This window comes from Marmota marmota, unplaced genomic scaffold (assembly GCF_001458135.2).
Source record: "Marmota marmota marmota unplaced genomic scaffold, marMar, whole genome shotgun sequence".
Taxonomy (NCBI): Eukaryota; Metazoa; Chordata; class Mammalia; order Rodentia; family Sciuridae; genus Marmota; species Marmota marmota.
Genome location: NW_025999960.1, coordinates 21,077,625 through 21,138,847, shown reverse-complemented (window position 1 = coordinate 21,138,847; position 61,223 = coordinate 21,077,625). Strand labels below are relative to the sequence as shown.

General features: G+C 33.5%; 2 protein-coding genes and 3 pseudogenes across 2 annotated transcripts; 2 read left to right on the top strand and 3 right to left on the bottom strand.

Annotated features, from left to right (window-relative positions):
- The first annotated feature begins 738 nt into the window (after nt 1-738).
- On the top strand, nt 739-1,677 carry LOC107148784 (olfactory receptor 6C75-like). The gene has a single exon (XM_015493501.1). The coding sequence runs from the start codon at nt 739-741 to the stop codon at nt 1,675-1,677; it is 939 nt and encodes a 312-aa protein (XP_015348987.1).
- Nucleotides 1,678-9,176: 7,499 nt separating this feature from the next.
- On the bottom strand, nt 9,177-10,124 carry LOC107148783 (olfactory receptor 6C2-like). Its single transcript, XM_015493500.1, has one exon. The coding sequence runs from the start codon at nt 10,122-10,124 to the stop codon at nt 9,177-9,179; it is 948 nt and encodes a 315-aa protein (XP_015348986.1).
- A 17,133-nt stretch (nt 10,125-27,257) lies between these two features.
- On the bottom strand, nt 27,258-28,048 carry LOC107148782 (annotated as a pseudogene).
- A 6,013-nt stretch (nt 28,049-34,061) lies between these two features.
- On the top strand, nt 34,062-34,986 carry LOC107148781 (annotated as a pseudogene).
- Nucleotides 34,987-49,073: 14,087 nt separating this feature from the next.
- LOC107148780 lies at nt 49,074-50,007 on the bottom strand (annotated as a pseudogene).
- Nucleotides 50,008-61,223: the final 11,216 nt, after the last annotated feature.

The following is a 61,223-nucleotide window of genomic DNA, read 5'->3' as shown; positions in this document are numbered from 1 at the left end:
ATGCAAATTATTTATTATATAGGTAAATCTAATGAAGAAGTGAAACTTACTGCACAATTGGGAAAATATTGCAAATTCCATGTAAATTTTCAACTCTGTATTTATTTACTACTTTTGCAACTCATATTGTATTTAGGCTTAAAATGCGGAAAAATTATTTTTCTGTTGAAAAATTTCTAGTGGCCACTACCAAAAATCTCAAAACTAACCATACATATATCATCAGGAAATAACCATTTAGAAAAGATTGATTGCAAAATGTCAGTTTTAATTAGCTACACGTTTTGGAAAACAGTTATATTCTGAAATTATACATCTTTCTAAAAGAAACTGAGCAGAAGATGATTTTACTAATAACAGGATTAACCATGTTAACCTAAAAATGTTTGGGTGAGATTGTAAAAGGTAAGTCTGCATTTGTTAAGCAAACTAGATAAATGTGCAGATACTTCTAGCAGGAAATCATAAAACTAACCATTTGTAAAGTAAAAGTATCTAAAAAGAGAATTAGGATAAGGAGTATCCAGAAAGAAGATAAGGAGTTAGCATGGAGTTCTGACTATTATGTAAAATTTGAAATCTCTAGAAAGAAAACAAAGCTCCTGCATGTCTATTGAGTTGCTGGGTGCTTTGTTGTCACTTAGAAAACTGCACTTGATGTATCTTTTAAAATATTTTTCTATTATTTATCACCTCCACTCCCTTGCAGGTCAGATGGCATCTTGACAGAACTGAATCATGAGGAACCACACAGTAGTGACAAACTTCATTATTGTAGGACTGACAGAGGACCCAAATTGGGAAATTGCAATTTTCCTTTTTCTACTTCTAACATACCTTTTGAGTACTACAGGAAATCTTCTTATAATCCTTCTGACCTTGCTGGATCCCCACCTCAAAACGCCCATGTATTTCTTCCTAAGAAATTTTTCCTTCTTAGAAATCACATTGACAACTGCCTGCATCCCTAGATACCTGGTCAGCATAGTCACTAAGGAAAAGACTATTTCCCGTGATGCTTGCTTGGCACAGGCACTTTTTGCCATTTTCATAGGTATAACACAGTTTTTCCTGTTGGCTGCTATGTCCTATGACCGCTATGTGGCCATCTGCAAACCCCTTCATTATGCAACCATTATGAGCAGCAGAGTGAGCCACCTGCTGGTTGCTGCCTGTTGGATAGCTGCTGGGGTAGCGATTACCCCTGGAGCTATAGTGAGTCTGACCATAGAATTCTGTGATGGCAATGTTATTGAACACTTTGTTTGTGACTACTTTCCTATCCTGAAACTCTCCTGCACAGACACACATGACTTAGAGTTGTCAAATTTTATTTTAGCCATTATCACCCTCTTGAATACACTGGCTCTGGTATTGTTCTCTTATATCAAAATCATAACAACTGTTCTGAAGATCCCTTCTGCCCAGGAGAGAAAGAAAGCTTTTTCCACCTGTTCCTCCCACTTGATTGTGGTCTCCATCTCTTATGGCAGTTGTATTTTTATGTATATCAAGCCTTCTGCAGAGGAAAGTATATCTTTAAACAAGGGGGTGTCAGTGCTCACTGTTTCCGTTGCACCTGTACTAAATCCTTTCATTTATTCCCTAAGAAATAAGCAAGTGATACAAGCCCTGAGGGATCTAGCGAAAAGATGTACGTTTACAACTTTGAAATAACAGCTTTGGCTTTTGTGAACACATACTACTGAAAATTAAGTAAAAGTGTACCCTGTACCAGCTACTTTTATAACACATTCCTTTAATTTATTAGTTTTTATACGGCAGTCATGTATGTCACCCATAAGGAACCTTTATTGTCCTCCTGGATATTTATCATTGTAATAGCATTATGTATCCCCATGATGTTCTCTCATGCATTGCTTGAGTTCTTTATTCTTAGGATGTAATTGTGTGATTTTGCTCATCAAAATATTCTGCTATGAATCCTTATTAGAAAATTCACACATCAATAATGAGCCCATTTGTGAACTCTGTAAATATTAACTTATTTTATTTTATCAATCACTAAAGAAGACTGCCTTCTTAGCCACACAATGTTAATATTTTATTAAAATATGTGATGTTGCTAGAAACCAAACTGCCTTCTTCCTTCATTTCCTTCATGCCTTCTGTTCTTTCTTCATTTTTTTCTTATTTTTTGATCATATCAAATGACAGTTATTTCCACATATATTCTTTATCCTCATTTTTTGTATATTTTCTATTACTGTTTTTAAGCATTTCTTCTTTGTTTCTCAGCTAAATATCTAAGTGTATATACTTGTAAGAGTGAATATTTTACATAGATTCCACTACTACTGTGACATGTTACTGTCTGGTATACCCTGTCTTTATGCATTTGATCTACAAAACTAAGGAAAACAATAAGACATCGAATCATCAACATGGTTTATGCATCATATTCCCCTTCCTGTGTATGTTTGTATCATATCTATAAGAATTCAATGAATCACCCCTAGTATGCCTCAATGACATGCAATTTTATTCTTTTTTTTTCATAAGTGTTTCTGTATGTTTTGAAGATATGTGATCATGTACTAAAACCTCACTCTCTTTCAAATATTAGAAGCTGTGGGGAAAGAAAATTGGTTGTAAATTTTCTTGGTTAGCAACAAACCTGTCTATTCTCTAATTTGAGGACAAAGGTTGAAGTTTGAAATGTCTATTAGTTTCAGATAGACTGAATTTCTTGAGTTGATGTCTTTATAGATTTAAAGTGAGTGTTACATTCAAAATTTTTCTTGGTGCATAATAATTATATGTACAGTGGATTCAATTGAGGCATATTCATACATGCACATAATTTGACAAATTTCATTCCCCAGTACCTATATCTACCCTCCCCACGTTTCTCCTCCTGATCTCTTTCTGTATCCTACTCATTTTCCTTCTACTTCATGAGATCCCTATTGTTCCTTTTTACTGTCTAACTTCTGCATATGAGGGAAATTTAGAAGACCCTTCTTTCTTACCTTTTCTTATTATCTAGCTCAGAAAACTTTTCATTAGTTGGTTCTTTTCAAAATCCTGTGTTAGGTCCTGTGGCTCTTCTCTTAGTGCTTCATGATTATCAGTGTTTTGCATTATGTGTTGACAGTTATCTACATGTATTGCTGCTGTGGGTGTGGACTAGGCAGAGAAATTTTAACAGGTTCTTTCCTTAAATATAAGAAGCTTTGCCTTATTTTACCTTATTATATCAACTAACAATGTCTCATTCTTTCCAAAGTTACTAAAATTCCATCTGATACTAGCCACACTAATGTGCTTTCCTTCAAATTTTGTACATGTTCCATCATTTGTAACATTGTACTATAGATTTTTCAGAAGGAGAGAAAATAATCCAGAATGTGTACTTTTTGCTCTTTATAATATCTGCAGACGATTCTATTTAAACTGGGAATATAATGAAGTAAGCTGTATGTTTAAAAGCAAGAAATATAATTTTCAAACATGTTTTTCACCACCAGGGCTACCCTAAACTCTTTATCACCTTCACGTGAGTTAGACTGCAGAGGCTCAGTTGAATTAGGAGAATTATACATGTGGAAATAATCTACTGCCTTCTTTATCAGGATATGTCTAGTTTATGAGTTATTGTTAACTAATGATGAATTTATAGACAAACAAACACTGGACAAATATTTCCATAGTTGAAAGCTTAAATAAAGCTTAGATATGCATACAGAATCTTTGGCAAGGAGGGATCAGAAATATCCCTGAAGTCAAAATATAATTTTCCTACTTCCTTTGTGTTTTACCACTTTAGCTGTTTATAAAAAGCTGTGAAATCTTTCAATTTCCAGAGTTTCTTACTCCAACTGAACAAGAATTAATTTCTTGTTGGTGCACAATGGAAATACAAATCCCTGACAACTTGCACCTGATTACATGTAAATAAACATAGAGTGCCAACTGAGATTCTGTTTGGTGGGCAGACTCATAGACAATGTCATATAAATCCTAGTTTAATCTTAATGAAAACAAAAGCAAGTCAGTCCAGAGTTCATACTCTTCCCAAGTGAAGGAAATGGAGACTTACAAAACCCTCAGGGGAAAACAGGAGCTCAGGAATCTGACCTATAGCAATCTCCCTTATCTGCCAAATTCCCACTGCTGCAGAAAGTAAGCCTGCCAGCCCCTCCCATGGCCTGGCCCTGCTAAACCCTATAAAACTCAGATGCTTCTTCAGCCTGTAGCCATTTTCCCCTCTTGAAAATGTGCCCCTCCACTGCTTAACAAAGCATGGCTAATCTGTTGAGGTCTGTCTCCCTCTCTTTTCCTTTTGTATTCTCTTCCATTTGCTTTCACTAAGTAGCCTCTATTAACACAATATGCATCCAGTGAAATGATTTAAATTTGTGTCAACATAAAACTGAATTATGTATTCATTTATTCAATAAGTACACGTGTATTTATTCCTTGGATAGATTTTTATTGATAATTTTAGAACCTATAAATATAGTGAGAAACATGTACTCATATGAAGAAAATGTGGAACATAGTAGACTATGTCTTGCTTATTTTTTTATAAGCCACACACCTGCTTATACGATTTAAATGTCTTTTCCCTTGTTTTTAATATTTTATTAAAAAAAATTCTATTATAGTATAAAATGCACCTTTTTAAAATGTAAAGGATAATGAAGTTTGTCTTATATGTATAACTGTGGAATCAGAATATTCTTATAATTAGTAACTGAATAATTATAAGTAAATATGTCATTATAAAACTATGGGATCAGATGTATGGTGCAATTTAATAAACAATCTATAGTTTAAGTTTTCTCTAAATTATTGTAACGAAGAGAAGATTACTCAAAGACTGCTAATATTCATTATTTCTGCTACTTTTCTAGGAATGAAACAATGGTCCACTTCATGTTTTGAATATAATCCTCCCTGCTCTGCCACTATGGTTCATTTTAAAAGGGATATGTTGAAAGGGTAAAGTTTCTAAGCTGCTTCCAAACTGCAAAGCCTGAGTTAAAATGTAAAAGACCAGGCATTGTAAAGTTCCTAAGCTGCAAGGCCTGAGTTAAAAAGTGAAGGACTAGGTATTGTTAAGTTCCTCTGCTACACCCAGAAATTCCTGAGGCAGTTAAGACAATGCCCTACTGGCCATTTAGGTGATTAATAGCCTAGGGCCCTGTGTGATCTTGCAAGTAGGCATCGCAGGGCCTAAACCAATCAGTTTGAATGTGTACCCCGCTTAGGAGTAACCAATCACCCCCGCCCGACCTGTTCCCGCCAATGAATGAACTAATCATGTTTAGGAATTGTTGTTTGATTTTCCCGCGGTGTATGATGATTTGTTAAAGGAGACTGTGATGTATGTAAAGTCCCCGCCCTCCCCAAGAAGTGTACTTAAGCAGTGCTCAGCCCCTGCTCTGGGCTCTGGGCTGCTCTCCCTTCATGAGTGAGCACGGAGCCCCAGCAGGCTGGAATGGATCCCCAATAAATAAATCCCCTTCTGCAATTGCATGAGTCAGTCTCTTGATGGTCTCTTCCTCCGAGGCTTCGCTGGACCCTTACAATGTGTATATTTTTTCCTCCTCTCTCTATCTCTTCTCCCTCTTCCATTCCCTAACAAATTTAGGGAGACAGAGTGATCTTTTCATCCCCATTTTAGGCTTATTATCTGTCCTTGAGCACACACCCACCACAGGAAGGAGATGTCCCTGGAAGATTTAGGAAGTGACTTTCAACACACCATCAGGGTGCACCTGGGACTCCCTGGAATGTAGCCTTTGAATCCTCTTTTAAAAACTCTCTGTTCTTCTTGATGGGAGGAATCAGCCTCTGAACAGAAGTTGCCTGTGCTTCTCCTTTGCTAGCAAACAATAAAGCTTCTTCTTTATTCTCAAAACTGTGTCCTCCATATTAAATTGTCATTGGGGACAGGACTTTTGGTAACAAAATTTATGATGGAGGAGTAGACTCAAGAGCGCTCCTGCTCCAGGTTTTTGGGGCAGGCCTGGCATTCCAAGCAACTCCACCTCCCAGCTGAGGATGCAAGGCAAGCTTGTTGAGGGCTGACTGCTAGAGTTAGGAGACTGGAGAGTTTGCCTCAGTAGACCACAGGAGGTATCCCTGTGAGTAAACGGAGGGACTGAAGGGCTGTCCCAGAAACTGTTGACATCCCTTTTGCATTGGAGAAACCCTGCCTTCCTTCCCTGAACTTTATGGATTGCTCCATCTTGGTCTACTTTGAGAAAAAGAAAACTCAAAAGCCCATATTTCTTACCTTTGGTTTTTTAATGTTGTGGCAGATTTTCTGAGTCCTCTGTTCATGGCCTATTATCTTTACTTTATTGTTAGCTCTATTTTCCAGATTATATATCTTGTGTCTTTGAGGCCTGAAAATATGTCTTCTCTATGTTTTAATCAGTCAGTGATACTTTCAATTGAATTTTACATTTTATCTATTCATTTATTTCTGAGACATCTATTTGATTCTTTTTCAAAATCGCTATTTATTTAAATGAACTTTTAATTCCTTTATCTTTTCTCCTGGCTCATCCTTTGATTTTTCTCTTAGCTCATTGATCACTTTAACTCTCATCTTATTGATCGCTTCATATAGGCTTTTGTCCACTTAGGTGTCTGTGGATTCAGTTGTCAGGGATTATAGATTTTGGAGCATGCTAGTGTCCTGTTTTCTCACATTTTCTGCATTTATATGTTGTCATTTGTCTTTTTACTCATATGGGTCATTCTCCCACTGTTGTCTGAAGGACTCTTGTGAGCTGCTTTCACTTTATTATAAATCCCAATCCAGGAATTTATCCTGGCCCATGTCAAAGAGCCCAGTCAATGTGTTTTCAGTGCTTTTTTCCTTACACCCCTTTGAAGGAACATGATGATCACCTGTGACTGAAAATAATTAAGACAAGACCATATGTTAATAAGTTTTTAAGCTTCCTAAATAATTTGAAAAAGTCCAATTGATTTGAAGTTGACATGGGACATTTGAAGTGGAAATACCACACTACAATAGGCTTAAAGTTTGGTATGAAAGAGGTGGAATTGTTATTGTACTACATATGGCATGAGCCAAAGAGAAAGAAGGCAGGGTACAATGAGAAAAAATGGAGAAAGTGAGGAAAATAATGGGGGCCAAAAGTGAAAATCAAGTGAGATTATTAAAAGTAGAATGAATAAAAAGCGAATGTATTGATCCAATTCCTACTGTACCCTAAAGAAGATAACACTGGCAAACAACCCCTCACAAAAAAAGTAATAAAATATATCATGCAAACAAACAGCACTAACAACAACAACAACAACAACAAAAACTAGGAAAGAAGAAGAAAGCAGGAAAAAATAAGTAAAAATATAGAAGGAAAGAGAATAAATCTAAAACAATACAAAGACAAAAAAACTAAACAACGAAGCAAGTTAACAAAAGAAAAATCATACAAAAAGCAGAACACAGACACACACACACACACACACACACACAAATCACATTCTTGCACATACACATGCACACGTGCACTTACCAAAAACAGAACAGAATAAAACAAAATAACAAAAAGAAAGAAAAAAGAAACCTACAGAAATAATATTTTTTATATATATATATATATATATATATATATATATATATATATATATNATATATATCAATCAAGGGGTCACATAAGGTCAGTGAAAGTGGCAAAAAATAGAGAGATAATGATGAGAAGAGAGACTATGAGTAATAGAGTAAAAAAGAGAAACAGAATATGTAAGTCCAATATATACAACATTTTCCATTTAAAAATATCAGAGAAGAAAACTCTTTCTAGGAACCCAGCCAATCAGAGGTCTGAGGCAATAGGATCACAGGGCTGAGCATCCCTTGGTTCATCTCTAGTGCTACAAAACTCAAAATGCAACAAACAAAATCAATAATCATCTAATAAAAAAACAGAAAAAAATTTTAAGAGAGAGAGTAGAAGAAGAAAGGGGAGTGGAGAAAGAAATAGCCAGGAAGGGAAATAAAAAAACAATGAAAAAACAGAGAGGGAAGATCATCAAAAGATAAAGCAGTGGTGTGTTCCCAATTAACACATTATAACATTACAGATTTTTTTAAAAAATTATAGAAGAATGGTTTAAGGAATGTAATTCTTGGTAGTGTGGGGGAATCTCAAATCAATACATAAAGTGATAAAACTGATATAACAAAGAATAACATTAGAGAATCAAAAGTTATTCCTTGGTGATTTTGCTGAGATGGAGGGAGTTCTGAGACTCCCGGTTTGGATTTTGCACAATTTTGGGAGTAGGCCTTTTGTACACAACATATAGTTGGCGTTTTCTTTCCCTTTTCTTTCAATGACAAGCACATTGTTAATAGCTTCAAACTCTAGCCTCTTTAATTTTTGAGTACTTTATGCATTGTTCCCTTGATCTTAATTTCAATCTTTATTACTATTTTGATTTCCTTAATTGTTCTTATTTTGCTCATTGTATATCATTGATAACTTTAAAAAATTTATTTACTTTTGTATTGACTTAACTAGTAATACTATTTGTGGGAACTTAAAATTTGGTGTTCCGATTAACATTCATGCATCTCTTCTGAATTTGTAATGCTTAATAAATGATTTAATGTTTATATTGCTTTAAATTAAGTATATATCCTTTAAGTGGTGTTGGTCTGCTATATAAGAAAATAGCAACTAAATCTTACCAATGATTATGAAGATATCTTCAATTATGATGAATCATAAACTCCTGTTGATATAATCTTTCCCAATATTGTAATAAGCTTGCAATGCTTTATTTTTTAAATATATTTTAGCATGTCTCTGCAGTTTTGGGATTTTACTTTTTTATTTTCATTGTTGCCTTTATGCTATTCATTTTATAACTTGTATTACAGTAAGAAAGTAGCTAGCACTATTGTCATATAATTTAACGTATAGATAACTAACTTACAAGTGGAGAAAAACTTAATTTCTTGGAAATTATATTTTTTAGTTTTTCACTTAAAGAAAATTCAATGCATGTATTTGATTTGAAGTAATAAAGAGTTTAATACAGGTGAGATCAGGATGAAATGTTAAATGTCATTGAGAAGGCTAATTTGACTAAAATGCAGAAAGGAAACAATGAAGTTAGCAGTAAAACAGTCACGGAATGTTTCATTTTCCTTTGATTCATCAAAACTTCTGCTTCTTTGAGAGAAACACAATCTTATTTATGCAGTCATTGAAAGCATGTTTCACTTGCTTGTTTCTCAAGGTGTAAATGAAAGGGTTCAGCAAGGGCGCTACAGAAGAGGTGAGAATTGAGACTCCTTTATTTATGGCCACCTCTTCCTTTGCTGAAGGCTTGATGTAGATGAAGATGCAGCTGCCATAGGTGATGGAAACCACAATCATGTGGGAGGAGCAGGTGGAAAAGGCCTTTTTCCTTTGCTGAACAGAGGGGAATCTCAGAATGGTCCTGATGATGTACGTGTAGGACAGAACTACACAGACTAATGTAATAATGAGGGCAAATACAGCCACAATGATAACCATCTGTTCTAGTACCCATGTGTCTGAGCACGAGATCTTTAGGAGGGGACTTGCATCACAGCTGAAATGATCAATGGCATTAGAATCACAGAATTCAAGCTGGAGACCTACACTTAAGGGTGGGACAATAATCATCAAGCCAGCTACCCAGCAGGAGAGGACTAATATGGTGCACACTCTGTTGTTCATGATAGACATATAATGAAGGGGTTTACAGATGGCCACATAGCGATCATAGGACATGGCTGCCAGGAGAAAAAATTCTGTTGCTCCAAAGAGAAAAACAAAAAATATCTGACTTGCGCAAGCATTGTAGGTAACAGTATTGTCTCCAGTTGATAAACTGTACAGGAATCGAGGGATACAGACAGTAGTAAATGAAACTTCTAGGAAGGAAAAGTTTCTGAGGAAGAAGTACATAGGAGTCTTAAGATGGGGATCCACCAATGTGAGGGTGATAATAGTCAGGTTCCCTGTTACACTCAACATGTAGGTGAGCAACAGGAAGATAAAAAGCAGAACTTGCAGTTTGGGGTCATCTGTCAGTCCCAGCAGGATGAAAGTGGTTATTGCTGTGTGGTTCCTCATCATTGAACCTTGATATTTACCTAATCCTTGTGTAAAAATCAAAATTTTATGAAGAAAAAACATATTCAAATTCTACAACAAAGAGGTGTGCATATAGAAGCCCAGCAAATCAGACTACGTTTATCTTTTCCTTTTACATCATAATCAATATTTTTATTATTCAAGTAGCCTTACTGAATTTTAAGTCTACAAGTAGTGGAGATTTCCTTAAGAGTTCATGTTATTGTAAAGCAATCCAACTGTTTTTGATCATTTGTTCCCCCTCAGAATTTACAAATGTAATTGACTTATCACATAGGAATCATTATGTGGATTGGATTTGCAGGTAGGTTAAAGAAAGATCTCATTTTATGGGTGGCTAATATTTCTTCGTCCAAAGCAAACCTTGGATACAGGGTATATCCAGGTAACTAAAAGCATGGATTCTCTTCACTACCTGGTGATTGTTGTAAGGAAAAAAAAATGATAATGACAAAAAAGAATTCTTTATAGTCAAAACTATAGTACTTACTGATGGATTGATGTACAACTATTTTACCTATAGTGTGAGAAAATGTTATGTACAAGATATTTACAAAAAGAGAACTTTCTTATGCATTCATTTATGCTTAATTATTTAATTGTGGCTCCCTTTTTCTCAAAGCCCAAGAAAGTAATTTACATTTAATTACACTAAATAGCACTTTCTAGGCTGCATCTTTTTCATGATGTTTTCAATTCATTTGAAAAAACATTAGTGTCTCCTTTGCTCAGCTTCCCTCCATTGAGGTTTTAACTGGCCGTGTGGGACTTTCACTTGCAACTCCCTTGCTTTCCTAGTACTCACTAGACTTCATTTCTGTTGAACCAAGTAGCAAATTTTAATTTTTATCTTGCCTGAAATTGCCACAGCATTAAAAAGCAAAGATTGGTCATTCTTTAAATGAGTCCCAGGCCATCTTTCTGATTTTCTTTCTAGGATTATATTGTTATTTTTAGTGTCTCTTTCTAGCCTTCTCTTTTCTCTATTCATATATGAAATATTGGTGTTCCCCAGTATTCTATTTTCAGAACTCTCACTTCTTGTGTTATGTTTATTATTCTTTTTTCTCTGTACTCTCCATGAATGATTTCACCAATTCATGTATTTTATCATTCATATGAGGTACTCCAAAGATGAGGCCTATTTTCTATTTTTTTAATTATTTTGTTTGTTTGTTTGTTTAACCTGCATGGCTTTTTATGGAAAGTACCTTCTTTGATTTTCTCACTTCAAGTCTTGACATTTCTTACCTTTCTTCCTTAGGGTTTGAGTTCCACTAACACTGACTGCTTGAAATTCTTCATATTTTCTACATGTTTTCTCTTCTGCACATGCTAATCTTTGGATTAATACCTATTAGTCCTTCAGGATTCCCTGTAGGTATCAGTTCTTTGGGGAAAACTTCATTCATGAACCCAAAACATGTGAAATTGTGCTCCTGTGGTATTTCCAAGTACCTGCTGTTTATCCAGTCATGGCATATATCATATTACATTATGCTATGCACTGTAATTACATTTCTCTAAAGTTTCTATAAATTTCTCTAAAGTAGAAACAATATTTTATGTGGTATTAAATTCCCTCATATTTGGCTTATACACTAAATTTAGGGACAAAACAAAGCAGCACTGTCTATGTACTGGGGAAATTTGTATTCCTTAATGCCTATTCTGGTCAGTTGGTTCCAAGTTTTTATTTTCATATGTTCTTCAAATTACTCTTTCCTTTCAAATGCTTTTATAAAACAAAAGGGCTGAATATGCCATATATGCAGTACTCCATGCACATTGGGGACAAGTACATGGAGTATTGCATATATGGCATATGTTAAGGGCAGTGCCTAAGGGGTAAGCGGCCTGCCACTCACTCACCTAGCAAGAGAGGAGTGGCCTGCCACTCAGAAGCCCTTAATGTATGCCATGTATGCAGTATTTCATGCACTTGTCCCCACAATTCCCTGTTCCAAACTTTAAAGATTCTCCTTTTCCAGGGTTTTCCCCATTCTGTGTACTACCCCTGCCTTTACCTTTAATAACTAATTCGTACATTTTACAGAATTTGCTTCCTATATATCATTTTTTGAGACTGTGATTGTTTCACTTTCTGATTTTTTCCCTTTTTTTAAGCTTATACCACCTACTGAATATTTCATTTTCTGATTTTTTTTTCTTTCTTTAAGCTTATAACACCTACAGCATTTCTAAAAATTTCATCTCCTAAGAGACATTTTGTTTTTTCTTAAAAAAATCAATAGTGGCTCAGCGGCAGAGCACTAGCCTAGCACGTACAAGGCCCTGGGTTCAATCCTTAGCACCACATAAAAATAAACAAATAAAATAAAGGTATTGTGCCCAACTACAACTAATTTTTTTTAAAAAATCAATAGTGATCCATATAGATAATATGAACAGATACAGTCAAGAAGGTCAAGATACTTGAATATTCTCAAGATCATTAGATTGTTAGGGTAGATAGAAAATGTACTCTAAAAATGAGGAATTTCTTCTTTTTCTGTTATATCCTATGTGGCTACAAAAACAATGTCTAATACATCGCACATGTTCACTAATTTTTGAAGAAATGATTTAATGTACCTTTTTATAATTATAACTTGTATTTCAATGTTTAAAAAAGTAGAGAATGTTTCAGATAATACTCATAGCTAAAAGGCTTTTACTGCAATGTCTGGGAGATAAGAATTCCTGGGAAATCCTGATTGTAACAAACATAGTTTTTTTTTTCTTCTTCTTCTTCTTTGTTTAATTTACTTTCCTATACATATCCCAAAACCATTTCTGTCACATTGACTCCAAGTACATTTGCTAATATAACGAAATGTAATTAGTGATAAAGCCTTTTCATCTTTGTAATATTAACTCTACTCATCTTTTCATATTCATATTGGAATTTTTATTTAGCCATCCAGTTTTCTGTACTTTTCATAAGTAAATTCAATGTTTCTAGAGAAAAATGCTTGCCATAGAGATAAATAAATAAATTTACCTTTTGTAAAGGAAAAATAATGTCATCATAATTCTATGGCCAAGAACAGTCACAGTCTGAAAAACTGTTATTCCATTTTTTTTTCCCCTGGCCAGGTTTCCTTCTTTTTTCTCCATTCTTCTAGTCTATCTATTCACCTAAAATATTATTAGATTATAAATATCTTAGGATCCAACAGTTTTGAGGTAAGGAACACAATAGCAGTGAATTTTTCTTTTGCAGTGAACAGAAACCAGGTACAGGATGAAGAAAAGGCTGAGTGAGTAAGAAAAGATCAAGGTTTTTTTGTTGTTGTTGTTGTTTGTTTGTTTTTTAATTTCTCTCTTCTAGTGATTTTGCTATCCACCAGGAGGTGTGCTCATGGCTTACAATCTTTGTTACACTGGAAATCTTGGGTGTTTGGTGTTGTACAGTAAAAAAAAAAAAAAATCTGTCTATTCAGCTTTATAACAGCTCATATTAAGTTGTAAACTACAATCAGATATCACCTTATATTTTTAAAAATTTCATCTCCTAAGAGAGATATCTATTAACAGCAGCATATGTATGTTTTGATAAGGATGTGGAGAAATTGGAATCTGTGCACCCTTTTGATGGAAATGTAACCTGGTATAGTTACTATTGAAAACATTATGACGTTTTCTCAGAAAACTAGCAAGAGATTGGCTGTATAGTCTAGCAATTCCAATTTTTGTCATATTTTCAAAAGAATAGAAACAAGTATCCCAAAGAAAAATCTGCATTTCTGTGTTCACTGCAGAAAAAAAATAGCAAAGCTTTGGAAACAACCCAGACATCCACCAACAGATAAATGGATAAAAAGAAAATGTAGTGCACATGCGTGCACACACACACACACACACAATGGAATAGTATTTAACTATAAAAAGAAGAAAATCCTGCAATATGCAACAACATGAATAACCTGGAAGACATTATCAAAATGAAATGAGTTACAGAAGGGCAAATGTTGTGTGATTCCACTTTTGTGAGTATTTAGCATAGTCAGATTCAAGCAAACAGAGATTCAGAAGGGTGGTTGCCAGGATCAGAGGAAGGGGAAATGGAGAGTTGTTCTGTGGCTATGAAATTTCAGTATGGAAGATAAGTAAGTCTAAAGATCTGCTGTGCAACATGGTGCAATTATTAGCACTGCTATTTTGGGCACTGAAAAAAATTAAGAGAGTATATGTCCTGTTAAGTGTTTTTACCAAAACAAAGAAAAACAACAATAGTTATAAACAAACAAATCCAAAACCTAAAAGGGAAACAGGAAATTATGGGAGCTGAAGGATATATGTTCATTTTAAGCTCTCTATTGTGATGATGTCTTCATGGTATGCATATGTCACACCTCATCAAATTGAGTATTTCAAATATATGCAGTTTATGTTACAAACTATACCTCAATAAAGCTGTTGAAAAGAAACACATGCTGAAGACAATTACACTATCTAAATGAATTCTCAGTTCCATAATTATGAACAGGCTGTCACATACTCTGCCAAATAGCATCTGGCCCCATACACACTGATCTCTATCCCTAGTGAGTGGGCTATTGGTGAATCACATATAAAGTCGTTTGATAAACTGTATCATTTGGGAAAGACCTATGATGTTTACTTGAAGTGTCTTAAAGTAAAAACTTGCCTCCTTAATTATTTGACATATAGTTTTTCCTTTTGTACTTTTATAGCCTTTCTTGTGATCCTTTACCCAAACTCCAAATTTCACCTATTTTTCTCCTAAGAAATAAAATATCACTTTCACTTATCTTTTCAGTCTTTATATTTTACAGAGTAGGGGTAAATATATCTTCTTCTTTTTTTATAAGGAAAGAATCCTCTTAATTCTCCTAATATTTTTGAGTTTGTCCTCTCAGAAATCTTTCCACCAGTGCAGGCTAGAGGAAGTTGTGTTAAGGTAATGATTGCTTCATAGCTTCCATTCTCCATACCCATCTTCCCAAACTCCCAATGTCCTTCTGCCAGAGTGCTCCACTCTGACATCCTCTTGGCCCTAGTCTTCCCAAGGAATGAAGTGCTCTGGACCCATTCATTCCCCCCTGATCTTATTAATTCTGTTTCAGGGATTGATTGAGCCTGGCTATTGGAAAATCAGAAGCAAGCTATGTAAAATAAATCGATTCCATTCATCATCCACCATTTCCCAATTGCCAGGCTAGGTTCCATATCATGAAAGTCATTTAATTTGTACAAAACTCTCACTGTTCTTTTCTATAATCTGTAACATTCATCTTTTAAATTAGAATTATCAAATATTTTTTTTTCAAACACACATTCAATAATTAAAGGGAGTTAATAAATTTTCACCAAGAAATAGGGGAGTGATGTCAGATTCTAGTGGAGAAATTAGAAGGCAGAATAATTGTAATATAATGATTAAGAGTTTCATATACATAGTAATGTTTGAGAATCACCTAGGCAATTAAAGTTTAGTGTTCAACACTGCCATTGTCATCTACCCACTCCATCAGTACTGTTCCATAAGCCATAAACCATCACTTAATTAATATATTTGCATTATAATGTAGACCCAAATGAAGGATAAGTAAAATATTAATAAACTTCCTTTTACCAGCATTATACTCCTTATTTTGTTGATGTAATCCCTGATCATTACATGTAGTCTTCATGTAGAGGAACAGATTGTGCTTCTGTTTATAGAGTAATGATTGCCCCAATCAGCCAGCCTTAATTATTTATAATGCTAGCAATGAACATATGCATTATCTGAAAACACTATCTCTTGGGCTTTTTCTATTTCCCTATCATTGAATAAAATGTTGTTTCTGCAGAAGATAATAGTTTGTTTTTAAAATGATTTTTTAAGTCAGTTTGCTTTTAAAAAATTCCTGCAAATAACATGAGTCCTGTGGGTTTAGAAAAATGAATTCTTCCTTCCTATGGCCATGTGCCTTAGAAAATCCCATGTGGTATACATAGCAAGACTCAGCTTGCTTTCAGGGTATCATCACAGGAAAACAGGTAGAAAACTAAGGGAAATGGCACAGACCTGGTATGCCTTGGATGAAGATGCTAACAGAGCACAATGAACAATATTGTCCAATGACTGTGTGTCACGTGAATTTACTTCTGAGTGAGACGCAAGGTTTTTGAAGACATCCATAAAACGGAATCTATTCCCCTTGATAATATCCCATCCCCATCTCAAGATTGGTCCCTAAAAGCCTCTCAGGCTAACTAAGAGCTTATTTTAGGAAAAGAAAACAGGACTCTGTTTTCATGTTCGCTGGGGTTTTCCATATGAGCTCAATCTTTTTAAAAGTAAATCATGTTTTGGCTTTGATAGATAAAAATCAACGTCTTAATGGTTTCTCTTTTATACAGGTAAATCATACACTAATACTTTACTATAACTAGCTCTTTGATTTTAGTTATCTAAGAACTATTTTTCTCTCAACTACTTCAGGACCGCAAAAAGTGCAATGAGTGGAATAAGGTATGAAGTCAATAAAAGTTGACATCTTTTCTGTCACCTCATCCTTCAGACCTCCCCCTCTGTACACATACCAGGCAAAAATGGTCTTGGTGAAAATCCTTGCCTTGATAATGTTGTGCAGTGAAAGAGGAAGAAATAAAAGTTCTCCCAATAGACAGTAATTTGTCTCACTTAGATATTAAGGGAACAATTTCATTAAACTAATAGGAGATACTGGAATATTTCTACTTAAAATTTTCACAGTAAAAGAAAATTTACAATTTAGAAAATGTTGAAATTTTAAGTAATCTAATATTCTTTGTGGTACATTTTCCAAGCATTTGGAAGGCATATTTCAATGTGTCTTTTAAATTACACAGCATAGATAACTAGAAATTACTAGATGGATACTTAAATATGCCCTGACCAAGTCATTAGTCTTGTCAAAAATCTGTTGAATAATTTAAAAACATGTTTCTTACAATTTTCCATATTAAAAAGTTGAAGCAAATCTTAAAAAAATTACAGGAAAATACAGCAACAAATATTTCTTTCCCTGATCTCTCAAAAGAGAAAGCAGTTCTCTCGTCTACCTTACATTACTTACTCTTGATAATTTTTCATCATTTTGGCTGGCAGCTCCTTAGTGGGTTTAACTGTGTTGTGTTAAGGAAGATGTGACTTGTCCAGGGCTAGCACCATCATCTAAATTTGCTCTGCACACATATTTTGGAGAGTCTTGAATTTTCCTAGTTTCCAAGTTTCACGTAGTTATGTTATATCTTTAGAAACTCTTTCTTACTTTGAATATTGGAAACATTTTCTTTGCTCTCCATCATTCTGATAAGAAAATCTGAGAGAGAGAAGAAAAAAAGAATTTTCTTTGGGTTGCAAAGAGTGATGCTCTGATCTTTCTGAGCAGACAGTTAATATTTTCACTCCCTAAATAATGATATTTATGTTTTCTGCTCTATCTCTGCAAGGCACACTGGGATTACCTGAATTAATAGTCAAGTATCCTTAGTGCCCAGGTTCAGACATCACTTACTGAGCCCTCTGTGTAATTAGCCTTGGCAAAGCAACTAGAATAGGCAGCAGCAGAGACACTTTCCTTTGAGACAGTAAGATAGCAAACAAGAATCAGCTAGGGGGCAAGTGCTCATCTTAATGAAAAAGAAGAAAAGCCCAAGTCACATTCAACTCCCCATTCACTCCATTAGAATGTCTAAGGATATAATTCTGTCTGTTAATAAAATATTTTATTGAATCCTCCATGATAAAATGTTTGGTAGTATATCTACTACATGTGAAAATGTTAATGGACATGATTATTATGAATACAAAGTTATTATAATATTCATCATTTTGTTAATCTGAATTTACATTTGAAAGCAGGAAAACAAATATAAGGTGGACATTATTTGTTCTATATGAAAACAATGTATCTTCTTATTGTTTGTGTTTGGAGACTTCCAGCTTCTGTCTTTTAGTTATTTATAAAATACAAAATAAGTTATTATGAATTACAGTTGACCCTGTTCTATAGAATATTATTGCACTGTATTTGGGTACCACTTTTTTTACCCCCATAACCCTCCCCATTACCAGTTCTAGTAATCACTGTTATACAATGTGATCAACTTTTTTTAAACATCCATTAATGAGAAAGAATAGATAATATTTGACTACATGTGATTTATTTTACTTTCCACATTGTTCTCTAGTTATATCCATTTTTTGGCACTTGATATTAATTTATAGCTGAAGAATCTTTCTCGATTTCTAATTCAGACAATTAGCTATTAGTGCACAAAAACACTAAGTAAGGATTTTTGTGTGTTGATTTTTGTATCATGCTACTTTGCTGAATTAATTTTAGTTCCAATAGCTTTTTAGTGGAGTGTGGGGGATTTTCTCTACCTAAAACCATATTATTTTACAAACAATAACAATATGATTTCCTCTTTACCAATTAAGATTCCCTTTATTTCTTTCTTTTGCCTGATTGTTCTTGCTAGAATGAAAGTGGTGGAAATAGCATTCTTGTTCCAGATGTTAGAGCGAAAGCTTCCAGCTTTTCTCCATTCAGTGTGATTGAAACTGTTGACTTATCATTTATACACTTTATTGAGATACTTAATGTGTTCTGTTTTTTTTTGTTTGTTTGTTTTTTAAATATATTTATTTATTTATTTTTAGTTTTCGGTGGACACAACATCTTTGTATGTGGTGCCGAGGATCGAACCCAGGCCGCACGCATGCCAGGCAAGCACGCTACAGCTTGAGCCACATCCCAAGCCCATGTGTTCTGTTTTTATCATGAAGGGATTGTGAGTTTGTATCAAATGCCTCTTCTACATCTATTCAGGTGATTACATATTTCTGTCCTTCATTTTGTTGATGCTGTATATCTTGTTTATTGATTTGCATATTTTGAACCATCCTTGCATCCCTGGCATGATTCCCACTTAATCATGGAGCATAATCTTTTTAATATATCATTTGATTCAGTTCAGTTTGCTAGTTGTTTTTGAGAATTTTTGCATCTACATTCATTGAGGATATTGGCCTGTAGCTTTGTTTTTTGTTAAGTCCTTTTCTAGTTCTGGTATCAGGGAAATTAATGCTAGCCTGAGGGAAGAAATTTGGAAAAAAGTTCCTCCTCTTCAATTTTATGGAACCACTTAAAAAATGAAATTAATATATGTTACATATTTGGTAGAACTTCATAGTGAAGCCATCTTTTGAAGGGAGATTTTGTTTACTGATTCAACCTCATTATTCACTGTTGGCCTGTTCAGTTTTTCTGTTACTTCATGATTAAATCCGGGCAAGGTGTAGTTTTCCAGATATTTGTTTTCCTTTCTTCTAGCTTATCAATTGTGGTATAAGTTTTTCATAATAATATCTAAGGTTTCTCTGTATTTCTTCAGTACCAGTTTTAATAATTTTATTTTCATCTCTGATTTAGTTTGAATATTCTGTCTTTTCAATAGTCTTGCTAGAGAATTCTCACTTTTCTTTATTTTTTTTAAAGGAACAGCTCTTCATTTAACTTTTCTTTTGTGTTGTTTTTTAAATTTTGTATTCCACTCATTTTGTCTTAGATCATTATTTTTTTCCTTTTACTAATTTTGAATTTTTTTTGTTCTTTTTCTACTGCTTTGAGATGCAAAGATAGGTTCTTTATTTTAGGTCTTTACTTTTTTGGTGCACGTGTGACTGTTGTGAACATTCTTCATAGTACTGCTTCTGTTGTACAGCATTGGTTTTGGTAAGTTGTGTTTCCAATTTCAATTGTTTCAAGAATTTTTTAAACTTCATTTATTATTGGTTATTCAAAACAGAGTTTGTTTAATTTCCCTGGACTTATATAATTTCCAAAGTTTTCTTATTGACTTATAGTTTTATTATGTCATGCTATGTTTGGAAAACATAAATGAATATGATCTCAATTTTTTAAATATTTATTGAGATTTGTCTTGTAGCCTGTCATATGATCTATTTTGAAATTTTTTCCATGGTTTTAGAAGAACATGCATTCTTCATTTGTTGGATGGAAAGTCTGTAGATGTCAACAGACGATTAATTCTGCTGTTTCTTTGTTGATTTTCTACCTGAACAATTCTGTGCATTACTGAAAGTGGGGTGTACAAGTCCCATACTATTATTGGTTTGAAGTTGATTCCTCCCCTTACATCTATTAATATTTACTTTATATATTTGTGTGCTCAAATATTGGAAGCATATATAACTATTATTTCCTTTTGCAGAATTGACCCTTTATTACTATTTAATTACTTCCTTGTATCATTTTTTAAAATTTATTTTTTATTTCCTCTTTTGGTCTTAGTGGTGCTGGGGATTAACCTCAGGGTCTCACACATTCTAGGAAAGCACTTTAGCACTGAGCTACACCTCTGGCCCTATAGATTTTTATTTAAGGTATGGTTTCATGATGTAACTGTGGATACTCCGGCTTTATTTTACATTCTATTTTCATGGAACATCTTATTACATACCCTTACTTCTAGTCTCTGTGAGTCTTAGAGGTGAACTGTGCTTCTTATTAGAAATGTATAGTTGGTTCTTTTTTTGTTGTTGTCATTTAACTACTTTACATATTTTACTAGAGAATTTAACATGCTTACATTTAAATAAATTATCAATAGGGAAAGACTTTTTTCCTCCTCATTATTTTTTTTAAATTTATATATGACAGCGGAATGCATTACAATTCCTATTACACATCTAGATCACAATTTTTTTATATACAGTATATTCACACCAATTCGTGTCTTTATACCTGTACTTTGGATAATAATGATCATCACATTCCACCATCTTTAGTAACCCCATGCCCCCTCCCTTCCCCTCCAACCTCTGTGCCCTATCTAGATTTTGTCTATACCTCCCATGCTTCCACTCCTTATCCCATTATGAATAAGCCTCTTATATCAAAGAATAAATTCAGCATTTTTGGGGGGGTGGGGGATTGGCTAATTTCACTTAGCATTATCTTCTCTATCCATTTACCTGCAAATAACATGATTTTATTCTCTTTTATTGCTGAGTAATATTCCATTGTGAATATATGCCACATTTTTCTTATCCATTCATCTATTGAAGGGCGTCTAGGTTGGTTCCACAGTTTAGCTATTGTAAATTGTGCTGCTATGAATATTGATATGGCTGAGTCCTGTGGTATGCTGTTTTTAAGTCCTTTGGGTATAGTCCGAGGAGAGGGATAGCTGGGTCAAATGGCAGTTTTATTCCCAATTTTCTAATTAATCTCCATATTGCTTTCCATATTTACTGCACCAATTTTCAGTCCCACCAGTAGTGTATGAGTGTACCTTTTTCCCAAAATCCTCGCCAACACTTATTGTTGTTTGTATGCATAATAGTTGCCATTCTGACTGGAGTGAGATGATACCTTAGAGTGGTTTTGATTTGCATTTCTCTAATTGCTAGAAATGATAAACATTTTTTCATATATTTGTTGATTGATTGAATATCCTCTTCTGATAATTGTCTCTTCAGGTCCTTGTCCCATTTATTGATTGGGTTACTTGGTTTTTTGCTGTTTAGCTTTTTGAGTTCTTTATTTACCCTAGAGATTAGTACTCTGATGTGTGCGGGGAAATATTTGCTTCCAAGATGTAGGCACTCTATTCACCTCACAGATTGTTTCTTTTGCTAAGAAGAAATTTTTTAGTTTGAGTCCATCCATTTATTCATTCTTGGTTTTAATTCTTGTGCTGTAGGAGTCCTATTAAGTAAGTTGGGGTCTAATCCCACATGAGGCAGATTGGTGCCTACTTTTTCTTCTACTAGACACAGGGTCTCTGGTTGTATTCCTAAGTCCTTGATCCATTTTGAGTTGAGTTTTGTGAATGGTGAGAGGGGTTTAATTTCATTTTGTTGCATATGGATTTCCAGTTTTCCTGGCACCATTTGTTGAAGAGGCTATCTTTTCTCCAATTCATGTTCTTGGCACCTTTTTCTAATATAAGATAATTGTAGTTTTGTGGGTTGGTCTCTCTGTAATCAACTCTATACTGTTGGTCTACTAGTCCATTTTGGTGCCAATGCCATGCTGTTTTTGTTACTGTTGCTCTGTAGTATAGATTAAGGTCTGGTATAGTGATGCCACCTGCTTCACTCTTCCTGATAAGAATTGCTTTAGTTCTTCTGGGTCTCTTATTTTTCCAGATGAAGTTTATAATTGCTTTTTCTATTTCTATGAGGAAAGCCATTGGAATTTTGATCAGAATTGCATTAAATCTGTATAGCACTTTTGGAAGTATTGTCATTTTTATAATATTAATTCTGCCTATCCAAAAGCAAGTTAGATCTTTCCATCTTCAAAGGTCTTATATAATTTCTTTCTTTAGGGTTCTGTAATTAGTATCCTATAGATCTTTTTCACCTCTTTTGTTAGGTTCATTCCCACGTATTTTCTTTTTATAGGCTATTGAAAATCGTTTTTCCCTACTTTCCCTTTCTGAGGATTTGTCACTGATATACAGAAATGCCTTTGATTTATGGGTATTGATTTTATATCCTACTACTTTGCTAAATTCATTTACTAGTTCTAGGAGTTTTCCGGTGTAACTTCTAGGTTCTTCCAGGTATAGAATGATATCATCAGCAAATAATGCCAATTTGATTTCTTCTTTTCCTCTGTGTATCCCTCTAATTTCTTTCATCTGTCTATTTGCTCTGACCAGTGTTTTTTAAGAACTATGCTAAATAGAAGTGGTGAAAGAGAGAATCCCTGTCTTGTTCCAGTGTTTAGAGGGAATGCCTTCAATTTTTCTCCATTTAGAATGATGTTGGCCTGGGGCTTAGCATAGATAGCCTTTATGATGTTGAGATATGTTTCTGTCATCCCTACTTTTTCTAGTGTTTTGAACATAAAAGGGTACTGTATTTTGTCAAATACTTTTTCTGCATCTATTGAGATATCACATATATGATTTTTATATTTGAGTCTATTGATGTGGTGAATTACATTTATTGATTTCTGTTTGTTGAACCAATCTTGCATCCCTGGGATGAATCCCACCTGACCATGAGGCACGATCTTTTTGATATGTTTTTGTATTTGATTTGCCAGAATGTTATTGAGAATTTTTGCATCTATGTTCATTAGAGATATTGGTCTGAAGTTTTCTTTCTTTCTTTTTTTCTTTTTTGATGTGTCTATGCTGGTTTTGGCATAAGAGTGATATTGGCCTCATAGAATGAGTTTGTAAGTACTGCTTCTTTTTCTATTTCCTGAAATAAATTGGAGAGCATTGCTTTTAGTTCTTCTTCAAAGGTCTTGTAGAACTCAGCTGTGTAACTGTCCGGTCCTGGGCTTTTCTTGGTTGGTAGACTTTTGATGGTGTCTGCTATTTCACTACTTTAAATCTATTTGTTTAAATTGTGTATGTTATCCTGATTCAATTTGGGAAAATTATATGACTCTAGAAATTTGTCAATGCCTTTGATATTTTCTATTTTATTGAAATACAAGTTTTCAAAATAATTTCTAATTATCTTCTGTATTTCTGTAGAGTCTGTTGTGATATTTCCTTTTTCATCATGTATGTTAGTGATCTGAGTTTTCTCTCTCCTTCTCTTTGCAAGCATGGCTAACGGGTCTGTCAATTTTATTTATTATTTCAAAGAAACAACTTTTTGTTTTGTCATTTTTTTCAATTGTTTATTTTGTTTTAATTTCATTGATTTCCACTCTGCTTTTAATTATTTCTTGTCTTCTGCTTCTTTGAGTGTTGATTTGTTCTTCTTTTCCTAGGGCTTTGAGATGTAGTGTTAAGTCATTTATTTGTTAACTTTTTCTTCTTTTAAGGAATGAACTCCATGCAGTGAAATTTCCTCTTAGAACTGCTTTCATAGTGTCCCAGAGATTTTGATATGTTTTATCTGTGTTCTCATTCACCTCTAAAATTTTTTAACATCCTTCTTGATGTCTTCTGTAACCCATTGTTCATTCAGTAGCATATTATTTAGTCTCCAGGTGTTGGAGTAGATTTTATTTTTTATTTATGATTGATTTTTAATTTCATTCCATTATTATCTGATACAATGCAGGGAATATCTCTACTTTTTTGTATTTGCTAAGAGTTCCTTTGTGGCATAGGATATGGTCTATTTTAGAGAAGGATCCGTGTGTTGCTGAGAGTATATTCTCTCATTGAAGGATGAAATATTCTCTATGTGTCAGTTAAGTCTAAATTATTGATTATATTATTGAGTTATATCTTTTCTTTGGTCACCATTTGTTTGGAAGATCTATCTAGTAATGAAAGAGATACGTTAAAGTCACCCAAAATTATTGTGTTGTGGTCTATTTGACTCTTGAACTTGAGAAGAGTTGGTTTAATGAACATAGCTGCTCATTGTTTGGGGAATATATATTTATAATTGCTAAGTTTTGTTGGTATATGGTTCCCTTGAGCAGTATGTAGTGTCTTTCTTTATCCTTTTTGATTGACTTTAGTTTGAAGTCTACTTTATTTAATATGAGGATGGAAACCCCTGCTTGCTTCCGCAGTCCATGTGAGTGGTATGATTTTTCCCAACACTTCTTCACCTTCAGTCTGTGGATGTCTTTTTCTATGAGGCTGCCTCTCTTGGAGGCAGCATATTGTTGAGTCTTTTTTTTTTTAAATCCAGTTTTCTAGTCTATGTCTTTTGATTGGTGAGTTTAGGCCATTAACATTCATGGTTATTATTAAGAAATGATATTTAGTCCCAATCATTTTTGTTTATTTTTGGTATTTAACATGACTTGGTTTCTCCTCTGATTAGATTTTCCTTTAGTGTAATCCCTCCCTCTCCTGATTTTCATCATTGTATTTAATTTCCTCTTTTTGGAATATTTTGCTGAGGATGTTCTGTAATGCAGGTTTTCTAGTTGTAAATTATTTTGACTTTTTTTTATCATGGAAGGTTTTTATTTTGTCATCAAATTTAAAACTTAGTTTTACTGGATATAAGATGCTTGATTGGCATCCATTTTCTTTCAGAGCTTGGTATTTGTTGTTCTATGATCTCCTGGCTTTTAGGGTCTGGGTTGAAAAATCTGCAGATATTCAATGTAGTCTCCCCCCTATATATGATCTGATTACACTCTGTTGCAGCATTTAAGATTCTATCCTTATTCTGAATGCTAGGCTTTTTCACTCTAATATGTTTTGCTGTAGATCTGTTGTAATTTTGTATATTTGGTGTCCTATAAGCCTCTTGTATTTGGTTTTCCAATTCATTCTTTATGCTTGGGAAATTTTCTGATAGATTGTGCATTGCTTTGATTTGAAACTCTGTGCCTTTCTCTATCCCAATAACTCTTATATTTGGTCTTTTGATGCTGTCCCATAATTCTTGGATTTTCTGTTCCTGGTGTCTAACTATCTTCACTTTGTGATCAACTATATTTTCCATATTATATGCTTTGTCTTCATTTTCTGACATTCTTTCTTCCTGCATCTCCACACTAACAACATATATTTGAAAAATAGTAAGAAAACATTTTAATTTGCAATAACAGGGAATAAAATACTTAAAATAAACTTATTGAAAAGACTTCCATAGTAAAAACTCTAAAACACTGAGGAAAGATATAAAGGACAAAAATCAATAAAAGGATTTCTTGTTTTGGGATTGGAAGTTTTAATTTTGTTCAATTGTTCTTTACACAAATTTATCTACACATTCAATGCAATCTGTATCAAGATTTCAACAGCAATCTTTTACTGAAAGAAAAAAATGTCTAAAATTCTAATGGAATGCCTTAAGAGTTTGAATAGCCAAATCAGTCCTGAGAAAAAGAATGGAGCTAGCTGTACGTGTAACACTTGCTGATTTCTAAATATATAACAAAGCTACAATAATTAAACAGTATGGCATTTATATAGAGAGAGGCATAAAAAACTAATTGAGCAGAATACAGAGCTCAGTAAAAATCTCATGCATATACAGAAAATTGATCTTTATAAGGTTCTAAGAATTCACAATAGGAAAGGACAGTTCATACAATAAATAGAGTTTCAAAAATGATATATTCTCATGCAAAAGAATGAAACTGGAGCCTTATCTTACATTATACACAAAAATGAACTAGAAAAAGACTAAAGACTAAACATAAGATCTGAGATAACACACACACACACACACACACATACAAACACACATCTGAGACAGTAAAACTCCTAGGAAGAAATACATGTGGAAAGCTTCAGACATTAGTATTAGCAATGACACCAAAACTTCAGGTGAAAAACCCCAAAATAGACAAGTGGCAGCACATCAAATTGAGAATCTTCTACACAGCTAAGAAAACAACAGAATGAAAAGGCATCCCATGGAATAGAAAAAAAAATTATGACATTATAAAACATAATCATGGCAAAGGATTAATATCCAAAATATAAGGAACTCCAGAGACTTGACAGAAAAAAACAACTAATGCAATTGAAAAAAATTAGAAAAAGACCTGAATAGTTATTTTCCCAAACATGAGTTACAAATGTATAAGGTTATCAACATCAATTATTATCAGTGAAGTGTAAGTTAAAACCACAGTGAAGCATCACACCTGTTATGATGGCTATTATATAAATAAAAGTAAAAACAACAATCCTCCAAACTAAAAGTAACAAGTGTTGGCCAAAAGAGAAGAAATTGAGACTCATGAACACTGTTGATGGGGATGTAAAATGGCACCTCCAATACAGAGAACAATACTATTGTTCCTCAAAACAATCACAAATAGAACTACCACATGATATAGAAATCCAAAAAATTTTTTATATGTACCCAAAAGAATTGAAACCAGGATCTTGAGAGATTTTTCAAATACTTATATATACTACATCGTTATTCACAATACCGAGGACATGAAAGCAATCCTTTAAATATCCATCTACAGATTAGTAAACAAAGAAAACGTGTTTTATATATATACACATTAGGATATTATTCAGTCCTAATTAATAATGAGATTTTTCCATATGCAGCAACATACTTGGACTTGGAAGACATATTAAGATAAAAGCCAGTCATAGAATGACAAATAATGCCTTGGCTCCATCCACATCCTGAAAATAGTCAAACTCAGAAAGTAATGAAAGTTTTCAGGTCTGGGGTATTTTCATATGCATGAAGATGCAGCTTCCATATGAGATGGAGACAACAATCATGCGTGAGGAACAGGTTGAGAAGGCCTTTGTTCTTTGTTGAGATGAGGGAATTCTTAGAATTGTTCTGAGGATGTAAGCGTAGGAGAGAATTATTAGTGTCAATGTGGTCAGGAGAGTGAACAAAGCTAAAACAAAACTCAAGAGCTCTAGAGTACTGGTGTCTGTGCAAGAGATTTGCAGCAAAGGAGCAGAGTCACAGGTGAAGTGGTCAATGACATTGGAATCACAGAAATCTAACTGCAAGCCCATGGTCAGTGGTGGAAAAATGACCAAGAAACCAGCCAGCCAGAGATGATGATGAGCTGGTAACAGATCTTGTTACTCATGATGGTTGTATAATGTAGAGGCTTGCAGATAGCCACGTAGCGATCATAGGACATAGAGGCCAGGAGGAAAAATTCTGTTGAGCCCAGGAAGATAAAGAAAAATAGTTGAGCTGCACAAGCATTGTAGGAAATCGACTTGTCCCCAGTTAGGATGCTGATCAAAAACCTAGAGTTACAGACAGAAGTAAATGAAATTTCTAGGAAGGAGAAATTCCTGAGGAAGAAATACATGGGGGTCTTCAGGTGGGAATCCAGGAGGGTAAGGGTGATGATAGTTAGATTTCCAGTAACACTCAGAACATAGGTGAGAAATAAAAAGAAGAAAATCACAACCTGTAGCTCTGGATCATCTGTTAAACCCAGGAGGATGAAGTCTGTTACTGATGTTCTATTTTTCATTTCCAACGAGTGGTTTAAGGCAGATTTTACTGATAAAATGTATCTGGAAAACAATAAAGTATGAATCAGAAGGGAAGCACAAATGTTTGCATAGGTTTTTTGAAGTAATTATTTTTTTGCATTTTGATATGAAGCACTGGAGACTTTGGTTGTGTGTATATATTTCTCACTTTCAATTCAATCATACCTATATATATATATTTATTTTTAATATGACTGTGCTATATTTTACTCTGTCTCTACATTTACATTTATTATTGAGAAATAAATTTATTGGACACAAATTGTCAAATGTTTCATTATTAACTAAAATATAAGGGGTACTGTGCCTTTATTACATTATCTTTTCTAGGATTAAAAATTCTTATTTGATCATGCAACATGTGCTCAACTGAACTTTCTAAGGAAAGTTTTAAATGTCTTTCTTGAGAAATAGCCACTACTAACTTCAGTAGTACTTTTTTATTGACATACATACACACACAAAAAAAAACTGGATAATTGATTTTAATTAATATTTTGAATTTTTAAACATGGTCTGTGTAAATAGTATCCCATTTTCTCCATTCCAAATACAATCTATTTCTAGATATTACTGGAAATTTTGGAACCTCTAACTTCATTCTTGATTTAAAAAACAAAGAAAGCAGGATTAAAATGTCTCTGGAGATCATGGTACTAATGAGAACCCCCTAAAGTAAAGAGAGTAATTTTAATTAGGCTTCTTTTAGAAATTATGTTTCTTCAACATTAAATGCCAGAGATTTGCAATGCCAGCATCAACAGTGAGGTCAATATGACAGTGGCTGGGGTTGTGGGTTCAGCAGTAGAGAGCTCGCTTAGCAAGTGCAAGGCCCTGGGTTCTATCCTCAACACCATGTGAAAATAAATAAATAAAATAAAGCTATTGTGTCCTACTACAACAAAAAAATAAATATTAAAAAAAATGAGGACATGACAGTCTTGAGTTATTTTGAACTTCCTATTGTCAATCTCATTTTCTTTCAACCTGAAACAAATGTCTGACAAAGTCATATAATCCAATGGCATGGGAAATGTAAAAACAAAAACGGAGAAAATAAGAGGAAAGGTCTTGTGATATTTAATTTGCAATTCAAATGTTTTATGCATTGATAAAAACATATTGAGTGTCTATTTTAGACAGGAGAAAGTAGATAGGCACATCAGCAAGATAAAATGACAATTGGGAATAATATGAACATAGAGCTGATGAAATGAAAAAAAAGTCACCAAGTATTGCTCCTCTCACAGTAGAAGTAAAGCAAGCAAAGTTTATGCACTCTTTTTATTTTCTGTCTTATTTCTCTTGGAAAATTTGGGGTCTCTCACATTGTTACAACTACTGAATTGTTTGATTGCAGTATGTTTGGCACACATTTTTCATTTGAATTTTTTTGTTCTTCTAATTGTTTTTGGCTTACCAGGATTTGCCATGGCAGATAATGGGGGAGAAACATTGGTAATTTAGGTTGATCATCTTATTTTAGGAGAAACTTCAAAAAGGGACAGGCTCTTTTTCTTTCTTTTTAACCAAAACAAGAGAATAGAAGTGCCCTTCCTTTGTTTTCTAATATTTTGTAAATGTTTGGTTTAGTATATTTCAGAACTTTTCTCTTTCCCACATTTCCACCGGGCTTGTAGGAGAATACGTGCTTTTGAAGACTTGGCAATTGGGCTCTACTGAAGGATCCAAGACTGGAACCCCCTGGGGTTATGCTCTTTCAGAATCTCTTCTCCACCAGTAGAATAATATGACAAAGCTTTTGTTGTTGTTGTTGTTGTCCCTGTTTTGATTATGTTGTTTATATATGATTCTTGCCAGCTTGGTTGCTCTGCAGCATCTTTCCATCACTGTCTCTGGAGAAACAAGCTTTCAGGAATTCCTAAGCCATGATAAATGTGCTGGCAACAGCCTGAGTAATCCTGGAATGAACTCATGGTCCCCAGCTGAGCCTCAGCATAGGGACCCAGGCCACAGGTGGCTTTGGCAGCAGTGTTGTAGAACTTCCAGGTTTTCTACTCACAGACCCTGTGAGATTTCTCCTGTGTGTCCTTTTGAAGTGCTGAATTTGTAGTACTTAGTTACATGGCATTGGATATTACTACAGAAGATCCCTGACTGTACCTCCCAAGTGGAAACTTTGCAAGGAATAGCATTAAGATCCAGCAAGCTTGACATCAATTTCCTTTTGGCTCTTTAGTACCTGGAAACCTAGAGCACTAAGTTCCTTATTTTTCCTTTTAATGAGAGCAGTTTCCCTCTGAGGTAAACCCCTGTGAGCTTATCAGTTTGTATCTATTTTTTTTCATTCTTTGTCACATACATTATCTATGGACTGAGACCTCTAAAACCCTCAGCCCCCAAATAAACTTTTCTTCTACTGATATTGTTCTTATCAGTCTTTTGTTTACAGTGGTGAAAAAGATGACTAAAATAGATGGTGTTCTTTTTTTTATTAATATCAAGATTTCAAGGACTTAAAAGTATTGCTCTCCTGACATGTCAAATATATAATGGCTAAAGGTGGTTCCATATCTTACTCATCCAGGACCCGTTTAAGATTGTTTAAGTGAGTAACTATAAGAAGGAAAACATGGTGAAGCTTAAAAGGCTCTTACATGTTTTCACTCATGATACAACAGTCTTCTATATTTCACAGTCAAAAGGGTCATAGATATATATCTATAGTAATTAATATGCAAAAAATACCAAAATTGGAAAACAAAACATCCTAATTTTTATGGATCATATTTCAGCACCAAAGCCAGCATTTATTTAGCTTTGTGATCTTGGGGATGACACACTGTAAACTGTATTACCCAATCTCCTTTGCAATAAGTCCCTGATAGACATTGACAATGAGAAGCACTACAGAATAATTAGAAAGTGTAAGAGAACACAGGGATTCATTTTATCCATTTTTTGTTTATTCTGAGTGTCTGTCTCTTGGCCCTAGAAAAAGCACATTACTTCATAGAGGAATTGGTCTCAGGCTGCATCTTATGTTCTCATTCATAGAACTAGCTTTATCATAGGACTTAGCTGTGTAAGCAACAATAGACAGTGCTCCATCTTCCCAGATAAGAATGCTAACTCTGTGGGGTCCCTGCACTAAGTTCCCAAGAACTGAAAGTTTTCATAGAGTATCACAATTCAAAAGCACCAATTTCATCTAGCAACTACTCCCAACTCCTGTGTTCTGTGAGAATCCACCTCTTTCCCCAGAATAGATAATCCAAGAGACAAAGGCAAAAGCATGACTGCCATGTGATCATATCAGGGTCCATGCATGTGTATATTCCTTTTTTCAAACTTCCTCTGTGAATAGGTATTTATTAACTTGGAGTTACCTCCATGTTCCTTTTTTGTTTTTGTTTTCTCTCTCTCTCTCTCTCTCTCTCTCTCTCTCTCTCTCTCTCTCTATCTTTTCCCTTTTCTAACCTGAAAAAAATATCCCCTGTGTAAAATTTGTTCCAACAATATTTCCCTTTTCCTTTCTAGACCCTAACTTATGAAAATCTATAATATTAATTAATATTAATATAATTAATACCATGTGTGGTATTAATACATAATCTCCCCATTAGGCACTACATCTCCTCTTTAACATTGATCCAGAGGTAAACTAACTATATTTACTTACTAGCCAGAAAGGTACTCAAACTCATATTGAAGGTTTTGAACTTACAGTAATTTTGCCTGATCTATATTTCACCTAGCTTCATTGAAGAGAAACCAAGTATGGTTTTTCCCTTGAGGTTCATTGGGCTTTGAGTCTTTGATTGACACCTTTTATTTCATTTTTTGTGATTAATATTTTTTATGATATGGGGTCTTGCTATATAACTCAGGTTGACCTTAAACTTATGATCTATATAACGCATTGGGCTGTTATATATAAATAAAAAAATTAATTAAAAAAGAATAAATCTTCTTCATGATTTAAAGGACATTTATACAAATATCTGGATGTGCACTAAAAAATCTTGCTTAATTATATTTATATTTTAAGTTACTTCCTAAAATTTGGTTATGCCATTAATTTCTGGCTATCATATTCACATGTAAATAATTTAGATTTTGAGTTTGGAGGGATATTATAAGAGATAAATATGTTTGACACCGCAAATCACATAATATGAGTTAATTTTAGAATTTTCAGTGATTAAAGATTGTGAACAACATTCTAGCTACACGTTCACCTCTGAATTCTTCTTTTGGAAGGGAGAATGAGAAGGTTCTCTATAGCCCATACACTTGGCACAACTTAGTTTTCCATACATTATTTGAATACTATTTTAAAGTCAACATTTCAGTTTCCCCTATAGACACCCTGCAACAAGGCTATTAATTAACTTTGATATTTTGTTTCTAGAGTTAATGATGAAAATAGTCATTAATATGTTTCCCCATAAGAATCCCCAAGAAACTATACCAGTTCTGAGTAAATATGCTCTTTATATAAAAAGTGGAAATATAATGTATATCAATGTGAAGAGAAAATTGCTTCATTCAAGTCACAATAAGAAACTGTAGCTAATTTTTAAAAAGAACATAAAAATAAGCATCAATAATGAAATAGTACAGTTTTAATAAAAACAAACATCTTAGATTTCTATGATTTACGTAAGGCTGAAACTGGAGGTTAATCATTTGATTTCTAGAGAAGACAGAATAATGTGTTTGAAAATGAGGCACATATGCTGACTGGAGAGAGATACACAAATGTTTATATATGTTTCTAAATATCTCTGGATTTTAATGTGAACACAGTCTCTGCTGAAAGGGAAGCAAAAAAAAGTATGGGTTAGAAATGAATTTTTATAAGACTTTAAAAAAACACGCCTAATATATATTTGATCATAGTAAAAAGAGATTTTTACAATGCATCAGCAAAGAAAACCCCTGGGGAATTTGTTGAAAGTAAGTATTTCTTCTATTTTGTTGTTTTGTGCACAAAAGAGTTTTCATATAAACCAATTTATTCTGACTATGTGACTATAAGATTGAGTCAGTTAAACTCAGATTTAGAGATACAAAGAAAATATTTGTGTAACTCATGATGAAAGATTCAAAGAACATATTTGAAAGAGTTGTATTTTTCTATTAGAGTAGCACCATGAGCAATAATTCTCAAAAATGTATATTAAAAATATTACTGATACATATTCAATTTTCTCTACTAAAGGATTTAATATTTTAATAATACTGAATGTAAATTATTTATTATATAGATAAAGCTAATGATGCTTTGAAACTTATTGAAGAATTGGGAAAAATATTGCAAATTCCATGTAAATTTTCAACTCTGCATTTATTTACCACTTTGGCAAATCATATTGTATTTAGTCTTAAAATTCATAAAAGCTATTTTTTTCTTGAAAAAGTTATAGTGGCCACTAGCAAAAACCTCAAAACTAACCATACATATATCATAAGGAAATAATCCTTTAGAAAAGATTGATTGCAAAATGTCAGTTTTTATTAGCTACACATTTTGGAATGCAGATATATCCAAAGAATATACATCTTTCTGAAAGGAACTGAGCAGAAGACGATTTTAACAATAGGGGAATTAACCTTATTAACCTAAAAAATGTTTTCCTGTTTAATGAGTGAGATTGTAGGAGTTAGGTCTGCATATATTAGGAAAACTAGATAAAGTGTGCAGATATTTCTAGCAGGAAATTAGAAAGCCATCCTTTTGTAAAGTAATACATATATATTTAGGATATATATATATCCTAAAAGAGAATTAGGAAAATGAGTATCCAGAAAGGAGATAAGAGTAAGAGGGGTTAGCCTGTGGTTGTGATTGCTACATAAAATGTGAAAACTCTCGAAGGAAAACAAAGCACATACACATCTACTAAGTTGCTGGGTTCTTCATTATCAGTTCAAAATCTGCACTTGATGTGTCCTTATTATTGCTTAATTATTTATCACCTTCACCCCCTTGCAGGTCAGATGGCATCTTAACAGAATTGAACTATGAGGAACCACACATTAGTGACAAACTTCATTATTGTAGGACTGACAGAGGACACAAATTGGGAAATTGTAGTTTTCCTTTTTTGATTTTTAACGTATCTTTTGAGTATTACAGGAAATTTTACCATCATCCTTCTGACCTTGCTGGATCCCCACCTCAAAACTCCCATGTATTTCTTCCTAAGAAATTTTTCCTTCTTAGAAATCACACTGACAACTGCCTGCATCCCTAGATACCTGGTCAGCATAGTCACTAAGGACAAGACTATTTCCCTTGATGCTTGTTTGGCACAGGGACATTTTACTCTTCTTATAGGTATAACACAGTTTTTCCTGTTGGCAGCCATGTCCTGTGACCGCTATGTGGCCATCTGCAAACCCCTTCATTATGCAACCATTATGAGCAGCAGAGTGAGCCACCTGCTGGTTGTTGCTGGGGTAGCAATCTCCCCTGGAGTTATTGTGAGTTTGACACTGGAGTTCTGTGATGGCAATGTTATTGAACATATTTTCTGTGACTATTCTCCTATCCAGAAACTCTCCTGCACAGACACACATGACTTAGAGTTGTCAAATTTTATTTTAGCCGTTATCACCCTCTTGAATACACTGGCTCTGGTATTGTTCTCTTATATCAAAATCATAACAACTGTTCTGAAGATCCCTTCTGCCCAGGAGAGAAAGAAGGCTTTTTCTACCTGTTCCTCCCACCTGATTGTGGTCTCCATCTCTTATGGCAGTTGTATTTTTATGTATATAAAGCCTTCTGCAGAGGAAAGCATATCTTTAAACAAGGGGGGTATCAATGCTTGCTGTTTCCGTTGCACCTGTACTAAATCCTTTCATTTATTCCCTAAGAAATAAGCAAGTGATACAAGCCCTGAGGGATCTAGTAAAGAGATGTACCTTTACAACTTTGAAATAACAGCTTTGGCCTTTGTAAAAGCATATTACTGAAAATTAGTGAAAACTACAGCCTGTACCAGCTATCTTTATAACACATCCCTTTAATTTGTTTGTTTTATATTATGGCAGTCATGAAAATCACCCATAAGGAGACTTTAATGTCTTTCTGGGTATTTTTATTTTTAATAACTTGATGAATCCCCATGGTATTCTTTCTTGAATTGCTCAAATCACTTTATTACTTAAATGTAATTGTGTGATTTTTTGTTCATCAAAATATTCCACTATGAATTCTTATTAGAAATATCACACATGGTTTTCTACAACAAACAAGCCCACTTGTAACTCTGTAAATATTATCTTATTTCATCTTATCAATATCTAAGAAAGACTGCTTTATTAGCAACACAATGTTAATGTTTTATTAAAATATGTGATGTTGCAGGAAGCTAACCTGCCTTCCACCTTCTCTTCCTATTTCTCTTCCCTCTTGCCTTCTGTATTTTTTTCTTCCTTTCTTATTTTTTGAACATTTAGGATGACAGATATTTGCATATACTTTCTTTCTCCTCACTTTTTGTATGTTTTCTATCATCTTTTTAAAACATTTTTTCTTTGTTTCTCTTCTATTTCAGTTAAATATCTAAAGGTATATTCTTGTAATGGTGAGTATTTTATATAGCTCCTGCTACAACTTTTAAATACTATAGACTGGTATCCCATGTCTTTATGCATTTAATCTCCACAACTAAAGAAAACAATAAACAATAGAATCATCAACATGGTGTGTGCCCTCCAGCCCCCATCCTGTGTATGTATGTATTGTATCTATGAGAATCCAATGAATCACCACCAGTACTCATCAATTATGTGCAATTTTATTCTTCTTTTCATGAGTGTGTCTGTATGTTTTGAAGATATGTAATCAGGTTCTAAAATACCACTGATTAACATTAAAATAAATGGGGATAAAAAATCGGCTGTACATTTTTTGTGGGCAAAAAAATATATTCTCCAATTTGAGAACAAAGGAGGAATTTTGAAATGTTTATCATTTTTAAATAGACCTATTTTTTTGAACTTATTTCCTTGTAGATTTTATACTGATTATATTAAAATTTTTCTATTGATGCACAATAATTATACATAATAGTATATTATGCCATATTATGGAATAATAGTGTATTGAGGCATATTCATACATGCACATAACATAATTTGATCAATTTCATTGCCCAGTTTCTGTATTTACCCTCTAGTCTTCTCTCCACCCAATGTCCTGCTTCTATCCTACTAGTTTTCCTTATATTTTCATGAGATGTCTATTTTTCTTTTTTTCTCTCTAGCTTCCACATATGAGAGGAAATCATGAGATCCTTGATTTTTGTATTTGGCTTATTTCACGTGATATGACTCTCATTCCATCTATTTTCCAGCTTATCACATCGTGTCCTTTCATTATTTTTTGTTGTTAAAAATACACACACACACAAACACAATCTTTTTCATTTATGTATACTCAAATTCTAAGGCTGATTGTTTCAGTAGAAATCTCTGTAATTTTGAAAGAAGATTTGGAGAAGTAAGTATCTGAGTTTATGGAAAAGAGATTGACATACATGCTAGGACCAACATTACACCTGGATGGGGACAGAAGCACTTGTGAAGAACAAATGCTAAAATGGAGGTTCACATTCCTTTGTAAAGGCTGAGAATCAGAACACCACAGAGTGCCCCTTTCTCGGCTCCCCACCCCATGCATAGTAGCATCTTTTGAGTAGTCATAATAGTAAAATACAGCCAACAGAGCTACCAAAAGACAGATTCATTTTGGAAACAGTACAAAGAGAAGAGCCAAACTCACATGAGAAGAAAGAATCCAAATGGAGGTATATATCTGTACCCACCCTCCAACATAACTTTGATGAAATATTCTGCCCCCAAAATATAAGTATTACAAAGAAATGCCTTTCTTGTAGTTACTGAAGTTAACCACAGTAATAGCAAGCTTGAAGCAGAGCCCATCTCCTGGCTGGATTATGCAAATGTCCTCAAGAAATATTCAAAGAATTAATGGCTGATAATTTTCCAAAATTGATGGCACACACAAAATAACAGACCTAAAATGTTCAGAGAATACCAAGAATTAGAAAACTGTGGAGCAAAACAGACCTAGGCATATTACATGAAAGCTGCCCAACAACTAAGACAAAAGGAAGAAGCACCAGGCTGCCAGAGGCAGAAATTGTTTCAAAGGAACAAGGGTAAGAATCATGGCAGATGCTCATGTGAAACCCTGAAAGACAAAAGATAATGTCATGACATCTTTAAGTTCCGAAAGAAAAAAGGCAAGTTGACTTAGATATTTTCTATACACAGCAAAAATACTCATTAAAAGGGAAAAAATAATTTGTCATGCAAATACAAACTAAAGTTTTTATTTACCAAAATATCTAATGTACAAGAAATGTTAAGGAAAGCCTTCCAGCTAGAAGGAACTTCACACTAGTAAGAATTTGGATCTCTATAAAGAAATAGTTGTAATTGAACTAAACGAAGATAAAAGAAAACTGTCTTTTTAATGTATGGCTATTAAAACTGTGTGACATGTTTAAACACATTTAAAAGTGAATAAAAGACAGGATTTGGTGATATATTGTTACAAAAATCTCACAGTACACTATAAATGTTACTGTTGTTGAATGTTGAATTGAAATGTTACACTAGAAATTGTTATTGTTGTTGTTGTTGTTATTAGTAGTGGTAGTAGTAATAGTAGTAGTAGTAATAGTAGTAGTAGTAGTAGTAGTAGTAGTAGTATTTTGGGTAGTAGAGATTGAACTCAGAGGAACTCAACCACTGAGCCACATCCCCAGCCCTATTTTGTATTTTACTACAGATGGTCTCACTGAGTTTCATAGTGCCTTTCCATTGCTGAGGCTGACTTTAAACTCATGATCCTCCTGCATTTGATTTAAATGCTGATTAGTTAAAATGTATATTGTACACTGTGAAGAAATCTTTATAAATAAAAAATATATCATGATATAAATTATATAAACAGAGTGTACATAATAGAAAAATAATGTGTCCATTAAAACCAAGAGAAGGCAGAATAACAGAAAAAGAAGAAAAGGACAAATGGAAATACAGATGATTCCTGACTTGTGATGTTTAGACGTTTTACCTTTATGAAGGCAAAAAAGTGATATGCATTCTCTAGAACCTAGCAAAATTAATATGATACTCTCATGACTCTGGCAGTGGCAGCCAGGTAGCTCCCTGTCAGAGACAAAATCACAGGGTCACCATGTGTAAAAGAGGCTTTGTTACCTAACTGTAAGCTAATGTAATTGTTCTGAGTACATTTGAAGTAGGCAAGGCAGGACTGTGATGTTCAGTTGGTTATTTGTATTAAATGAATTTTTTATATGATATTTTTAATTTTCATAAGATTTATTAAAACATAACCCCAATAAATATCAAGGGCATTCTAATTGTCACACTTGTGTTTTATTTTTTATTTTTTTGCCTTATTTGATTAAATACTTAGCTGATGATGTTGAATAAGAGGTGAGAGAGAATATCGTGGTCCTGCATTTCAGGGAAAAGTCTCAAGTTTATCCGCATTAAGTATAATGTTAGTTTTCTGTTTATTAGGTGAATATTTTTTTTTAAATTTTTTATTGTGGGTTGTTCAAAACGTTACAAATTTCTTGGCATATCATATTTGACACTTTGATTCAAGTGGGTTATGAACTCCCACCTTCACCCCATACACAGATTGCAGAATCACATCAGTTACACATCCATTGATTTACAATTGCCATCCTAGTGTCTGTTGTGCTCCGCTGCCTTGAATATTCTTATTAAGTTATGAAAGATTTCCTCCTATCACTAAGACTTTGAGATGAATCTGGCTTTGTCTTTTTTTTTTAAGAATTGTCTTTCTAAATCACTTGCTATCCAGTAACCATACTGTCTTTTAACCTGGTGATATTTTTTAGCCTGGTGATAAGATTATTTAAAGTTGACATTAACAATTGAACTAGACTTGAATATCTGGAATAAATTGCATCCATTCTTGACATTTAATTATCTTCACATATTGTTAGATATTATTTACTAATATTTTGCTGAGAAATTCTGTCACTATGTTCATAAGAGATATTTGTAGCCTTCCTTCCTTTCAATGACTTTACATGGTTTTTGTATCAGATTAATGCTGGTATTATAGAATAATAAGACATGTGCATTCTTCTTTTATATTCTGAAAAATTGTAGGCAATTCATATGTTTTCATATTTATGCCAATTGAATTCACCAATAAAATCCTTTGGACCTAGTTTTTTTGTTTTGAAAAGCTTTTAATGAATGACTCATTTCTTTAATACAGACGAACTTGTTCAGATTGTTCTCTGTGTGGGATGTGACAGCTTCTATTTTTGAGGAATCAAAAGGTTCATTTCATCTACAGTTTCAAGTTATGGGCACAAAGTTTTCATTACCAAGTTTATTACTTTATGATTATTATTTATGATTATTTGCTGAATCAGTAGTGATGACCACTGATTTCTTATTTCATTAATTTTTATCTTCCTTTTTTGGCATATTTTGTTCAATTTAATTAGTATTTATCAATGTTATCAATTTACCCTTCTTTTCCTAAGTATAAATTTCATTAATGTTTGCTTTTTTTCTGTTACTTACTTAATTTTTCTTCTTTTTTCCTTAAAAGTGCTCTTCTGGCAATATTTTATAAATGTCTATAATTTTCCTAAATTTTATATTGCTACACCAGCTTTTTTTTGACTAGTTTGAGAATAATATTAACTTTTTCATTCCTTTACTTTTAACCCAATTGAATCTTTTTACTTAAATTTGGTGTATTTGTAGATTACTTAAATTGGTTTTTCCTCAGAAATTCTCTTTTTTGGTGGAAGAATACTGGGGATTGAACCCAGGGACTATTTGCCACTGAGCCCCATCCCCAGCCCTTTTTAATTTTTATTTTGGATTCTGCAAAAGTTCTTTATTTTGATCATGCTGGTGAATACATAATTGCATAAATATTATATGTTCCATAAAATTGTGTAAGGATGAAATTTGTACAATTACCTGAGCAAAAATAAAAGATAAAGCCAAACAAAGAGGTAATTTTGATAGTGTGAACAAGAAAACTACAGCAATATCAATAAAGTTGATGAGTCTTGGGGATAGATATATTTGCTAATATATAAACTTGAAAATCCAATTACTGATGGTGTTTGTATGTTATTCCGGATTTATGCATAATTTTTCCTTATTATATAGAAATTTGCATTATTGATTTTGTATACTTTCTCTATAATACTCATTTAACAATAAAAATAGTGTCATGAGTTTTATTTTAAAATGTCTATTTTCCACCATATCCAAATTATCTAATTTTTGTTTTATGTTTATAATACACAGTTAAGTGTAAATGTGTAATGTGTCATTTTATTTTCAAATTATTTTTACATATGATTAATTGAAAATTGGAAAGTTACTGCTTTTCACTTAGGGATATGAACACATTATTTGTGTGTAGAAAGCTCACCTTGGGATCAGGTCTTCTCTAGGGAGTGTAATGCCTTTTGGAATTTAATCCTTCCAGATTAAATTCTTAGGTCCTTAAGGCCTATATGTTACTGTGTGACCACAGAAACATTTTACTACCATGTTGGTGCTAGATGGGCAGATGTATGGGAAAGGCAAGACTGATTTTAATTACCTGAACTATAGTGATGATAATAAGGTGTTTATAAAGATTAAATGATATAATATGTATGCAATATATGTATTAATTTCAATGAAAGAATCTGGATTAGTAAGTAATGAATCATCTTCCTCCTGATTCACCTTCACATTTCAGCTTCAGTTTATTGCAATCAAATTGAAAACAAAACTTTGGAAATGAATAATATTGTCCTTTATGTAGTTTTGAAATTGACCTCATAATTTTGTTCCAAGGTTAATGTACGCAGATTATGTAATTTGCATCTTGCATGTAATCTCCATGGTAGATGCTGGTTTAGATGATTTTGTGACTCTTTTTCATTATGTAAGAGATTAATTCTTTGGTTAGTATTTTAAAGAGATCTAGAAGCAGCTACACTCCTGTGAGTGGAGCAGTCCTTGAGAAAGGACATTGCTTCCTGATAGTCCCTTTTCCCCACTTCCCACTTGCCAGTTGCTTGCAACTAAAACACTCAGGGGTCACTCCAGGGAAACTGGGCTAACTGGGCTGCGTGAAATAAACACACAAGAGACAGAAATACTTTTTTTCTTTGGGGGTGCTGTGACGGCTCCTCTGACATTAAGGGTCCCCAGAAATAGAGAGAGAGCAAAAGCTGACCCCTTTTATTGAGGAGAAGCTATTCAAATGAAGCAAGGGGTCAGGTTTCAAGGGGCTGAGTCTAGTTTCTTGATGTCTGCTGTCAGCAAGTTGACTGACATCTAGGTAGGCCACACCCAAGGGCACAGTAAGAGAAAGGGACACACAAAAGGCATTTCCATGGAACATTCTGTACTAAACAGGGCAAGGGGTAATATTACAAAGGAACAGGTGAGCATAGCTCCACCCATGGGAATGTAGGAAGGCANTTTAGCAATTATTTCTAAATAAAAAATAACAATTTTTAGTGTTAGATTTCAGCATGGAGGCGAGAATAGCATTTGTGTAGCTATTATAGTAATGCCAGTGTCGGACTCACAGAATATATCTATGAGTTGTTCCCTTCACAAGCTAAAGAAAAATTGTACTGAAACCTTCCATTCATCTAAAAAAATGTGTGCACATATTTTTGCTGCTCCCAAACTTTTACCTAGAGAAAATGTGGCATATATACACAATGGAGTTTTACTCAGCCATAAAGAAAAATTAAATTATATCATTTGTAGAAAATGGATGGAACTGGAGCACATCATGCTATCTGAAATAAGCCAGATTCAGAAGGTCAAGGGTTCCATGTTCTCTTACATGTGCAAGCTAGAGAGACAAAAAGGAGAAAAAGGATCTCATGAGAATAGAAGGGAGATCAGTAGTGTAGAGAAGGAAGATTAGGGGGAAGGAGGAGAGGAAGGATTGGAGAATACATGAGGGAATGAAATAGACTAAACTGTACTGTGTGTAGAAATATATCACAGTGAGGCCTACTATTATGTGTGATTGCAATTCACCAGTAAAATATTTTTAAAAAATAAAAAAGTACAAATAAAAGGATTAAATTAGAGTTTATTGTGTTTAACATTTTATATTTATATGTGTATTTATATATAAATGTCATTGTGTATACTTATATGAAAATATTCACATATATATATATATATATATATATATATATATATATATATATATTCAAATGCATAGATGTGTATATACTTGTTTGTAACTTGTGTATGTCTAGGAAACTCTGAAGAATTTGATTTTTTTCTTTTCTCCTTCTTTATTGAATAATGGTCATAAGAATATAGGTATTTTGAAATTTGCCTTGGTACATTGTTTCTTTCAACTATTAAATATTGAGGATGCAGGAGTGGAATGCCACATGAAACTTTAGAGGGCGTACACTAGTTATAAGCATGTACACACATCTATACACTTATATGCAACATTTGAATATATGTATAAACACATAATGTATATATTTGAACACACACACACACAATACTCTTGTGGATCTCTATGTTCTGGAAGATGAAAACTAAGAGCAAATAATAGTTAGCAGCATAACATGGGCATCTGGAAAGAAAGACTTGGTACTGAGGATGGCCTATATTTACTGTTTCTAAAGACAGCAGCTTTCTGAGCCTTCATTCATTCATCCATCTACTTCCTTAGTGAATAAAAAATATTTCATTAAATTTGTGGACTGTGGGCACAGGTTAATGATATAAAATTTTGCTTCATTTGGACTACATATGACTCATTGCAAAGTACTTAATGTTAGAAACTTAATCAGCACACCAGTCAACTTTATAAACAATAATTTCTTTATAAAATACATGTAATGCTTTTTAATAACATCCAGATAAAATAACAGGAGAAAAGTTTAAGGAATTAAATATGCCATTAAATGTACTCACACAGTTTCTAACTTATGCATAGTTCCTAATAGTAATCCTTTTCTTACAGAGCTTTGTCTAATAGTATTTTTGGCCACTTAAAGTCTAATAAATATACAGTGCTTTGTCCGGTGTTCTATAAACAGTACTTCAAAAGGCAATTAGTTTCATTTGTTGTCCAACAATAAACCTTGTTCATAGAGAAATTGATATATTTTCTGTGCTTCCCTGCAATCCCTCCTTTTTTTATTGGTTGTTCAAAACATTACAAAGCTCTTGACATATCATATTTCATACATTAGATTCAAGTGGGTTATGAACTCCCATTTTTACCCCAAATACAGATTACAGAATCACATCGGTTACACATCCACATTTTTACATAATGCCATATTAGTAACTGTTGTATTCTGCTACCTTTCCTATCCTCTACTATCCCCCCTCCCCTCCCCTGCCATCTTCTCTCTCTACCCCATCTACTGTAATTCATTTCTCTCCTTGTTTTTTTTTTTCCCATTCCCCTCACAGCCTCTTATATGTAATTTTGTATAACAATGAGGCTTCTATGTTTGGGATCGGGGTCCCTGATGACATTATGACTGTGGCATGCTTGGTGCCTGAGAAAGTTTCTATGCAAAGGCATAGGTGGCCTGGTTGCTATGGTAATACTCTCCATATTAGAGTCTTATCAGCTTTGCCCTTAATCTTAGGCACATAACTCCTGGGAATAAAGACACTTGCTTGCTTGATAACTACAAGGTTTCACCAAGCTCTGGTGCTCCTGGAGCTGCCCACTTAACAGTAACTTCAGACAATGGGCCTTCTTGAGAACTACACAAACCTCCTAACTTTGCATATTTTAACTATGAAATGTACTGCAGAATAAGAAACCTTACTGATACTCTAAACAATAATGTGGTTATGGTACTCATGACCTAGTGTAACCTATTTTTATAAATAAACGTGGCTGCTTGGACAAAGGGCCACTCTGCCACCTTCCCTGCCCTTGCACCTTGTCTCTGTGTCTCCTTTCTTTGAGATTGTTTACAATTGGCACCCAACGTGGGGCATAAACCCATGACCCTGGGATTAAGGATCCCATGCTCTACCAATTGAGCTCTTTTCCATCTCTTCTCAACAGGCTCATGCTATAGTCAAAATTGTTCTCACCTTTCGGGACCCTATGTAAAAATGTGTAAATCCACAAGTTCCACTTTCTAATACACTTTGACAAATGGAGGTTACCCATTTCCCTTCTTTTCATCCTTACTCCTTTCTTCATGTTTTTTATTGATAAATCATTCTAAGTTCATTTGGGCTAGTGCCCAAAGGTCTAATAAGGTATCTACTTACATTTCTCATTGTTTTGCCACCATGAGCAAGCTAGTCATTTAAAAATGGATATAACCCTACAGATATATCTCATGCTTTTATACAACTTTGTAATCAATAAAATATATATTTAAATCATAAAATTCCTCATATCCTGCTGGACATGCTTTGGTTAAACAAATACATCATACTCTTAAAACTTACCTCTTAATATAAAATAAAAAAGGGCATCTAACCAACCCAGATTCCCTTCAATAGATGAATGGATAAAAAAATGTGTCATTTATACACAATGGAATATTACTCAGCACTAAAAAACAACAAAATTGTGGCATTTGCAGGGAAATGGATGGCATTAGAGCAGATTATGCTAAGTGAAGCTAGCCAATCCCTAAAAAGCAAATGCAGAATATCTTCTTTGATATAAGAGGGGCAACTCAAAACAGAGCAGGGAGGAAGAGCATGAGAAGAAGATTACCATTAAATAGGGACGAGAGGTGCATGGGAATGGGAGAGAGAAGGGGAATTGCATGGAAGATGGTAGGAGACCCTCATTGTTATGCAAAATTACATATAAAATGGTGTGAGGGGGAAGAAAAAACAGAGAGAGAGTCACAGTAGATTGGGTAGAAAAGGGGAGGGGAGGGGAGGGGGGGATAGGAAGGGCAGCACAATTCAATAGACACTAGTATGGCCCTATGTATAAATGGGGCTGTATAACCAATGTGATCCTGCAATCTGTACACGTGGAAAAATAAGATTAAGATTATGTACCCCATTTGAATCAAATGTATGATATGTCAAGATCATTGTAATGTTTTGAGCAACTAATAAAAAATGTAAAAAAATTAAAAAGGGCATCTAGCCTCCCTCATATTAATAATGCTTTAAATATTGTTTTATTTTCGGTTAATGCACTCAACATACAATACAAACTTTATACTCACAATTGGTTACCTTCTTTGGATAGATATTTTATTCCCACCAGCCATTACCAAAAATTTATGTAACATATAGTTTTCCACCAGACCCAGGAGGACAAGACCCTTCGCCTCTGATCACATGGAGATAAGGGACTTCACAACCTGATCCCCAAGTTTTGTTTGATTGTGAATAAAGAGAATATCACCAAACAAAAGGACAAAGATCACTCTCCTCTAAAGAGAAGATACACTGAAAGAGTATCCCAAGCTACTAGACTTCAAGTGACTTGGGGAAATACAAAATCATTAACAACATCAGTTCAACAGCTGTTGGCTCAAATGGGGTTAAAATGTCCTCCAGAAAACTTAGTTACTGCTTTGATTGCTAAACTCACACAGAACTTTGTAAATGGTTTGGTCTTAACAATAATGTTGTTCTATTGTTGTATCTCACCTATGGAAATTCAGTACAGTCAGACTCCTTGACTTTTAAAACCCATTATACTATCTGGGTTCACTTGGCTAAAATTGTTATATACCTACAAAAATGTCTCATGGTACCCATTGTTGTCTTAACAGGCTAACAGTTCTTACCATCCATACAGGATTTAACAGGCCATCATCCTGCATAATGGATTCATAAAAGGGCTATTACCCTTGATAAAAACTGTGATGATTCAGTGAGATTCTCTCTAAGACAAAATTTGACACTTTGACATTGTCCTTAGTGGGTATACCTGGACTAGCTGTTGGGGCTTACAAAACCAGCATAAAACTGGGCTGTGCTATGGCAAATAATATTGATTTTACCTCTGTGTCAATTAATATGCTTCATGAAGAACAAAAACAACATCATCAAACCATATTTGACAATTGGGCTGCAATTGATTATTTGTTATTATTACATCATAAAGGATTTCAAGAGTTTAATAATATGTGTTGCTTTAACTTAAGTCTTAATGGTAATTGTATTTCAAAGGAGTTAAATTACTTTAATGATATCATTGATAAGATCGGACAAGGTGATGAAGGTTTAGGCTTATTGGATTGGCTAACTTCGTGTTTACCCAACTTTGCTTAGGTCAAGCACTTATTCATACCTGGATGTTTACTAATACTGGAATTGTTATGTTGTACTTGCTGCTGTCAATACCTACCCTATTTTTTTTTGCCTCCAGCAACTTTAAGAAGGAAACACACATTATTCACCCAAATGCCATAAACAAAACAAAACAAAAACAAGAAAGGGGAGCCATAGGGGTTCTGTGTTTGGGATTGAGGTCCCTGATGGCTGTAGCATGCTTGGTGCCTTGGAAAGTTTCTGTGCAAAGGCATAGGATGCCCAGTTTCTACAGTAATGCCCTCCAGGCTAGAGTCTTATCAGCTTCAACCTTAATCTTAGGCACATAATTCCTGGGAATAAAGGAACTTGCTTGTTTGATAACTACATTGCTTTTCCATGCTCTGGTTCTCCTGGAGCTGTGCGCCTAAAAGTAACTTCAGACAATGGACCTCGTTGAGAACTGCACAAACCTCTAAACATTACATATTGTAACTATGAAATGTAAGTGCAGAATAACCAACCTTACTGATATTCTAAACAATAATGTGGTTGTGGTACAAAAGACCTAATGTAACCTATTGTTATGAATAAACGTGGCTACTCGGACAAAGGGCCACTCTGCCACCTCCCCTGCCCTGCATCTTGTCTCTGTGTCTCCTTTCTTTGAGATTCTTTACAATTATTCACACGTTTCTGCCACTCTCCTCAACGACTGAATGGTATTAATTATTTTAATTTTGGAAGATGTTGAAGATAGCATTATTAAATGACTGTACCTAAACAGTTCTCTTAGCATTGTGTGGAATAGAGATAAAGAAAAATAATTTTTATGAAAGCATAAATATAATATAGAAAGTAGATACATAGAACTGGAAAATACCACCACAATTCCTGAGTTATCAAGTTGCTTCTAACAGAAGAAGAAGAAGAAGAAGAAGAAGAAGAAGAAGAAGAAGAAGAAGAAGAAGAAGAAGAAGAAGAAGAAGAAGAAGAAGAAGAAGAAGAAGAAGAAGAAGAAGAAGAAGAAGAAGAAGAAGAAGAAGAAGAAGAAGAAGAAGAAGAAGAAGAAGAAGAAGAAGAAGAAGAAGAAGAAGAAGAAGAAGAAGATGTTAATGACAAATGTGGTTTACTTTTATAGAAACATAAATAAGTAGATTGTTTTAGAAAAATATTGATGGCTGTGGTGGCAAAGGCCTATAATCCCAGCAGCAGGAGGATCACAAGTTCAAAGTCAGTCTCAGCATCTTAGTGAGATCCTGTCTCAAAATAAAAAATAAAAAGGACTGGAGATGTGGCTCAGTGGTTAAGTGCCCCTGGGTTTCATCCCTGATATCAATGAAGCAGTAATGAAAAAAAAAGAAAGAAAAACATTAAGGCATTTATTCTTAAATTAGAGGAATTTAATTAAGTAGAAAACAAGATAGAAAATGTTATGCAACGTTAAAAAATAACTCCTATCCTCTTTTTCTATTCTAATTAAATTATCTCTTTTTGTTTCACCTTTCCAAGTAAGTGTACATATACAGACACACATACAATTAAGACTCTTCCAAAATTGTCTGGTTGTATAATAATTATTTAGACTTCATGGGTGATAATCTCTCGGTTTTTTTTTTTTTCTCTTTATCTTTCTCTCATTTTTTTCTTGCAATAAGGGTGATTAAACCCAGGTCCTCAGGCATGCTAGGCAAGTGCTCTACTAGTTAGATCCCTAGTGACAGATCTTAATAATTATAATTTTGTTTTAGCCAATCACCACCTGTTGTAATTTCAAGTGATTCAATGTTCAGTGGATGAATGTTGCTTTGTTGAGTATTTTCATTATCTAGAACATGAGCAATGTTTCATGGAAATGTGAATTAAGGAAGTTCCAGTGTGAGATAATGTTAAGAAATTTTCATCCTTAGCAACCTTTTAACTTTGCTTGAATCAACTTCCAAGATGATTATTCACTAATGAAAATCAATTGACTATGTGTTTTTGAATCATGCAGACAATAATGTGACATTGTCCCATGATTACAAAAACAGCATGAGACAGTGAATGCTACATACATACAATTTCTGTATGCTTGAAGGAAGACTTTTTAATGAAATATTACAGTGTAAATAATAAAAATTATTATAAATAATTTATTGAAAGTCTATAAAAATGACCACCAATGTTTGTCTGATGTATTTTTCATAAAACCTCAGCAATCAGAATTTTATTGGTTTACAATATTTTACAATAATATTTCACCTTATAGCATAAGGCTGACCTTTGAACAATTCTGGGCTTAGGGTTGATGAATCCCTGCACAGTTTAAAATTAATGTCTAACATTGACTTTCCCAAAGATTAGTTACTGATAGCCTGCTGCTAATTGGAGGCCTTACTGAGGACATGAACAGTCAACACAAACTTCTCATAAGAAAATGATTTTATGAGTAAATTCTCAATCTATCTTGATTTGATATGAGAAACAGTGGGGATTATTGATTTACCTAAAATGTAGCTACACAGGTGCAAGATCAAGTGCTCTGTCTATTACCTTAAAATAGTTAAGACTCTGTTTTTAGGATAACTGGGACAAGAGGTGTTGGTGATATATAAATATGTCTAAGCAAAGAAGCAAAATGAGGTGTTCAGAAAGAATTTATAGGTAATTTTTCATTCAGTTTTGCCTCAAGAGGTCCATTTTCCCACAGAATCACATTCATTAACTTGCAGAAAATACCATCCTCTGGACCATGCTCTTGAAGGCCTGCTTTACTTGCTGATTTCTTAGTGTATATATGAAGGGGTCAGGAGAGGAGCCTCTGAAGTGTTGAGCACAGCTACTCCTTTGCTTAATGTCACCCTCTCCCTTGCAGAGGGCTTAATGTACATGAAGATGCAGCTGCCATAAGAGAGGGAGACAACCATCATGTGGGAGGAACAAGTGGAAAAGGCTTTTTTCCTTTAATTTGTAGAAGGAATTTTCAGAATTGTCCGGATGATATTTGTGTAGGAGAGAATACCTAATGTGAAGGTGAACATGAGTGTTACCACAGCTAAAAAGAACACCATGAGTTCTAAAAAGTGAGTGTTTGTTTAAGAAAGCTGCAGAATTGGAGGAGAGTCAAGATAAAATGATAAATCATATTGGAGGCACCAAAATCCAACTGCAGCAGAAGGAGGATTGGTGGAAAGATGATCAGGAATCCTGCAAGCCATGAGCTGAAGACAAGAAGGATGCAGACTCTGCTGCTCATGATGGTCTTGTAATGAAGAGGTTTGCAGATGGCCACGTAGCGATCATAGGACATAGCATCCAAGAGGTAAAATTCTGTCACTCCCAAGAAGATGAAAAAAAATAACTGAGCCACACAACCATTGTAAGAAATGGTTCTGTCTCCTGTCACAATAATGACAAGGAATCTGGGGATGCAGACAGAAGTGAACGAAATTTCTAGGAAGGAGAAGTTCCGAAGGAAGAAATACATGGGTGTCTGCAGATGAGGATCTGAAAGGGTGAGGATGATAATGATCAGGTTCCCAGTCACACTTAGCATGTAGGTAACAAGAAGAAACACGAAAAGTACAACCTGCCACTGTGGGTCCTTTGTCAGTCCAAGAAGAATAAAATCTGTCACTGCAGTGGAATTTCTCATTATTTTTTTCTCTTTATCAAGGTGTCCTCTAGTTAATTGTAAAGTATGTGAAGAAATAAGAAATATACTATCCTAATAGAGAAACAGAAAGAAATTTTTTTTTCTGTGTCTGGCTTATTTCACTTAGAATAATGTCCTTCAGGATTATCCATGATGTCACAAATGCCAATGAGGCAGTATCTTTGTTATAAAGCTGAATAATATTCCATTGTTTGTGTAGATGTATATACGTATAAATACTTTTATATTATGGTATATTTAAAATATATATTGTAATATGCCGTGACCCCTCGCCGGCAAGGGAAAACACGACACAGGATTCTTCCTTCAGCAGTTTATTCAGGCCTTGATTCATGTATCATCTTCTAGTGACCCGTCGCCGAGCGCCCAAGCACAGCCTAATAAAGCCTCCAGCATACCAATCTTAAGCTGCCACGTGGACCTTTCCCATAGGGTGGTAAGGGATTGCGTGCCAATTCTCCATATTAGGAGTTGTTTATCACAGGCCACAGTGGAAGCCAGCGCCATCTTCTAATGGCGGCCACGGTCTAATTAGAACGGCTCACCACAGTAATATCTTCAAAAGGTACAGATTTGTGGGTATGAAAAATAGATAAGACTAGAGAACTAATATTGGTACTACAGTTAATACTATATTGTATCCTAAAAATGTGATTTGAGAGCAAATTTTAGGTGCTCTTGTGATAAGAAAACAATCAAACTTGACTTAGTAATCATTTTACTAAGCATATATATTTATTTATATATTTATATATAAAAACATGATTATACACCTTAAACATATACAAAACAGAATAACATGTAAACACATATAATTTTAAAACAATTCCTATTTGTTGTTTTAGAAAAAAATGATTTTTTAGTACATTGACACAAAATACTTTTTTTTAAAATCTGTTATCACAAATATTAGTTATTCCTTTATTTTCTTTATTGTATTTTCACAATTTTAGTATAAATCTCTGTCTTTTGAATATTTCAATATATTCATTGAAAACAAAGAAAAATAATAAAAATTTTGAAAGTAAAATCTTTTAAAAAAACAAACACAAAAACACTTGAGAACTCACTCTCCATGTAACACAGTACGTTTTGATGTTGCTTTCCTCTTCATTAAAAAATACTTTATAACTTTAACAAATTTATTTCTCTTCCTGCATTCAAACCACTACAAACTATCAGGATAAGTCAATCATCCAAAGCAATGTGTCCATGATAATCATATATGGAGATGTCTAATGAATGGGAGGATGCTACCAGTCTAAGTCCAAAGTTTGTATTGCATGACAACTACCAATCTGTTAAAATGGCCTCTGGTACGGCAGGAGATGTGGTTCAGTGGTAGAGTGCTTACATGGCATGAGTGTGGCCCTGGGTTCAATCCTTAGCACCACATATAAATAAATAAATAAATTAAATAAATAAAAATTCCATTTACAACTAAAATTATTTTTTTAAAAGGGGTCTCTGTTATATAAAGCCATATTTAAATTTAAATTTTCACCAATTTTACTTTTATAAACTGGAGACACTCTGATTTGTCTTCTTTTCCAAACAATAAAGCACTTTCCCACATTATTTCTTTTTTTGTGGATGATGAATGGGATAGTTCAATATTCAAGGTAAGATTTGAGGGGAAAAAAACTATTTTCTTTTGCATCTCATAGCACTCTTGGTGTTATACAAAATTTGTTCATGTTAAAAATTATTTAATTTTTTCAGATATACCTTGACATAAGATCATTTTCAAAATTCTTAAGTATCCAGACAAATTGCCTATGTCTGTATTTCTCTGTTCCTTTCTATGTTTTCCATAGTTATCAGTGCTCTAGAACAGAAAAACATTTCTTCAGGATCAGTGAACTGGTTTAATACTCAAATCAATTTTACCCCCATTTTTATCTATAAATGTTCTGGAAGGTATATATTCCTACTTTTCATTATCTGCTCTCTTTGTTCTCATATAATAAACAGATTTTTGTCTTCTACTTTTATATGATGGATGCTACACTCCATAAAATTCATATTGAGCAAAACTAAAATATAAAGCTTATCTGCTCTATCTTAAAAACTATCAAGTTATTATTTTGGATCTCATTATTTCTAAATTTCTGGCATTGACTATGGTATAAATGATTGCAACCTGATATTGAGACACATAAACACAGATACATACACACACGAATCATATATTCCTATCAGTGACTAAATATTCATGCTATAATGAACAAAAGTATTACATGATATTATTGACTGACAGCATTTTTGAAATTGTCTTTCACTTATATATTTCATAGAATTTGTGTGGTTTCCTTTTAATTATATACAATGTGTATAACAGAAATTGGTTGTATAAGTACAAGTATGTTTTATTAAAGAAAAATTATATTCTTAAAAAAATACTTAGTTTTTTGGTAAATATGACTGGTTTAGTCAATGACATTTCTAATGACTTATTAATTTGTCTAAAAATGTGTATATCAGAATTTTTCAACAGCTTTTTAATCTACTTTTCCTCTGTCACTTTATATTTGTAACCAATCATACAAGATATTTATTAAAGGTCAATTTCAAGAGCCCCTCTACAGTGTTCACAAGAATGGCACACATTAATCCACTTGCATACATTGACCCAAATATTCAAAGGATGGAGGGTCCCAGGTTATCTTACTCATGCCATTTAAACAAGTATTATCTTGATACTTGACATAAGTTAGGTTAAAGTGCAGGCTAATTGGAGTGTCTTCCCAAGCCTGATGGGCAAGATGGATGATGTGACCTTCTGTGCAGAAGCAATGTTATTCAGGTGGGCCTTAATTTTGTCTTCTTTATTTACAATGAACTCACTGGGATTAGTTGAATAGATAAACAAAAGATACCATGGAGACTGGTGTTCTCAGACCCCATGTGTTAAATAATAGTCCAAATTAGTATTCAATTTCAAATGAAATACATGGATGATAGTGGTCTGAAATCAAATTTTAGGAAGGCTTAGAATAATATCCATTTTCTTCATAATCTATGATTTCACAAGGAGAAGAAATAAAAGCACAGAGTAATAGAGATTAACACTCTAGCAACAGACAAAACTGTGAAGGCATGACTTTTTTCTATTTTAGGGAAAAATTGAGCACTCATTGTGATAGTTTAGAATGGCCTAAAGCAATCTCCATTATTCTACATCATAAAAGATGTAAGATTACCTTTAAGCTTTTACAGTTTCTCTGAATGATAAAATAGAAATCTGGTCATGATTATCATTACTACCATTTATTCATTTAGTAATTATTTGGTATATTTATTAAGTGTTGAATTAAACCTAACTTTTTACTCTTACTGAAATAAGTAAGAATTTTTATATTACTTAAAAATCTCAGAGTTACTTATCCAAGTCCAATGCAAACAATATTCCTCCCCAGGTTATTATACACTGGTTTTAACTGAAAAGACTCCTTTTACATCATTATTGTTAGAGTTTTATTTAGTTGATATTTAACTCAGGGCTCCATGTATCAACTAAATAAAACTCAATCAAAATTTGGATTGATAATTGTTTCTATGGGAGACATAAAATTACTTAATACATAAGATTGCTATGATTAGGGCTGGGATTGTGACTCAGTGGTAGAGCGCTTGCCTGGCATGTGTGAGGCCCTGGGTTTGATCTTTATCACCACATAAAAATAAATAATTAAAATAAAGGTATTGTGTCCAACTACAACTAAAAATAAGTATACACACACACACACACACACACACACACACACACACACATATATATATATATATATATACATAAAGATTGCTATGATTAAAAAAAGAGGTAAGAAATACAGAGTGTACAAGGAAGAAAGAAACTATCAAACAGAAGAACACCTGTATTAAACTCTATGCACATCATGGAAATTTATCAATGATAAAAATCAATAACTTGAGTAATATGTCTTAAACATGCTCATGTTTAGTTAAAAATATCATTGGAAGAATAATTATATGATGTCTGTAGGCCAGAATCATTTAAAAGTATACATTATAAAATACTTGTAATTAAATGATATGTCGGAAATGGCCTTAATGTATAGGACTGATTTCATCTTAACTTGATATAGGCAAAGTCCTGTTTCCAAAGAAGGTCATCTTCATAGTTTCCAGGTAGACCTGAATTGTTGAAGTGCATTTCAAAACCAGTGTAGTATTGAAAATCCAGGCATAGAATATTGATTTAAAACCATAACATATCTCTCATGAATGTAACGGTTTATGTGCTTTCACAAATTTTAGCAGAACTTTCCTTTATATTAGTATTTTCTATAAGGGATTATAGACACATGCATAAGACTGACAGAACATTATAACTAAACCATAAGTATACAATTTACTCAAGAAGTAAATGAATATTTTAATCTAGCTTTTAAAAATAATGCCATTAAAGACTGAAAATTGTCTTAAACCTATTGTTTGAGAGTTTACTAATGATAAGACCAATGTAACTATCTTAGCTTTAGTTAATTTTGAAATTTAACACTGGGATCATATTTTGCCCAAGTGAATGAAGGGATACTATTTATCTGAGTTGCTGATATGCATAGTGAAGGAAAGGAAATACATGAATACATAGTATTGGTCTTTGTTTTACAATACCAAGAAGAAAAATTATGAAAACAAATATGTTTACAACTATAAATAAGGAGTGAAAGAAAAATAAAATATGGGTAAATTTTGTCCATAGCATATTAACTAATTCTTTTTTTCTTTGTGTTTATAACCTTCTTTATTTTATCTTATAATGTAAAAAAAGTTTACTTTTAAGTTTATTAGGGTGATTGCCAGCTTATAGTAATTATGACTAAAGATATTATGTGTATTAACAGAGATGTGTTTGTGTAAATGTAAATTTTCTTTGTACTTGGTTAAAATAACTAGGAGTTATACTGCTGAGGGTTTTTTTTTTGTTGTTGTTGTTACATGTGTATTTAACATCACAAGAAATAGCAATTGTACCATTATTTTTCCTATCTACTATATGTGAGTCTTTCTTGTTCCACTCTTCTTTAGCATTTCATTTTCAAGTTTAGATTTTGAAATATTAATCATTCTATTACCTACAGGAATCCATTGGCACTTTATTTTAGTTTTCCTGGAGATCAATGATATTGAGCATACTTTACTAGGCTTAGTTGCCATTTGTGTATTGGTTTTGGTAAAGTTGAGTATTCAGATATTTAGCCATATAAACTTTTTTTTCTTTTTCTTTTGTTTTGATAGTTCTATATATATCCTGGATATACATCTTTTTATTTTTTGAATTAAAAATAATATTATATATATATATATATATATGTATATATATAACTATTTTTCTTTAACCAGTTATTTTGTTGGTGGTTGTGTGGTGCCCTACAGCTCCTTCTTGTGTAACCATGTCCTTTCTTGCATAGATGCTCACTCTATCTGCCACATTTGTCCGATTCTAATTTATCATGATCTGTGTTCTTATCAGAAAGATCCTTGGTGATCCTAGATATGTCCTAGACTCTCCAATTGTTGAATTAGAAACAATATTTTTCACAAATAAGGAGGAATAGTCATCATAGCTCTGCCTAATCTCTTGTAGTGTAAAATGAGTTCCTTTCTCTGTATCAATTTTATTTAGCTCCTTGTGACAGTAATTAAAGAAATGGTAAACTAAAGATGGTGTTGCTGGCAAAAGCACTTTGAGAAACAAAACCAAATGCATATTTTGAATAAGTATCTCTTCCACTGAGTGCAAATGGTAAGCTCCTTCATGAGGCAGTGTGGGGTGTGTGTAAAAATAATAATTTGTCAGGTTTCTGGTTTCTTCCTCTAGCATATGAGCTGTATGAGCATTGGTCTCTGCTATTGGCAATTTGTCCTCTGGGTAACTCATATTTAAATTTAATCTTTGCTCTCATAGCCAAATTTTTCATGAGTCCATTATTAAGTATTTAGATGAATGATTCAGGGTAACAACATTGTTTGCAAAATGAGTCATCATATCCTCTTATTTATTATATATCTTCTCTTCACATGGGTACTTTGCTGAAAAGTCACATGGAACACAAATACCTAAATAATCTAGTTCCATTGAAAAACTCATTCAAGCACCAAATACTTTAATTTGTCTTTTGAAATACTTGACTACATAATACATTATGAACTACTGTACATGAGTCAGTGTAAAATCTTGTATATGGCTAATTGTAAGATTCTTGATAACATGAACAACTGGATATATACCTGTAAAATGGCTACTAGTGAAGAAAGATTTCCATTCCAACTATGATTTAAGGCTATACCTGTACTAAATCACAAATGGTATACTGCTATTTTCATTTGCATTGTTTTTAGTAATCTGTCTTTAGTTTCCCTCTCTATATAAACAATAAAAAGTTTGTTTTTACTTGTTTCTTTATTTAATACAAAGTTTATATCAAGAATTGTTTTGGATGTATTTGAAATAGCAACTGAGAAAAATGACAGACACCTATCCACATAGGTGGTATAGAGACAATGTATTATAAACAGATTAAGTAAAAATTTAATTTTGTTAATGATTAAAATACTATACAAAATTAATAAAACCTCAACAAAGGTAACTGTTCTATCATGGAGCCATGTTCCCAGCCCCTTTTATACTATTATTGGTGTGTAGTATTTACACAGATAGCAAGATTCCTTGTGACAGGGTCATACCACTACACATACATGATTTCATCAGTTTAATTCCCAAGTATCTCTTTCTTACTCTTCCCACTTTCATCCTCTCATCCCATTCTTTTGCCCTACAAACCTCTATTCTATTTTCATGAGATTGCTTTCTTTCTTTCTCTCTCTCTTTCTAGCTTCTACATATGAGAGAAACAAGATACTTAACTTTTTTTAGTCTGGCTTATTTTGCTTAACATAACGTTCTCTATGAGTTTTCCTGTAAATGGGATCATTTCTTTTTTTTCTCTATGGCTAAATAAATACCACTATGTATATATACCAGATGATCTTTATACACCCATCTAGACATTGAGGCTTGTTCCATAACTTGACATCTTGGACACCAAGGCTGGTTTGCTGGTTTCATAACATGCTATTGTGAATTGCACTACAATAAGTATGGATATATATATATATATATGGCTATAGAATGTGAATTTTAAGTCTTTGAATAAATGTCAAGAAGTGGTATAACTGAATAATATTTCCAGTTCAATCCCAGCTTTTAAATGAAAAAAAGTAATTACATTTTAATTCAATTATATAATATTTAAAATATTTCCTAGAGAAATTGCAAAATGCTGAAGAGAATTTTTGTAAAAAGTAAAAAATCACAAGATTATATTTTCAACATATATTAATTAAAACACACCTCCTATATCTGAGGATAATATCTTTTCCTGAGCAAAACATAAAATACATTTTTTTTGTAAAATAATTATCATTTAAGAAGATGTAATCAAAAACTGTTGGAAGAGTGGCATATCAGCAAAACAGAAGAAAACTAATTCTATTTGGGTGAGAAATATATTAAACAAATGTGCCCATAAACTGTTAGAGAAAAAAAAAAGAATGAATGTACAAGAATGAGAGGGCAACACTGATTTGAATTAGATACTCCAATTTCACTCTTTCATATTTTAATTACCCATCAATGTGCCTTTACCTCAAGACAAACCAGATCTTTTCATCTACTTTTCAAAAACACAATCTTCCTTGCCATGTTCATGAAGCCTTGCTAGACCTGCTGATTCCTTAGGCTGTAAATAAAAGGATTCAACATAGGAAGCACTGAGAATTTTAGTACAGCCACTTCCTTACTCAAAGACACTCTCTCTCTTGCTGAGGGTTTAATGTATATAAAAATGCAGCTGTCATAATGATGGAAATGACAATCATGTGGGAAGAACACGTGGAAAAAGCCTTTGTCCTCTGACTAGTAAAAGGAATCTTCAAAATCATTCTGATGATATATATGTAGGACAGAAATATCAATGCCAAAGTGACCATTAGAGTAAACAGATCATAAGCAAACACCATCACTTCTAGGATTCTTATGTTTGAAAAAGAAAGTGGAATAAGCAGAAATAATCACAGGTAAAATGACCAATGATATTGTAATGACCTACAATAATCAAGTTGTAGCAGCAACATGAGTGCGAGGAAGACAAATGAGACAAGCCAGCAAGCAAAGAAAAGCATTGTGCAGACTTTATGATTCATGATGGTCATGTAATGCACAGGCTTGCAGATGGCAATGTAGTGACCATAGGACATGGCAGCCAGGTGGCATAATTCTATGACTCCCAAGAAAATGACAAAAATATAACTGAGCTATATAACCATTAAAGCAAATGGTTTTATCTCTTGGAATAATGGTACCTAGGAACTTGGGTATACTGGCAGTTGTGAATGAAACTACCAATAGAGAGAAATTCCTGAAAAAGAAATACTTGGGAATCTGAAGATGGGGATCCAGCAGGGTAAGGGTGATGATGGTCAGGTTCCCAGTGATGCCGAGCATGTAGGGAGGAAGAGAAAGATGAATATTACCATCTGGAGCCTGGGATCATGTGACAGTCCCAGGAGGATAAACTTTGTTACTTCTTTTTGGTTTCTTTCTTTTTCTTTTTCTTTCTTTCTAAATTTTTTTTTGCTTACTTTTCCTTTTGTCAAACCTAGAGAAGAAAGCACAAAGAAAAAAATGAGAATTAATAAATATCCAAGTTTGGATCTGGATTATTCTGAAATATTGTATCATTTCCATCTTCAGAGGAAATAGAAAGCCGCCTAGGAATGACAATTATCCTTTAATTTCCTCCTGTTTATAGTGAAAAACCTTAGTAATGGCATATTAAGAAATAGTTTTGTATTAAAACTTCAATGAGATGCCACCTCACACCATTAAAATGGTTATTTTTAACAAAAGAAGCAGATAGAAAAAGCCCTGCCCCACAGATATTCTAGTGAATATGTGGAGAAAGGACTCAAAATACATTTTAGGTCAGAATGTAAATTAATAATGCCACTAGGGAGAACATCAGGGTGGTTCTCAAAAAATTAAAACAGAACTACTAGATGATCCAGCTTTTCCTCTCCTGGAGGTATAATTAAGGGAAATGAGATCAGCATACCAAAGAAATATCCATGTACCCTTGTTTTTGTGGTGCTATTCACAGAGTGAATATAGATTTAACCTAGGTGCTCATCTATAGATGAATGGACAAAGAAAATGTGGCATATTTATAATGGAGCAGTATTCAGCCATGAAGAAATATAAAATCTTTGCAGCAAAATAGATGGAACTGGAGGACATATGTTAAGTGAAATAATCCAGATAACAGAAAGTCATGTATCACATGTTCTCTCTCATATGTGGAAAGTGAAAAAAAAAAGTAGTCCTGAAATTAGAATACTGATTTCTAGTGATTGGAAAAGGGAAATGGTGGGGCTTGAGGGGGAGAATGGAAGAAAGGTGGTTAGACATGATCAACGCAAACTATATGCATGTATAGAAAATCATACTGAATTACATTAATATGTCTGTCTAATGCATATGTATGAATAAAATGCATTTATAAAGATAAAAATGCTGGGTTTTACAAAGATTGCAATATTTGGCAAGGGTTTGTAGCCAGAGTTTTCCGATTCCAATTATTATATTTAATATTTCAGAAATGTTCCTTCAACATTCTTTTTCCAAATAAAATCACTTTTGTCACTGCTCCTATCTGTGTAGACATCTCCTTTTTAAAAGGACAAGAATTATACAATCATATAAATAGTTGCAGAAAAGACCTTTGGTAAAATCCAGCACCCATTTATGTTTTAAATGCTAGAGAAACTAGGGAGAGAAGAAACTTAACTCAACTTTGTATAGGTTATATATGAAAAACCCAAAGCCAACTTTCTACTGAATGGAGAAAACTGAAAGAATTTTTTTCTAAAATCAGGAACATGGCAGGGCTGTCCAATCTTCCAAATCCTATTCAGTGTATTTCCTGAAACTCTTGTCAGAGCAATCAGACAAGAGAAGGGAATTTAATGGCTACAAATAGTAAATGAAGTCAACTTATCTGTTTGCTGACTACATGATCCTGTATCTAGAACCACCCCCCCAAAATAAATTCTTCCAGAAGATTCTAGGGCTAATAAATTTTCCAAGTAGCAGAATACAATACAACATTCATAAATCTATAGCTTAAGTATAATCAAATGGTAATTCTCCTAAGAAAGAAATTATGAAAACTATCCAGTTGCAGTAACATAAAAAGCAAAACAAAACAAACAACCCACCTCTCCAAATCATATAAACAAAGAAACAAAATTGGAACTACCCTAACCAAGGTGGTGAAAGATCTCTACAATGAAAATTATAGAAGGATGAGGAGAAACTCTAAGAAGATGTTAGATGATGGAAAGACCTTCTACGTTCTTGGATGTGCAAAATTAATATTGCCCAAATTGGCATACTGCAAAAACAATATACAGATTCATTGCAATGCAACCCCCATCAAAATAACCATTGCATTTTTTACATAACTAGGAAAACACTCCTGGAATCCATTTGGAAGAATTAGAGACCTAGAATAGTCAAACCAATCCTGAACAAGAAAAGAGGGTGGGTAGCTGGAAGCATCACAATACTTAATCTCAAATGACACTATAGAACTATATTAATGAAAACATTATGATATTGGCATCAAAATATAAATGAAGGTCAATTGAATAGACTTAAAGACACAGCAATAAACCCATACACTTATGCTGGCTGACAGTTGACAAAGGTGCCCAAATACACATGTTGGAGAAAAGATAACCTGTTTCAGAAATGGTGCTGGGAAAACTGTGTATCCATATAGAGAAGAATGAAACTAGATATCAATCTCTTACCCTGCATAAAAGTTAAATCAAACTGGATAAAAGACCTAATTTGGAATTAGACCAAAAATTCTGCAACTTGCTAGAAGAGAACATAGGGTTAACAATCCAACATATTTGTGGAGCCACCAACTTCCTTCACAAAATCCCTAAAACTCAAAAAATAAAACCAAAAATAAATATGTGGAATGAACTCAAGCTAAAAGCTTCTGCATAGCAAAAGAAATGATTAAGAGCATGAATAGAGAGCCTAAAGAATAGGAGAAAATTTTTGTCAGATTCTCCTCTGATAAGGGATTAATATC

What these genes read in the sequence shown, in the direction of transcription:
- LOC107148783 (XM_015493500.1), bottom strand. Translation starts at nt 10,124, where the DNA reads ATGAGGAACCACACAGCAATAACCACTTTCATCCTGCTGGGACTGACA.
- LOC107148784 (XM_015493501.1), top strand. Translation starts at nt 739, where the DNA reads ATGAGGAACCACACAGTAGTGACAAACTTCATTATTGTAGGACTGACA.